Raw genomic sequence first — 58,245 nt, 5'->3', positions numbered from 1 at the left:
GGTCCCTGGGTGGGATTGAACCACCAACCTTTTAGTTAATAGCCGTACATACTAACTGATTGCGCCACAGAGACACTTTACAAAAATAAATACTGACAAAGGCTAATAAGCATTCATCTAAAACGTTTCCTAGAAAAACTATAAAAAGTCAATAATCTGGAGAGTTTTTGTAAGATGTTTCTTCCATCAACCAACGAAGAAACACATTGGTACTTTCCCATGATGAGTGAGTGCTTCAGGATCTCTTGCACTTACATGTGCAGCAGAGTACAGCAATGGAAGCATGCTGGGCCCATAACCCAGAGGTAGGCAGATTGAAACTATCCTCTGCTATATGCATTTTTTTTTTGTTAATTAAAGTAATTCAAAACTGGGATTGATATTTTGGCTCTTTTATTTTTACTTAAAGTACAATAACTTTTACAATTTTAATTTGTTTTAATAGTATATTGACAGTATTGTTTTCTTTCAAAAATCCACTTAATTTTCTTTACCCTATTATTAAAATGGTAATTGACAAAAACAAACTACATTGTCACAAGAAGAGCAATACAAAATGTACAAGTGATATATTAAAATCATCTTTCCAGCTTGAATTTCAATGATGCATTGGGGCAACGATTTTGTGAGAAACATCTTCACCCTTAAATAAAGATTTTCTTAATTCCTTACCTGTGTGCTAATTAGATATCACCTTGTTTTCACATTAAACAGACTTCCACATGAGAAAGCAGCAAGGATGCAGTGGCGTTAATGTTTCCTGGTGTCAACTTGTATTATTTCAGTAGACATTGAAATGAGGATGCATCTTGCTGCCTTTCCAATGAAGCAAGTTTAATTTAGTAATAGGTGAAAAACCATCCTTACAAAGGTGTTAATCAGAGACTTGGCTTTGTGGACACTTTTCAGAGAACAAATTTGTTAGCATAAAAATAAAGCCAGAAAATGAAGAGCTGTTTAATCACTCAATTGGATTTTTCTGCCAGCATATTTTTTTTCTCTGCAACCCACTGCTAAATTGTGCTTCCTAGCTGTTTTTTATAAAATCACTGAATCAAATCTAACTCTGATTACATCAGAGAAGGCCAGGTACCCTACACCATAAGAGGGGGCTTGAAATTTTGACTTGTCTACTTAAATATCACCAAAATCTGATCACAAGGTCAATTACGTCCCTGGGTAGGATTTAACCACCAACCTTTTGGTTAATAGCCGTACACACTAACCAATTGCGCCACAGAGACACTTTGCAAAAAGTACATACTGACAAAGGCTAATAAGCATTCATCTAGAACGTTTCCTAGAAAAACTTTAAAAAGTCAATAATCTGGAGAGTTTTTGTAAAATGTTTCTTCCATCAACCAACGAAGAAACACATTGGTACTTTCCCATGATGAGTGAGTGCTTCAGGATCTCTTGCACTTACATGTGCAGCAGAGTACAGCAACGGAAGCATGCTGGGCCCATAACCCAGAGGTAGGCAGATTGAAACTATCCTCTGCTATATGCAATTTTTTTTTGTCAATTAAAGTAATTCAAAACTGGGATTGATATTTTGGCTCTTTTATTTTTACTTAAAGTACAATAACTTTTACCATTTTAATTTGTTTTAATAGTATATTGACAGTATTGTTTTCTTTCAAAAATCCACTTAATTTTCTTTACCCTATTATTAAAATGGTAATTGACAAAAACAAACTACATTGTCACCAGAAGAGCAATACAAAATGTACAAGTGATATATTAAAATCATCTTTCCAGCTTGAATTTCAATGATGCATTGGGGCAACGATTTTGTGAGAAACATCTTCACCCTTAAATAAAGATTTTCTTAATTCCTTACCTGTATGCTAATTAGATATCACCTTGTTTTCGCATTAAACAGACTTCAACATGAGAAAGCAGCAAGGATGCAGTGGCGTTAATGTTTCCTGGTGTCAACCTGTATTATTTCAGTAGACATTGAAATGAGGATGCATCTTGCTGCCTTTCCAATGAAACAAGTTTAATTTAGTAATAGGTGAAAAACCATCCTTACAAAGGTGTTAATCAGAGACTTGGCTTTGTGGACACTTTTCAGAGAACAAATTTGTTAGCATAAAAATAAAGCCAGAAAATGAAGAGCTGTTTAATCACTCAATTGGATTTTTCTGCCAGCATATTTTTTTTCTCTGCAACCCACTGCTAAATTGTGCTTCCTAGCTGTTTTTATAAAATCACTGAATCAAATCTAACTCTGATTACATCAGGGAAGGCCAGATACCCACACCATAACAGAGGGTTTGAAATTTTGACTTGTCGACTTAAATATCACCAAAATCTGATCACAAGGTCAATTACGTCCCTGGGTGGGATTGAACCACCAACCTTTTGGTTAATAGCCGAACACACTAACCGATTGCGCCACAGAGACACTTTGCAAAAAGTACATACTGACAAAGGCTAATAAGCATTCATCTAGAACGTTTCCTAGAAAAACTTAAAAAAGTCAATAATCTGGAGAGTTTTTGTAAGATGTTTCTTCCATCAACCAACGAAGAAACACATTGGTACTTTCCCATGATGAGTGAGTGCTTCAGGATCTCTTGCACTTACATGTGCAGCAGAGTACTGCAATGGAAGCATGCTGGGCCGATAACCCAGAGGTAGGCAGATAGAAACTATCCTCTGCTATATGCATTTTTTTTTAATTAAAGTAATCCAAAATTGGGATTGATATTTTAGCTCTTTTATTTTTACTTAAAGTACAATAACTTTTACCATTTTAATTTGTTTAATAGTATATTGACAGTATTGTTTTCTTTCAAAAATCCACTTAATTTTCTTTACCCTATTATTAAAATGGTAATTGACAAAAACAAACTACATTGTCACCAGAAGAGCAATACAAAATGTACAAGTGATATATTAAAATCATCTTTCCAGGTTGAATTTCAATGATGCATTGGGGCAACGATTTTGTGAGAAACATCTTCACCCTTAAATAAAGATTTTCTTAATTCCTTACCTGTGTGCTAATTAGATATCACCTTGTTTTCACATTAAACAGACTTCCACATGAGAAAGCAGCAAGGATGCAGTGGCGTTAATGTTTCCTGGTGTCAACCTGTATTATTTCAGTAGACATTGAAATGAGGATGCATCTTGCTGCCTTTCCAATGAAGCAAGTTTAATTTAGTAATAGGTGAAAAACCATCCTTACAAAGGTGTTAATCAGAGACTTGGCTTTGTGGACACTTTTCAGAGAACAAATTTGTTAGCATAAAAATAAAGCCAGAAAATGAAGAGCTGTTTAATCACTCAATTGGATTTTTCTGCCAGCATATTTTTTTTCTCTGCAACCCACTGCTAAATTGTGCTTCCTAGCTGTTTTTATAAAATCACGGAATCAGATCTAACTCTGATTACATCAGGGAAGGCCAGCTACCAACACCATAACAGGGGGTTTGAAATTTTGACTTGTCGACTTAAATATCACCAAAATCTGATCACAAGGTCAATTACGTCCCTGGGTGGGATTGAACCACCAACCTTTTGGTTAATAGCCGAACACACTAACCGATTGCGCCACAGATACACTTTGCAAAAAGTACGTACTGACAAAGGCTAATAAGCATTCATCTAGAACGTTTCCTAGAAAAACTTTAAAAAGTCAATAATCTGGAGAGTTTTTGTAAGATGTTTCTTCCATCAACCAACGAAGAAACACATTGGTACTTTCCCATGATGAGTGAGTGCTTCAGGATCTCTTGCACTTACATGTGCAGCAGAGTACTGCAATGGAAGCATGCTGGGCCCATAACCCAGAGGTAGGTAGATTGAAACTATCCTTTGCTATATGCATTTTTTTTGTTAATTAAAGTAATCCAAAACTGGGATTGATATTTTTGCTCTTTTATTTTTACTTAAAGTACAATAACTTTTACAATTTTAATTTGTTTTAATAGTATATTGACAGTATTGTTTTCTTTCAAAAATCCACTTAATTTTCTTTACCCTATTATTAAAATGGTAATTGACAAAAACAAACTACATTGTCACCAGAAGAGCAATACAAAATGTACAAGTGATATATTAAAATCATCTTTCCAGGTTGAATTTCAATGATGCATTGGGGCAACGATTTTGTGAGAAACATCTTCACCCTTAAATAAAGATTTTCTTAATTCCTTACCTGTGTGCTAATTAGATATCACCTTGTTTTCACATTAAACAGACTTCCACATGAGAAAGCAGCAAGGATGCAGTGGCGTTAATGTTTCCTGGTGTCAACCTGTATTATTTCAGTAGACATTGAAATGAGGATGCATCTTGCTGCCTTTCCAATGAAGCAAGTTTAATTTAGTAATAGGTGAAAAACCATCCTTACAAAGGTGTTAATCAGAGACTTGGCTTTGTGGACACTTTTCAGAGAACAAATTTGTTAGCATAAAAATAAAGCCAGAAAATGAAGAGCTGTTTAATCACTCAATTGGATTTTTCTGCCAACATATTTTTTTTCTCTGCAACCCACTGCTAAATTGTGCTTCCTAGCTGTTTTTATAAAATCACTGAATCAAATCTAACTCTGATTACATCAGGGAAGGCAAGGTACCCACACCATAACAGGGGGTTTGAAATTTTGACTTGTCGACTTAAATATCACCAAAATCTGATCACAAGGTCAATTACGTCCCTTGGTGGGATTGAAACACCAACCTTTTGGTTAATAGCCGAACACACTAACCGATTGCGCCACAGAGACACTTTGCAAAAAGTACATACTGACAAAGGCTAATAAGCATTCATCTAGAACGTTTCCTAGAAAAACTTAAAAAAGTCAATAATCTGGAGAGTTTTTGTAAGATGTTTCTTCCATCAACCAACGAAGAAACACATTGGTACTTTCCCATGATGAGTGAGTGCTTCAGGATCTCTTGCACTTACATGTGCAGCAGAGTACTGCAATGGAAGCATGCTGGGCCGATAACCCAGAGGTAGGCAGATTGAAACTATCCTCTGCTATATGCATTTTTTTTTAATTAAAGTAATCCAAAATTGGGATTGATATTTTAGCTCTTTTATTTTTACTTAAAGTACAATAACTTTTACCATTTTAATTTGTTTAATAGTATATTGACAGTATTGTTTTCTTTCAAAAATCCACTTAATTTTCTTTACCCTATTATTAAAATGGTAATTGACAAAAACAAACTACATTGTCACCAGAAGAGCAATACAAAATGTACAAGTGATATATTAAAATCATCTTTCCAGCTTGAATTTCAATGATGCATTGGGGCAACGATTTTGTGAGAAACATCTTCACCCTTAAATAAAGATTTTCTTAATTCCTTACCTGTGTGCTAATTAGATATCACCTTGTTTTTACATTAAACAGACTTCCACATGAGAAAGCAGCAAGGATGCAGTGGCGTTAATGTTTCCTGGTGTCAACCTGTATTATTTCAGTAGATATTGAAATGACGATGCATCTTGCTGCCTTTCCAATGAAGCAAGTTTAATTTAGTAATAGGTGAAAAACCATCCCTACAAAGGTGTTAATCAGATACTTGGCTTTGTGGACACTTTTCAGAGAACAAATTTGTTAGCTTAAAAATAAAGCCAGAAAATGAAGAGCTGTTTAATCACTCAATTGGATTTTTTTGCCAGCATATTTCTTTTTCTCTGCAACCCACTGCTAAATTGTGCTTCCTAGCTGTTTTTTTTTTATAAAATCACTTAATCAAATCTAACTCTGATTACATCAGAGAAGGCCAGGTACCCTACACCATAAGAGGGGGTTTGAAATTTTGACTTGTCTACTTAAAGATCACCAAAATCTGATAACAAGGTAAATTACGTCCCTGGGTGGGATTGAACCACCAACCTTTTGGTTAATAACCAAACACGCTAACTGATTGCGCCACAGAGACACTTTGCAAACGTATGTTCTGACAAACGCTAATAAGCATTCATGTAGAACGTTTCCTAGAAAAACTTTAAAAGTCAATAATCTGGAGAGTTTTTGTAAGATGTTTCTTCCATCAATCAACGAAGAAACACATTGGTACTTTCCCATGATGAGTGAGTGCTTCAGGATCTCTTGCACTTACATGTGCAGCAGAGTACTGCAATGAAAGCATTCTGGGCCCATAACCCAGAGGTAGGCAGATTGAAACTATCCTCTGCTATATGCATACTATATTATTGCATACTATGCAATAATGTTTCAATTTGCATTACCCAGCAGAATTAGCTTTGCATATATAGATATAGTGCAGCAGAATATATTGGTGGTTGTAGTCAATTGTAATTACCTGTAGGTGACAAGAAGAGAAGAAACGTAAATTCACAATCGACATCAGCTGAAGATAAATTGATACTGATTGAACGCTGCTGTTATGTGTCAATTTTATCACGCTTTGATAAAAATGCACGCTTAGATCAATAAATGCACAGCCAAATGGCTTTGCACAGCCTACACCATTGGACTTAAGTAGAAGACTATTACAAGTGAAACCAATAATTGAAATCTGTAACCACACCCCACCCCCTCAAATGCCAGGCAATAAATTACCTTAAAAACAACAACCAGGCATTCCACAAAGATTAAACTGGGTCTATATCATTCAAAACTTTAAAAAAGTACTTCAAAATCACATACTATGCAATAATGTTTCAATTTGCATTACCCAGCAGAATTAGCATTGCATATATAGATATAGTGCAGCAGAATATAATGGTGGTTGTAGTCAATTGTAATTACTCAGCAGAATTAGCTTTGCATATATAGATATAGTGCAGCAGAATATATTGGTGGTTGTAGTCAATTGTAATTACCCAGCAGAATTAGCTTGCATATATAGATATAGTGCAGCAGAATATATTGGTGGTTGTATTCAATTGTAATTACCCAGCAGAATTAGCTTTGCATATATATAGTGCAGCAGAATATATTGGTGGTTGTAGTCAATTGTAATTACCCAGCAGCAGCTCTACTGCACTCAACATCACCAGTGCTCACAATATATATAATGCTATATACTATGCCATAGTGGTGCTTACTATATAACACCTCCTACTGCGTTCCCCCTGGCAATGAGCATGACACCCAGAGAGTGAAACCCCTGGCAATGAGCATGACACCCAGCACGTGAAACTCTTGGCGTTGAGCAGTTTTTGTAAAAGTAATTAGAAGCTTTACTGTAGGGCATAGTGTATCACAGATATTGTGGTGAGTGACATAATATGTTCCAAAGGGCATTAATGTGTGGGGCTTAACATGGTGGAAATGACTGTACTTTTTTCCCTGTGGTGGCCGAGGTCTGTTGGTGCAGGGTCAAGAACTGGGGTGTAAGGTAGTCTTTGCCTGAAAGGCTACGCCCATTTTATGGAGACCATACCCATTTTTGCGAGGTCACGCCCCCCCATCCCGTTCGGAGCGCTCATGCAAATATAGTTTTTTTTATATATATATATGGGGGAGGGGCACAATTTTTAATGCCAATGGTGGCGGGGGGCACGCATTTTTAAATCTCGCATTTGAAGCCAAATTGTTTAGAAACACCCCTGCAAGAAAATATCTGCAAATCCAATGTTACCATAAGTGTGGCATATACCTGCGCTTGCTCGCGGGGTGAGAACATCTCCCTAATTTAATTCAGCGATATGAATAGAGGTTGTGCAGCAGCCACAGAAAGGGTTAATCTCTGCAGCTTGTCACTAAATTACATTGTTGCAATTTTAGCTGGGAGCTGCAATAATTACTCTAATACATAACACAACCAACACTTCTATATTCACACAATATACTGCATGGTGAATATAGAAGTGGTGCTTGCTAAACAGCACCTCCTACTGCATTCCACATCACCGCTGGTCACACTCATATCAGGCCCATAATGCTGTATACTATGCCATAGTGGTGCTTACTATATAACACCAGGTGCTGTGCAGTGGTCAAAACACACTAACTGGTCCCATGCTGTTGTTGAACTAAAGGCCTATACACACGATGAGATTCGGTCTATGCTAATAGGTTTAAAAAGGTTACATAAAAGCTACTTTGGGGTATATGCAATTCACGGCGAATCGCGGCAAATTATGGCCGTTTTTAAATTCGACACAATTCGACATGTGAATTCCGGCAGGTGGCTGCCGGAATTCACCATATTCAATGAAAAACGGATTCGACAGTCCCGCGGGCGAAAAACGGCCAATTTGCCGTATTTTGCCGCGAATTAAAAAAACGGGAAAAAACGGGAAAAACACGAAAAAAAAAATGGCGTGGGGTCCCCCCTCCAAAGCATAACCAGCCTCGGGCTCTTCGAGCTGGTCCTGGTTCCAAAAATGCGGGGGGAAAATTGGGCAGGGATCCCCCGTATTTTTAAAACCAGCACCGGGCTCTGCGCCTGGTGCTGGTGCAAAAAATACGGGGGACAAAAAGAGTAGGGGTCCCCCGTATTTTTTACACCAGCATCGGGCTCCACTAGCTGGACAGATAATGCCACAGCCGGGGGTCACTTTTATGCAGTGCCCTGCGGCCGTGGCATTAAATATCCAACTAGTCACCCCTGGCCGGGGTACCCTGGGGGAGTGGGGACCCCTTCAATCAAGGGGTCCCCAGCCACCCAAGGGCAAGGGGTGAAGCCCGAGGCTGTCCCCCCCATCCAATGGCTGCGGATGGGAGGCTGATAGCCTAGAGTAAAATGACAAGAATATTGTTTTTTCCAGAAGAACTACAAGTCCCAGCAAGCCTCCCCCGCATACTGGTACTTGGAGAACCACAAGTACCAGCATGCGGGAGAAAAACGGGCCCGCTGGTACCTGTAGTTCTACTGGGAAAAAATACCCAAATAAAAACAGGACACAGACACCGTGACAGTAAAACTTTATTACACACTGCCGACACATTCATACTTACCTATGTTGACACGCCGACTGCCACGGTCTCCGACGATCCGAGGGTACCTGTGAAAAAAATTATACTCACCTTCCAGCGTCCAGAGGTACATCCACGTCCAGAGATACATCCACGTACTTGGCAAAAAAAGAAAACGGACACACGGACCACCGGACTGAAAGGGGTCCCATGCTGACACATGAGACCCCTTACCCCGAATGCCGGGACACCACGTGACTCCTGTCACTGAAGTCCCTTCAGCCAATCAGGAAGCGCTACTTCCGTGGCGCTCACCTGATTGGCTGTGCGCTGTCTGTGCTGTGACAGCGCATCGCACAGCTCCGTCCATTATATTCAATGGTGGGAACTTAGCGGCTAGCGGTGAGGTCACCCGCCGGTCAGCGGCTGACCGCGGGTAACCCCACCGCTGACGGCAAAGTTCCCACCATTGAAACTAATGGACCGAGCTGTGCGATGCGCTGTCACAGCACAGACAGCGCACAGCCAATCAGGTGAGCGCCACGGAAGTAGCGCTTCCTGATTGGCTGAAGGGACTTCAGTGACAGGAGTCACGTGGTGTCCCGGCATTCGGGGTAAGGGGTCTCATGTGTCAGCATGGGACCCCTTTCAGTCCGGTGGTCCGTGTGTCCATTTTCTTTTTTTGCCAAGTACGTGGATTTATCTCTGGACCCTGGCTGAGGTGAGTATATTGAACTTTTCTTTTCAGGTATCCGTGGATTCTACATGGAGAAGAGGACCGATGTCGGCGTGTGAACATAGGTAAGTATGTGTGTGTCGGCAGTGTGTAATAAAGTTTTACTGTCACGGTGCCTGTGTCCTGTTTTTATTTGGGTATTTTTTTCCCAGTAGTACTACAGGTACCAGCGGGCCCGTTTTTCTCCCGCATGCTGGTACTTGTGGTTCTCCAAGTACCAGCTTGCGGGGGAGGCTTGCTGGGACTTGTAGTACTACTGGAAAAAACAATATTCTTGTCATTTTACTCAAGGCTATCAGCCTCCCATCCGCAGCCCTTGGATGGGGGGGACAGCCTCGGGCTTCACCCCTGGCCCTTGGGTGGCTGGGGGGGGGACCCCTTGATTGAAGGGGTCCCCACTCCCCCAGGGTACCCCGGCCAAGGGTGACTAGTTGGATATTTAATGCCACGGCCGCAGGGCACTGTATAAAAGTGACCCCCGGCTGTGGCATTATCTGTCCAGCTAGTGGAGCCCGATGCTGGTGTAAAAAATACGGGGGACCCCTGCTCGTTTTGTCCCCCGTATTTTTTGCACCAGCACCAGGCGCAGAGCCCGGTGCTGGTTTTAAAAATACGGGGGATCCCTGCCCAATTTTTCCCCGCATTTTTAGAACCAGGACCAGCTCGAAGAGCCCGAGGCTGGTTATGCTTTGGAGGGGGGACCCCACGCCATTTTTTTTTTAAATTTTCCCGTTCCAGCACTAAAAAATAAATAAATAAATAATATTTTAAAAAATATATAAATAATACTTGTGCCTCCAAAAAAAAAAAAAAAAAAAAAAAGTACCTAATCCCTTCTAATATAAATAGATATGCTATTCCCACAAAAAAAAACACACAAAAAAAACATGTTTAAATTTTTTTTTATTGTTTTCACCCTCCAAAGTGTGACGGATTGAAAATGACGAATTTACTGTCTAAAAGCACTGCTGTCGAATTTCCAAACTTGAATTGAATATGCTTTTGTAGAATTGCAGCACTTGTATCATTGCAGAAAAGTCGAATTTGCAAAAAGTCGAATTTCAAAAAGTCGAATTTTGAAAGTCCGTTTTTTTGACGGAAAGCACTGAATTGCATTGACGATTTTTTTTTTTTTGGGGGAAAATGACCCGAAATTCGACAATTTCGGGAATTCGACCACAATTGCATATACCCCTTTATGTATTTATTAATTAAAGTTTTTAAGTTGTATTTTACAACCATACAATGATATGATATATAATGTATCGTATAATCATTACATAATGTTGATGGCATTGAATAGTCTCTTCCTTGACTAGTGGCAGCAGCTTCAGCACTAGGTGGAAGTGGATCTTGAGCTTTCCCTATTTTACCCTCCACCTTTTTGTTCTCCATTTTTTAATGTGTGGAATTATATGCCAGTAATATATCTGGAATTAGACGGTGGTAATGTCTGGAATTAGATACCACTAGATAGATACCAGATATCACTGTGACTGGAATGATGACATATGCACAGTGACAGGACACTACCACAGCACCCTACAGCAGCCATATGCGGCACAAGACACTGGAGTATTAGTAATGTACTGTAGTATACTGAGCACCACAAGACAATGAGCAGTGATACGGAGCACTGATGAGATTACTAGAACTGACACTGAGCAGCCAGATGCAGCACTGGACTATTAGTAATGTTCTGTAGTATACTGAGCACCACAATGCAGCACAAGACAATGAGCAGTGATACTGAGCACTGATGAGGATACTAGAACTGACACTGAGCAGCAAGATGCAGCACTGGACTATTAGTAATGTACTCTAGTATACTGAGCACCACAATGCAGCACAAGACAATGAGCAGTGATACTGAGCACTGATGAGGATACTACTGAGAACTGACACTGAGCAGGAGAGACACACTACAATTTCATCTTGCGCCTCTTTTTTTATTTATCTTTGCATCATGTGCTGTTTGGGGCTATTTTTTTAAGTACCATCCTGTCTGACACTGCAGTGCCACTCCTAGATGGGCCAGGTGTTTGTGCTGCCCAATTGGGTCGCTTAGCTTAGTCATCCAGGGACCTTGGTGCAAATTTTAGGACTAAAAATAATATTGGGAGGTGTGAGGTGTTCAGAATAGACTGGAAAGGAGTAGAAATTATGGTTATTGAGCTTAATACTATAGGATCAAAATTACCCCCAAATTCTATGATTTTAGCTGTTTGAGGGTTTAAAAAAAAATCACCCGAATACAAAACCCAAAAGGTGGTTTTGCCAAAACGCGTCCGTATCCAAAACACAACTGCGGATCCGAATCCAAAACCAAAACATGAAACACGAAAAATGCCCGCTGCACATCTCTAGTTAGGGGAGAAGCATGTAGCCTTGTAGACTATGCACAGCTATATCTAGAAAAATATACGATCTAATCTTTAACCAACCAATGCAAGAAAGTATTTAATGTGAAAATACGAAACACTAGACTAATTGGAGGTGCGCCCTAAAGCAAATTACAATGTTAGGATTAGGGGGTTCGGAAAGACCTCTAGTGTATACACTACTATATACATTTTAAGAAAGAAAGGTACAAATTACATATTCACATTGCATCTATGGGCTGGATTCAAATGTCCCTTTCCTCCCTCAATCGTGCCCGTCAGCAGCTATTCTAATGTTGCTGCCAACGGGTGCGACATGTTTATTTCAGCTCGCTACCCCCAGGGGAAACAAGCTGAAATGTGTGCAAAGAGACCCATTTGGGCAACCAAACGGTGTCTTTTCACGATCGCGCCCATTACTTTATTCAGGTTTAGGTGCTTTGTGCACCTAAACCAGAGTGTAATGGGCGCAATAATTGAGGGCATTTGAATTTCCCTTATATGTGTGTGTGTGTGATATACACACAGACACACATACTATGGCCCTCATTCCGAGTTGATCGCTCAGTATTTTTCTTCGCATCGCAGTGAAAATCCGCTTAGTACGCATGCGCAATGTTCGCACTGCGACTGCGCCAAGTAACTTTACTATGAAGAAAGTATTTTTACTCACGGCTTTTTCTTCGCTCCGGCGATCGTAATGTGATTGACAGGAAATGGGTGTTACTGGGCGGAAACACGGCGTTTCAGGGGCGTGTGGCTGAAAACGCTACCGTTTCCGGAAAAAAACGCAGGAGTGGCCGGAGAAACGGTGGGAGTGCCTGGCCGAACGCTGGGTGTGTTTGTGACGTCAACCAGGAACGACAAGCACTGAACTGATCGCACAGGCAGAGTAAGTCTGGAGCTACTCTGAAACTGCTAAGTAGTTAGTAATCGCAATATTGCGAATACATCGGTCGCAATTTTAAGAAGCTAAGATTCACTCCCAGTAGGCGGCGGCTTAGCGTGTGTAACTCTGCTAAATTCGCCTTGCGACCGATCAACTCGGAATGAGGGCCTATATTTCTTTATATAATGGACACCTCAGTTTCTATTCATTCATGTCCTGCCCCCTACTCTGTCAGACCCCTTCCCCTCTACTTTTCTGACCCCAAACGCCACTCATTCTTGTTGAGTGCTGGTGGGCCCATTCAGAATTTTGCTATGGGGACCACAAAGGTCTAGTTACGTCACTGGGCAGGGTTATAGAGGAGGCGGTGCAAGGCATCCTGGGAACAGTCAAAGCTTTAGCCTGTTGGTGCCTTGGATCAAGATCCAACTCTACACACCTATGTTAGTGTAGTGCCTTTTGGGGTTAAGGTTTTACAGAAAGTTACAGGTTTTTTTAATTTAGTAAAATATGCCCCATTTTAAAGATAGGGCATTTAAATTTGTTGCACCTGTGCAGTACATAGCAGCCTGCAGGGCATGTACAGTGGCTTCATTTGGGTGCACATACATTGCCGGCTCCTGGTCGCAAACTGAAATTATTGTGTGTAAGTGTAATTAGCTGTGTTTATGTCATACAGGGGGGTGGGGGAGGTTTGTGGTTGGTGGGGGGCACGCTGTGTGATTATTATCCTGCATCTATACATACATGCGCTGACACCTGGACATACACTGATGTACCCACACCTAATATCCATACATACACACCCTGACACCTGGACATACACTAACATTCCCACACCTGCATCTATACATACACACGCTGACACCTGGACATACACCAACATACAAGCACCTGCATCTATATATACACGCGCTGACAAATGGACATACACCGACGTACCCACACTTGCATCTATACATACATGCACTGACATCTGGACATACAAGCACCTGCATCTATACATACACGCGCTGACATCTGAACCTACACTGACGTTCCCACACCTGCATCTATACATACACATTCTGACACCTGGACATACACAGACGTACCCACACCTGCATCTATACATACACGCGTTGACACCTGGACGCACACCGACGTACACACACCTACATCTATATATGCATGGATGCAAATGTGGGTACGTTGTAGCATACCGCTGTGTTTCACCAACCATCACAGCGCTCTCCCCCTATTTTCTTTCATTACTCACGTGAGTTACATATGAACTTTAACTGCAGTAAATAAGAGGCGTTGGTTACAACTGTTGCTGTTCATCCACAAGAAGGAATTTAATGTATCAATTACAATTGGAAAGTAACGATTTAATTACAACAGCTGTATCCAGGAGGATTTTTTGGACACTTTAATAGACATTCCGTTGTCATCAAGGGCAATATGAAATAGATACTGATTACATTTAGATATGGATAGTGGTGCCTATATATGTTGACTCCATTGTATTTTGTTGAATGTGGGTTTCTTCTGTCTATATATATTTTTTTTTAAATAAAGAGCTTGTATATTCTATTTTTTGCGCTCCCTTGATAACAAGTGTGATTATCTTTAAAATTTGGTTTATTATTGGTAGAACAGTACTAACTATGGGAGCAGCATTTTATAATATATGGTAAAAATTAATAGATGTATAAAGATTAAATAAGCAACAAATTGGTGAAATAGATAAGTTTTGATAGGAGCGCTGGGTTCTATATATATATATATATTGACATTTGGTTATATATATGTATAGACTTTATAAATTCTTGACAGAGATGTGCCTGAGCAGCAGCCCTCCCCAGCCCTATCTCAAATCATACTTATTTTGCATAGGAGATACCATGGTCATGAAGATTGTTCTCCCAGGGTGAGGTTCATTCATTGCATTCTGGGTATGCTGATCCCTGTGATTTCCCCAAATGTGGGAAACTGGACTGCATTATTTGTGGTAGTGAGGTACTGTGTTTGTGCTTTCCTCTGGTCAGCTCTGGTAAAAGTCAGATTTCTTTATCTCAGATCTTCCTCTAGCCTTGTTCTTCTTTCGAGAGTTCCCTTGTGCTGCCTCAGTTGGATCTCCTTCACTTGACAGGGGGGTGCCCGAGCAGCGACCCTCCCCAGCTCTAGCCCAACTCCTACTTACCTGCCAGGTGAGATACTATGATCATGAAGGTGCTTCTCCCAGGGCAAGGCTCACCCATTGCACTCTGGGTGTGCTGCTCCTGCGGTTTCCCCAAATGTTGGACACTTGATTGCATAATTTGTGTTTTCCCTGGTCGGCTCTCGTATAATATAGATCTCTTTGTCTCAGGTCTCTCTCCAGCCTAGTTTGCTGTCTGTTTCCACTTCTCTTTTCTTGAGCCACTCCCTTCTATGCCCTTGCTCACTATCCTGACTTCTCCAGTCTGCTTACTTTGTGCCTTCCAACGCACAATACAAACTACAGGTAGTGCTGCAGGGCCCACGCCCTTTTACTTGCCTTACAGAGCAGCTCTGGAGCTGTTACAGTGCCCAGCTGCTGCAAGAAATCAGCTTGAATGCTTCAGGGGCTGGGGCATAGCCAACATGAGCCCCACACCGAAGGAGGGTGGAGGTGTTTAATGTGAACTAGGGGTCATCCAAGCGCCGCAAAAGGCCGTAATGCCCTGCACGCCCCTTTTCTCTTTTCATATGCAGACGAGGGTTGACGCCAACTTTGACCCACTGCTTGGATGACATCACCATATGCAAATCCATCTGCTGCAGGCCTTCCCCCAGGAATGCTTGCACTAGTTGTTGCATTTGGTTTGTTGTTTGGGGGTGCTTCAGTATTAGGCAGCCTTCTGCCCTCCCATGTTCATCTGAAAATATGTGTTCTCCCTGCAGTTGTTGTCCCCAGATGAGAGTTTCCTTATGCTGCCTCAGTCGTTAACCGTGGCTGGATCTTATTGGCACTCGCGGTCGGGATATTCCTCCCTGCCGTGGGGTAGAGACCTCCTTTTGCTCGGTCTCAAATTGCTTTTTCCCCTTCACCGCTGTCTTTACATCAGACGTCCGCCGTGATGTAGCTCGTTCATGAATGGGCTTATATCTCAGCAATCAGAGTGTCTGGTAGTCACCTTCCTTACGCGTTTCTCCGCTGTTATCCAAGAGCGGTTTCGTCAGAGGATACATCAGCAGCCTAGCAGGCTCTTTTTAAAATGCACCGGACCAATAGCATTACTAATTAGTTGATTGGATATATACATGTACTAATTGGATGCATACATGTAATGACTCACATATGGAACAACTTTCTAATTGCAATTGCACATATAAAGGCATTTCATAATATAAAAATAAGCAACATGGTGATTAAAAATAATAATAAAATAAGCAACAAGGTGGTTTAAAAAATAACAGAAAATATATAATCTATATACAGATTAACCTCTAATCTTTCAATCAATACCTCATCTCTATAATCACATACACATAATTCAGAGACCCAGCACTAAGGATCCCCATTTACTTATATAAAACCTTTTAGGGTAACATAAATCCAACCCACTACTAAAGCAGCTCTTGTGGCGCAGGGGAAACATCACCTGCACTCTATGCAGCGAGTCCCATGTTCGAATCCAACCCGCTCAGCTTAACATCCATATTATTTATTTACTTTTAATGGGATCATTCTATCAATTCATTTTTACCTTTAATTTTTGTTAATATTATTTCTATATTTCATTATTTTAACCCCTGGAATAATTACATTGCTGCTTAAACAACAAAAAGAATTGAAGAAAGAATAATTATTAAACAGACAATTTAAGGATTCGAAGATTTAAAGATTTAAAGATGTAAAAATTTAAAACAGGGAGGGGGGGGGGAGGGAGGGGGGCCTTTTGGGAGAAGGAGGGAAAAAAAATAAAAAAATAAAAAATATATATATATAGAACCAAGAGAAAGTGTAAAAAGAGGATGGAGGAAGAAATCTGATGTTCATCATTACTAGTGGATTTTACTAAAGAACTTTAAAGGAACACACACAACAGGATTATACAGTTTCATACTAAGAGGAATGCTGTTCCCAAAATAGCTACTTCTAATAATTTTGTTTATTTATTAAACATACAATAAATGGATATTCAATAAATAATATATTAGGTAAATCAATAGATAAAATCTTCAGAGACTGCCAATGTTGTTCAGTTCGATGCTCTCAATCAGACCATCAGGTGTAGGGGTACCCAAAGAAAAAATCCAAAATGCCTCCCTTGTCAAGTAAAGGAGATTCAACTGAGGCAGCACAAGGGAACTCTCATCTGGGGACAACAACTGCAGGGAGAACACATATTTTCAGATGAACATGGGAGGGCAGAAGGCTGCCTAATACTGAAGCACCCCCAAACAACAAACCAAATGCAACAACTAGTACAAGCATTCCTTGGGGAAGGTCTGCAGAAGATGGAATTGCATACGGTGATGTCATCCAAGCAGTGGGCCAAAGTTGGCTGGAACCCTTATCTGCATATGAAAAGAGAAAAGGGGTATGCAGGGCATGGCGGCCTTTTGCTGCGCTTGGATGACCCCTAGTTCGCATTAAACACCCCCACCCTCCTTCGGTGTGGGGCTCATGTTGGCCATGCCCCAGCCCCTGAAGCATTCAAGCTGATTTCTTGCAGCAGCTGGGCACTGTAACAGCTCCAGAGCTGCTCTGTAAGGCAACTAAAAGGGTGTGGGCCCTGCAGCACTACCTGTAGTTCGCATTGTGCGTTGGAAGGCACAAAGTAAGCAGACGGGAGAAGTCAGGGTAGTGCGCAAGGGCATAGAAGGGAGCGGCTCAAGAAAAGAGAAGTGGAAACAGTCAGCAAACTAGGCTGGAGAGAGACCTGAGACAAAGAGATCTGAATTATATGAGAGCCGACCAGGGGAAACACAAATTATGCAGTCAAGTTTCCCACATTTGGGGAATTCAAAGGGGCAGCACACCCAGAGTGCAATGGGTGAGCCTTGCCCTGGGAGAAGCACCTACATGATCATAGTATCTCACCTGGCAGGTAAGTAGGAGTTGGGCTAGAGCTGGGGAGGGTCGCTGCTCGGGCACCCCCCTGTCAAGTGAAGGAGATCCAACTGAGGCAGCACAAGGGAACTCTCGAAAGAAGAACAAGGCTAGAGGAAGATCTGAGACAAAGAAATCTGACTTTTACCAGAGCTGACCAGAGGAAAGCACAAACACAGTCCCCCACTACCACAAATAATGCAGTCGAGTTTCCCACATTTGGGGAAATCACAGGGGTCAGCATACCCAGAATGCAATGAATGAACCTCACCCTGGGAGAACAATCTTCATGACCATGGTATCTCCTATGCAAAATAAGTATGATTTGGGATAGGGCTGGGGAGGGCCGCTGCTCAGGCATATCTCTGTCAAGTAAAGGAGATTCAACTGAGGCAGCACAAGGGAACTCTCATCTGGGGACAACAACTGCAGGGAGAACACATATTTTCAAATGAACATGGGAGGGCAGAAGGCTGCCTAATACTGAAGCACCCCCAAACAACAAACCAAATGCAACAACTAGTACAAGCATTCCTGGGGGAAGGTCTGCAGAAGACGGATTTGCATACAGTGATGTCATCCAAGCAGTGGGCCAAAGTTGGCTGGAACCCTCATCTGCATATGAAAAGAGAAAAGGGGTATGCAGGGCATGGCGGCCTTTTGCGGCGCTTGGATGACCCTTAGTTCGCATTAAACACCCCCACCCTCCTTCGGTGTGGGGCTCATGTTGGCAATGCCCGAGCATTCAAGCTGATTTCTTGCAGCAGCTTGGCACTGTAACAGCTCCAGAGCTGCTCTGTAAGGCAAGTAACAGGTTGTGGGCCATGCAGCACTACCTGTAGTTTGCATTGTGCATTGGAAGGCACAAAGTAAGCAGACAGGAGAAGTCAGGATAGTGCACAAGGGTATAGAAGGGAGGGGCTCAAAAAAAAAGAAGTGGAAACAGACAGCAAACTAGGCTGGAGAGAGACCTTAGACAAAGAGATCTGAATTATATGAAAGCCGACCAGTGGAAACACAAATTATGCAGTCAAGATTCCCACATTGGGGGAAATCACAGGGGCAGCACACCCAGAGTGCAATGGGTGAGCCTTGCCCTGGGAGAAGCACCTTCATGATCATAGTATCTCACCTGGCAGGTAAGTAGGAGTTGGGCTAGAGCTGGGGAGGGTCGCTGCTCGGGCACCCCCCTGTCAAGTGAAGGAGATCCAACTGAGGCAGCACAAGGGAACTCTCGAAAGAAGAACAAGGCTAGAGGAAGATCTGAGACAAAGAAATCTGACTTTTACCAGAGCTGACCAGAGGAAAGCACAAACACAGTCCCCCACTACCACAAATAATGCAGTCGAGTTTCCCACATTTGGGGAAATCACAGGGGTCAGCATACCCAGAATGCAATGAATGAACCTCACCCTGGGAGAACAATTTTCATGACCATGGTATCTCCTATGCAAAATAAGTATGATTTGGGATAGGGCTGGGGAGGGCCGCTGCTCAGGCACATCTCTGTCAAGTAAAGGAGATTCAACTGAGGCAACACAAGGGAACTCTCATCTGGGGACAACAACTGCAGGGAGAACACATATTTTCAAATGAACATGGGAGGGCAGAAGGCTGCCTAATACTGAAGCACCCCCAAACAACAAACCAAATGCAACAACTAGTACATGCATTCCTGGGGGAAGGTCTGCAGAAGACGGATTTGCATACAGTGATGTCATCCAAGCAGTGGGCCAAAGTTGGCTGGAACCCTCATCTGCATATGAAAAGAGAAAAGGGGTATGCAGGGCATGGCGGCCTTTTGCGGCGCTTGGATGACCCTTAGTTCGCATTAAACACCCCCACCCTCCTTCGGTGTGGGGCTCATGTTGGCGATGCCCCAGCCCCTGAAGCATTCAAGCTGATTTCTTGCAGCATCTGGGCACTGTAACAGCTCCATAGCTGCTCTGTAAGGCAAGTTAAAGGGTGTGGGTCCTGCAGCACTACCTGTAGTTCGCATTGTGCATTGGAAGGCACAAAGTAAGCAGACGGGAGAAGTCAGGATAGTGCGCAAGGGCATAGAAGGGAGCGGCTCAAGAAAAGAGAAGTGGAAACAGACAGCAAACTAGGCTGGAGAGAGACCTGAGACAAAGAGATCTGAATTATACGAGAGCCGACCAGGGGAAACACAAATTATGCAGTCAAGTGTCCCACATTTGGGGAAATCGCAGGAGCAGCACACCCAGAGTGCAATGGGTGAGCCTTGCCCTGGGAGAAGCACCTTCATGATCATAGTATCTCACCTGGCAGGTAAGTAGGAGTTGGGCTATAGCTGGGGAGGGTCGCTGCTCAAGCACCCCTCTGTCAAGTGAAGGAGATCCAACTGAGGCAGCACAAGGGAACTCTCAAAAGAAGAATAAGGCTAGAGGAAGAAATGAGACAAAGAAATCTGACTTTTACCAGAGCTGACCAGAGGAAAGCACAAACACAGTCCCCCACTACTACAAATAATGCAGTCAAGTTTCCCACATTTGGGGAAATCACAGGGGTCAGCATACCCAGAATGCAATGAATGACCCTCACCCTGGGGGAACAATCTTCTTGACCATGGTATCTCCTATGCAAAATAAGTATGATTTGAGATAGGGCTAGGAAGGTCCGCTGCTCAGGCACATCTCTGTCAAGTAAAGGAGATTCAACTGAGGCAGCACAAGGGAACTCTCATCTGGGGACAACAACTGCAGGGAGAACACATATTTTCAGATGAACATGGGAGGGCAGAAGGCTGCCTAATACTGAAGCACCCCCAAACAACAAACCAAATGCAACAACTAGTGCAAGCATTCCTGGGGGAAGGCCTGCAGCAGATTGATTTGCATATGGTAATGCCATCCAAGCAGTGGGTCAAAGTTGGCTTCAACCCTCGTCTGCATATGAAAAGAGAAAAGGTGCGTGCAGGGCATGGCGGCCTTTTGCGGCGCTTGGATGACCCCTAGTTCGCATTAAACACCTCCACCCTCCTTCGGTGTGGGGCTCATGTTGGCTATGCCCCAGCCCCTGAAGCATTCAAGCTGATTTCTTGCAGCAGCTGGGCACTGTAACATCCCCAGAGCTGCTCTGTAAGGCAAGTAAAAGGGTGTGGGCCCTGCAGCACTACCTGTAGTTTGCATTGTGCATTGGAAAGCACAAAGTAAGCAGACGGGAGAAGTCAGGATAGTGCGCAAGGGCATAGAAGGGAGCGGCTCAAGAAAAGAGAAGTGGAAACAGACAGCAAACTAGGCTGGAGAGAGACCTGAGACAAAGAGATCTGAATTATACGAGAGCCGACCAGGGGAAACACAAATTATGCAGTCAAGTTTCCCACATTTGGGGAAATCGCAGGAGCAGCACACCCAGAGTGCAATGGGTGAGCCTTGCACTGGGAGTAGCAACTTCCTGATCATAGTATCTCACCTGGCAGGTAAGTAGGAGTTGGGCTAGAGCTGGGGAGGGTCGCTGCTCGGGCACCCCCCTGTCAAGTGAAGGAGATCCAACTGAGGCAGCACAAGGGAACTCTCGAAAGAAGAACAAGGCTAGAGGAAGATCTGAGACAAAGAAATCTGACTTTTACCAGAGCTGACCAGAGGAAAGCACAAACACAGTCCCCCACTATCACAAATAATGCAGTCGAGTTTCCCACATTTGGGGAAATCACAGGGGTCAGCATACCCAGAATGCAATGAATGAACCTCACCCTGGGAGAACAATCTTCATGACCATGGTATCTCCTATGCAAAATAAGTATGATTTGGGATAGGGCTGGGGAGGGCCGCTGCTCAGGCATATATCTGTCAAGTAAAGAAGATTCAACTGAGGCAGCACAAGGGAACTCTCATCTGGGGACAACAACTGCAGGGAGAACACATATTTTCAAATGAACATGGGAGGGCAGAAGGCTGCCTAATACTGAAGCACCCCCAAACAACAAACCAAATGCAACAACTAGTACAAGCATTCCTGGGGGAAGGTCTGCAGAAGACGGATTTGCATACAGTGATGTCATCCAAGCAGTGGGCCAAAGTTGGCTGGAACCCTCATCTGCATATGAAAAGAGAAAAGGGGTATGCAGGGCATGGCGGCCTTTTGCTGCGCTTGGATGACCCTTAGTTCGCATTAAACACCCCCACCCTCCTTCGGTGTGGGGCTCATGTTGGCAATGCCCCAGCCCCTGAAGCATTCCAACTGATTTCTTGCAGCAGCTGGGCACTGTAACAGCTCCAGAGCTGCTCTGTAAGGCAACTAAAAGGGTGTGGGCCCTGCAGCACTACCTGTAGTTCGCATTGTGCGTTGGAAGGCACAAAGTAAGCAGACGGGAGAAGTCAGGATAGTGCGCAAGGGCATAGAAGGGAGCGGCTCAAGAAAAGAGAAGTGGAAACAGACAGCAAACTAGGCTGGAGAGAGACCTGAGACAAAGAGATCTGAATTATACGAGAGCCGACCAGAGGAAACACAAATTATGCAATCAAGTGTCCCACATTTGGGGAAATCGCAGGAGCAGCACACCCAGAGTGCAATGGGTGAGCCTTGCCCTGGGAGAAGCACCTTCCTGATCATAGTATCTCACCTGGCAGGTAAGTAGGAGTTGGGCTAGAGCTGGGGAGGGTCGCTGCTCGGGCACCCCCCTGTCAAGTGAAGGAGATCCAACTGAGGCAGCACAAGGGAACTCTCGAAAGAAGAACAAGGCTAGAGGAAGATCTGAGACAAAGAAATCTGACTTTTACCAGAGCTGACCAGAGGAAAGCACAAACACAGTCCCCCACTACCACAAATAATGCAGTCGAGTTTCCCACATTTGGGGAAATCACAGGGGTCAGCATACCCAGAATGCAATGAATGAACCTCACCCTGGGAGAACAATCTTCATGACCATGGTAACTCCTATGCAAAATAAGTATGATTTGGGATAGGGCTGGGGAGGGCCGCTGCTCAGGCATATCTCTGTCAAGTAAAGGAGATTCAACTGAGGCAGCACAAGGGAACTCTCATCTGGGGACAACAACTGCAGGGAGAACACATATTTTCAAATGAACATGGGAGGGCAGAAGGCTGCCTAATACTGAAGCACCCCCAAACAACAAACCAAATGCAACAACTAGTACAAGCATTCCTGGGGGAAGGTCTGCAGAAGACGGATTTGCATACAGTGATGTCATCCAAGCAGTGGGCCAAAGTTGGCTGGAACCCTCATCTGCATATGAAAAGAGAAAAGGGGTATGCAGGGCATGGCGGCCTTTTGTGGCGCTTGGATGACCCTTAGTTCGCATTAAACACCCCCACCCTCCTTCGGTGTGGGGCTCATGTTGGCAATGCCCCAGCCCCTGAAGCATTCAAGCTGATTTCTTGCAGCAGCTGGGCACTGTAACAGCTCCAGAGCTGCTCTGTAAGGCAAGTAAAAGGGTGTGGGTCCTGCAGCACTACCTGTAGTTCGCATTGTGCATTGGAAGGCACAAAGTAAGCAGACGGGAGAAGTCAGGATAGTGCGCAAGGGCATAGAAGGGAGCGGCTCAAGAAAAGAGAAGTGGAAACAGACAGCAAACTAGGCTGGAGAGAGACCTGAGACAAAGAGATCTGAATTATACGAGAGCCGACCAGGGGAAACACAAATTATGCAGTCAAGTGTCCCACATTTGGGGAAATCGCAGGAGCAGCACACCCAGAGTGCAATGGGTGAGCCTTGCCCTGGGAGAAGCAGCTTCATGATCATAGTATCTAACCTGGCAGGTAAGTAGGAGTTGGGCTATAGCTGGGGAGGGTCGCTGCTCAAGCACCCTTCTGTCAAGTGAAGGAGATCCAACTGAGGCAGCACAAGGGAACTCTCAAAAGAAGAATAAGGCTAGAGGAAGAAATGAGACAAAAAAATCTGACTTTTACCAGAGCTGACCAGAGGAAAGCACAAACACAGTCCCCCACTACTACAAATAATGCAGCCAAGTTTCCCACATTTGGGGAAATCACAGGGGTCAGCATACCCAGAATGCAATGAATGACCCTCACCCTGGGAGAACAATCTTCTTGACCATGGTATCTCCTATGCAAAATAAGTATGATTTGAGATAGGGCTGGGGAGGGCCGCTGCTCAGGCACATCTCTGTCAAGTAAAGGAGATTCAACTGAGGCAGCACAAGGGAACTCTCATCTGGGGACAACAACTGCAGGGAGAACACATATTTTCAGATGAACATGGGAGGGCAGAAGGCTGCCTAATACTGAAGCACCCCCAAACAACAAACCAAATGCAACAACTAGTGCAAGCATTCCTGGGGGAAGGCCTACAGCAGATGGATTTGCATATGGTGATGTCATCCAAGCAGTGGGCCAAAGTTGGCTGGAACCCTCATCTGCATATGAAAAGAGAAAAGGGGTATGCAGGGCATGGCGGCCTTTTGCGGCGCTTGGATGACCCTTAGTTCGCATTAAACACCCCCACCCTCCTTCGGTGTGGGGCTCATGTTGGCAATGCCCCAGCCCCTGAAGCATTCAAGCTGATTTCTCTGCAGCAGCTGGGCACTGTAACAGCTCCAGAGCTGCTCTGTAAGGCAAGTTAAAGGGTGTGGGTCCTGCAGCACTACCTGTAGTTCGCATTGTGCATTGGAAGGCACAAAGTAAGCAGACGGGAGAAGTCAGGATAGTGCGCAAGGGCATAGAAGGGAGCGGCTCAAGAAAAGAGAAGTGGAAACAGACAGCAAACTAGGCTGGAGAGAGACCTGAGACAAAGAGATCTGAATTATACGAGAGCCGACCAGGGGAAACACAAATTATGCAGTCAAGTTTCCAACATTTGGGGAAATCACAGGGGCAGCACACCCAGAGTGCAATGGGTGAGCCTTGCCCTGGGAGAAGCACCTACATGATCATAGTATCTCACCTGGCAGGTAAGTAGGAGTTGGGCTAGAGCTGGGGAGGGTCGCTGCTCGGGTACCCCCCTGTCAAGTGAAGGAGATCCAACTGAGGCAGCACAAGGGAACTCTCGAAAGAGGAACAAGGCTAGAGGAAGATCTGAGACAAAGAAATCTGATTTTTACCAGAGTTGACCAGAAGAAAGCACAAACACAGTCCCCCACTACCACAAATAATGCAATTGAGTTTCCCACATTTGGGGAAATCACAGGGGTCAGCATACCCAGAATGCAATGAATGAACCTCACCCTGGGAGAACAATCTTCATGACCATGGTATTATGCAAAATAAGTATGATTTGGGATAGGGCTGGGGAGGGCCGCTGCTCAGGCACATCTCTGTCAAGTAAAGGAGATTCAACTGAGGCAGCACAAGGGAGGACATCTTGCCTCTGTAGAGCCAGTTTGTGCAAGGAGAGATTGATTGATTCTTTTTTGGTGGGGGCCCAAACCAACCAGTCATTTCAGCCAGTCGTGTGGCAGACCCTGTCGCTGAAATGATGGGTTCGTCAATGTTTTTCTTTTCAATCTAAGCACCAGCAGTTTTCTGTAAGCATCTGCTTCGCTATGATGATCAACACGTCACAAGGGAAAACACTCAGGGCTGGAGGCGTAGATCTTAGGACCAGCTGCTACAAGCATGGCAGAGGTGTCACTATCACTGGTGACACCCAGAGAGGCGGCGAGGGAGATTGTAATGCAGTGCGCGCAGATAAGCAGGGCAATGGTAAAAAGGAGGCATGGTCTCATAGGTAGGGGCGTGGCCTGAATCACCATTTTGTTGCTGCGGGTATCCCGGGGGTTGGGGGCTGCACCCGGGGACTAGTGTGTGAGTAGTGCTGGCTCCTGCACAGTGACAGAAACTGGGTGTTGCACGTAATGTCACAGTGAAACACCCATATTCTGTCACTGAAGAAGAGCCGGCACTTTGGTGTCACCCCCCTTGGCGGGTGACACTCGGGTGTGTGCCGCAACCCCGTTGTGATGCCACTGACCCATGGGAAGCTTTACGTGGCTTACCCATGTGTTAGTAGCCCCAAGCATCTTTTGTGTTAGTCCCTGAAGAAAAACTTCAAATATTGTTTATAATTTTGTAATCAATGGGCCTAATTCAGTAAGGATTGCACATTCTGCTAAGTAACAGAATTTGCAATCCTTTGGTTCGCATGCTGGGGCCACCCATCACAGGGCATGGCCACCCAGTATGCCGCCTCCCTTCTTGACCACGCTGAAATTGCAGTCTCAGTGCAGTTCAGCGTGATCATAAAAAATGGTTTAGCCTCCTGTTGGTGCAGACTGTACGTGTGCGCAGGAAGCCGCCACCATTTTTGTGATCGCAGCGACTGCATGTGATGTCATGCAGCCGCTCTGACCACGCCTCCTGTTTCTCCGTTGAAGCCCTGCCCCCGCACCGCTCCATCTCCGACTTTGAAATGGAGTGTTGCTGACCCCCCCCCCGCACCGATTGAAAGTCAGAGGCGATCGCATTATCTGCGGGGTGCCACAGAAAATGCAGGCGCATGCGTATGCTCTTAGCAATTTTTGCAGTTGGATTGCTTATTGCAGGCGGGTGGGCTCGGAATTCTTAGCCTTTTCCTCGCACCCCCAGTTGCGGGAGAATGTGAAGGAGGAGCTGTTGACGGGTCACGTTCCGCTTGACTTGACAATTTTCTCACCAGCAGGTCTTTGAACCTCTGCAGACTTGTGTCTGCCGGAAAGAGAGATACAATGTAGGTTTTAAATCTAGGATCGAGCACGGTGGCCAAAATGTAGTGCTCTGATTTCAACAGATTGAATCCTGGTTAAGCGAATTAAGGGCTCCATCCACAAGTTCCACATGCCTAGTGGAATCGCTCTGTTTTAGCTCCTCCTTCAATGTCTCCAGCTTCTTCTGCAAAAGCCTGATGAGGGGAATGACCTGACTAGGGCTGGCAGTGTCTGAACTGACTTCACGTGTGGCAAGTTCAAAGGGTTGCAGAACCTTGCACAACGTTGAAATCATTCTCCACTGCGCTTGAGTCAGGTGCATTCCCCCTCCTTTGCCTATATCGTGGGCAGATGTATAGGCTTGAATGGCCTTTTGCTGCTCCTCCATCCTCTGAAGCATATAGAGGGTTGAATTCCACCTCGTTACCACCTCTTGCTTCAGATGATGGCAGGGCAGGTTCAGGAATGTTTGGTGGTGCTCCAGTCTTCGGCATGCGGTGGCTGAATGCAGAAAGTGGCCCGCAATTCTTCGGGCCACCGACAGCATCTCTTGCACGCCCCTGTCGTTTTTTAAATAATTCTGCACCACAAAGTTCAATGTATGTGCAAAACATGGGACGTGCTGGAATTTGCCCAGATGTAATGCACGCACAATATTGGTGGCGTTGTCCGATGTCACAAATCCCCAGGAGAGTTCAATTGGGGTAAGCCATTTTGCGATGATGTTCCTCAGTTTCCGTAAGAGGTTGTCAGCTGTGTGCCTCTTATGGAAAGCGGTGATACAAAGCGTAGCCTGCCTAGGAACGAGTTGGCAATTGCGAGATGCTGCTACTGGTGCCGCCGCTGCTGTTCTTGCTGCGGGAGGCAATACATCTACCCAGTGGGCTGTCACAGTCATATAGTCCTGAGTCTGCCCTGCTCCACTTAACCACAGACAAGTGGACATTGGGTACAACTGCATTTTTTAGGACACTGGTGACTCTTTTTCTGAGGTCTGTGTACATTTTCGGTATCGCCTGCCTAGAGAAATGGAACCTAGAGGGTATTTGGTACCGGGGACACAGTACCTCAATCAAGTCTCTAGTTGCCTCTAAATTAACGATGGATACCGGAACCACGTTTCTCACCACCCAGACCTGAGTTATCCGCTTTGCAGCAGGATGACTGCTGTGATATTTCATCTTCCTCGCAAAGGACTGTTGGACAGTCAATTGCTTACTGGAAGTAGTACAAGTGGTCTTCCGACTTCCCCTCTGGGATGACGATCGACTCCCAGCAGCAACAACAGCAGCGCCAGCAGCAGTAGGCGTTACACTCAAGGATGCATCGGAGGAATCCCAGGCAGGAGAGGACTCGTCAGACTTGCCAGTGACATGGCCTGCAGGACTATTGGCTCTCCTGTCTAAGGAGGAAATTGACACTGAGGGAGTTGGTGGTGTGGTTTGCAGGAGCTTGGTTACAAGAGGAAGGTGGTCAGTGGACTGCTTCCGCTGTCATCCAAAGTTTTTGAACTTGTCACTGACTTATGATTAATGCGCTGCAGGTGACGTATAAGGGAGGATGTTCCGAGGTGGTTAACGTCCTTATCCCTACTTATTACAGCTTGACAAAGGCAACACACGGCTTGACACCTGTTGTCCGCATTTGTGTACAGGATGCATACCTTCATGTCCCCATTTATCCACCTCATCAGGCGTACCTCAGATTTGCGGTACAGGACTGTCATTGCCAATTTCAGACGTTGCTGTTTGGTCTCTCCATGGCCCTGAGAATTTTCACCAAGGTAATGACGGAAATGATGGTGCTCCTGTGCAAGCAAGGTGTCACAATTATCCCGTACTTGGGCGATCTCATAAAAGCGAGATCAAGAGAGCAGTTGCTGAACAGCGTATCACTTTCACTGAAAGTGTTACAGCAACACGGCTGGATTCTCAATATCCCGAAGTCGCAGTTGATTCCTACTACTCGTCTGTCTTTCTTGGGCATGATTCTGGACACGGACGAGAAGAGGGTTTATCTCCTGATAGAAAAGGCCCAGGAACACATGACTCTTGTCAGGAACCTATTGAAACCAAAACAGGTGTCAGTGCATCACTGCACTCGAGTCCTGGGAAAGATGGTGGCATCATACAAGGCCATTCCATTCGGCAGGATCCATGCGAGGACTTTCCAATGGGACCTACTGGACAAGTGGTCCGGGTCACATTTACAGATGCATTGGTTGATCACCCTGTCCCCCAGGGTCAGGGTATCACTCCTGTGGTGGCTGCAGAGTGCTCACCTTCTCGAGGGACGCAGATTCAGCATTCAGGGCTGGATCCTGGTGACCACAGACGCAAGCCTCCAAGGTTGGGGAGCAGTCACACAGGGAAGAAATTTCCAAGGTATTTGGTCAAGTCAAGAGACTTGTCTTCACATCAACATCCTGGATCTAAGGGCCATATACAATGCCCTACGTCAAGCGGAGACCTTACTTTGCGACCAACCGGTTCTGATCCAGTCAGACAACGTCACCGCAGTGGCTCATGTAAACCGCCAAGGCGGCACAAGGAGCAGAGTGGCGATGGCACAAGCCACCAGAATTCTTCGCTGGGTGGAGAATCACGCAAGCGCACTGTCAGCAGTGTTCATTCCGGGAGTGGACAACTGGGAAGCAGACTTCCTCAGCAGACACGACCTACATCCGGGAGAGTGGGGACTTCATCTGGAAGTCTTTGCACAGATTACAAGTCAGTGGGAACTGCCACAGATAGACATGATGTTGTCCCGGCTCAACAAAAAGCTACAGAGGTATTGCGCAAGGTCAAGAGACCCTCAGGCAGTAGCTGTAGACGCCCTAGTGACACCGTGGGTGTTCCGGTCGGTCTATGTATTTCCTCCTCTTCCTCTCATACCCAAGGTGTTGAGGATAATAAGACAAAGAGGAGTGAGAACAATCCTCATTGTTCCAGATTGGCCACGGAGTATCCGGAGTATTGGCCATCTGGTATCCGGATCTGCAGGAAATGCTCACAGAAGATCTGTGGCCTCTCCCTCTAAGACAGGACCTGTTGCATCAGGGGCCCTGTCTGTTCCAAGACTTACCGCGGCTGCGTTTGACGGCATGGCGGTTGAATGCCGGATCCTAGCATTCCGGTTGAGGTCATCCCTACGCTGATAAAGGCTAGGAAGGATGTAACGTTAAAACATTACACCGTATATGGCGAAATTATGTTTCTTGGTGTGAGGCCAGGAATGCTCCTACGGAAGAATTCCATCTGGGCCGTTTCCTTCACTTCCTACAAACTGGAGTGAATTTGGGCCTAAAATTAGGCTCTATTAAGGTCCAGATTTCGGCCTTATCCATTTTCTTTCAAAAAGAATTGGCTTCTCTTCCAGAAGTTCAGACTTTTGTAAAAGGAGTGCTGCATATTCAGCCTCCTTTTGTGCCTCCGGTGGCACCTTGGGACCTTAACGTGGTGTTAAGTTTTCTAAAATCACACTGGTTTGAACCACTTAAAACAGTGGAGTTAAAATATCTCACATGGAAGGTGGTCATGTTATTAGCCTTGGCTTCGGCTAGGCGAGTGTCGGAATTAGCGGCTTTGTCACATAAAAGCCCATATTTGGTATTCCATGTGGATAGAGCGGAATTGCGGACCCGTCCTCAATTCCTACCAAAAGTGGTCTCATCTTTTCATATGAACCAACCTATTGTGGTGCCTGTGGCTACGCGTGACTTGGAGGATTCCGAGTTACTTGATGTGGTCAGGGCTTTGAAAATTTACATGGCCAGGACGGCTAGAGTCAGGAAAACTGAAGCGCTGTTTGTCCTGTATGCAACCAACAAGATTGGTGCCCCTGCTTCAAAACAGGCTATTGCTCGCCGGATTTGTAACACGATTCAGCAAGCGCATTCTATGGCTGGATTGCAGTTACTGAAATCGGTCAAGGCCCATTCCACGAGGAAAGTGGGCTCTTCTTGGGCGGCTGCCCGAGGGGTCTCGGCACTACAGCTTTGTCAAGCTGCTACTTGGTCGGGTTCAAACACCTTTGCAAAATACTATAAGTTTGATACCCTGGCTGAGGAGGAACTCATGTTTGCTCAATCGGTGCTGCAGAGTCATCCGCACTCTCCCGCCCGTTTTGGAGCATTGGTATAATCCCCATGGTCCTTACGGAGTCCCCAGCATCCTCTAGGACGTTAGAGAAAATAAGATTTTAAACCTACCGGTAAATCTTTTTCTCGTAGTCCGTAGAGGATGCTGGGCGCCCATCCCAAGTGCGGACTACTTCTGCAATACTTGTATATAGTTATTGCTTCAATAAGGGTTATGTTATAGTTGCATCGGTCCTGTTTTTTCATACTGATAACTGGGTAGTTTATCACAAGTTATACGGTGTGATTGGTGTGGCTGGTATGAATCTTGCCCTGGATTAACAAAATCCTTTCCTCATACTGTCCGTCTCCTCTGGGCACAGTTTCTCTAACTGTGGCATAGAGGGAGGAGCCAGTGCACACCCAGAACTAAAGTCTTTCTTAAAGTGCCCGTGTCTCCTGTGGAGCCTGTCTATCCCCATGGTCCTTACGGAGTCCCCAGCATCCTCTACGGACTACGAGAAAAAGATTTACCGGTAGGTTTAAAATATTATTTTCTACTTTATTCTTTTCTATCCTAGTTTATTACGACCAACTCTCATCCAAGGAGTTTGATATTCTACTACCTGCATGTAATTTAAATTGCTTAAATTGTTTATATGGTTGATTTGTCCTTCACAATCCATAATCTGCAACTTGTATGTACTTGTGTCATTGAAAATCTTATAATAAAAATGTATATATATTTAAAAAAAAAAGTTATAAGACATATGCATTCAATATTTGAAGGAACAAAATAAAATAAAGCTATCTATTGGGTTTCACTAACAAGCACATTGGAAGACTTGACTACTGTTAAAAGACATGCATTACATGGTATAGAGCCACAAACCACAATGTAGTAAAATAAAAACAAACTTACATGTGTATCAAACCTATGTGAGGCTTACATTGATAGTGCAAGATCAACACTCTATCAACTGTGCAAACTAGACTGCACATAAATGCCATAAAATTTATCTGAGATTTTAGTAAATAAGGCCCGTTGCTGTCCGGGTCACGCAGCCGTCACGGCCCGCCCCCATACGGTCCGGTCATGTCTGCGTTGTCCTGACTGTGCCCCCAAAATGGCGGCACAACGCCGCTGGCCCGACTCCTCCTGCCCAGTGACCGCCTCTGCCTGTCAATCAGGCAGAGGCGCTCACTGGGCAGAGATGCTGATCGCATCTCTGGCATGTGCCGGTGCACTGCGGCACCAGCACACACGCACTTCAGACCTGATCTCCTGTTGTGTGAATATGCACAGCAGGGATCAGGTCTGAATTAGGCCCTATATACAGCTGTCAGTAAGGCAGGGATGTGCTGCTGCCAGTGAGGCAGGGATGTGCTGCTGGTAGTGAAGCAGTGATGTGCTGCTGTCAGCGAAGCAGTGCTGTGCTGCTGTCAGCGAGACAGGGATGTGCTGCTGTCAGCGAGGCAGGGATGTGCTGCTGTCAGCGAAGCAGGGATGTGCTGCTGTCAGCGAAGCAGGGATGTGCTGCTGTCAGCGAGGCAGGGATGTGCTGCTGTCAGCGAGGCAGGGATGTGCTGCTGTCAGCGAGGCAGGGATGTGCTGCTATAAGTGAGGCAGGGATGTGCTGCTGTCATTGAAGCAGGAATGTGCTGCTGCAGTGACGCAGAGATATGCTGCCCACTATCTCCCTATCACCCCTGCCTGAGTCACACACTTTCCCTGTCACCCCTGCCTCAGTTACCCACTATCTCCCAGTCACCGCTGCCTCAGTCAACCACTATACCTGCGATCCCTGCCTCAGTCACCCACTATACCAGTCACCCCTGCTTGAGTCACCCACTGTCACCCTATCACCCCTGCTTCAGTCACCCACTATCCCTGTCAACCCTGCCTCAGTCACCCACTATCTCCCAGTCACCCCTGCCTCAGTCAGCCACTATCCCTGTCACCCCTGCCTCAGTCTCTTACTGTCCCTGTCACCCCTGCCACAGTCATCCACTATCTCCCTATCACCCCTGCCTTAGTCATTTATTATCCCTGTCACCCACTTTCTTCCCATACTTACCCAACCCCTTCCTATCACGCCTCCCTCAGTAACCCACTATCTCCCTGTCACTCACTATCTCCCAGTCACCCCGGCCTCAGTCACCCACTATCTCCCACTCATACATGCTTCAGTCACCCACTATCTCCCAGTCATCCCTGCCTCAGTCACCTACTGACACCAGTGCAGACATTTCTGCTGCGGCCTCTCCACTCGTGCTGTGTCCCTCTGACAGATTTACTGACGGTCTGTCCCCCATAAGCCGGTGTGTCTGTGGGTACTTGGTACATGTGTGTCAACATGTCAGTGGCTGAATGTTTTTCCCAAGAGGAAACTATATTAGGAATGCAGACATATGATGGTGGCCCTGTTGGCACCACCAATAACTGACTGGGTAAATGTTTCAGTAATATCAGAGTAAGGTTGGATAAATCTGTGTCCCAGACACAGACGTAGAGAATAGATGTGATGTTCATGGCTATGTTTCTTTTCCCTCAGGCCCCGCGGGGTCGCAAAAATGTTATTTTGCCCAGTTACTACACACTGATACTGACACGGATACTGATTCCTATGTCGACCATAATGTTTCCTGATTAGATCCAATATTGGCAAGGAGCATTCAGTACATGATTGTGGATATTAAGGACATATTAAAATCACTGAAGACCCTGCTGTTCCTGACAAAGGGGTCTATATGTATGTATATATAGATATACAATGAAAGCTGATGTAACGTTCCTCCATCTCTGTTTGAGAAAGTCTGGGCCAGCTCGACAAGATGGTTTCAAATCCCCAAAAGGATTCTGGTTGTTTATTCATTTCCCGCCGCGGACAGAATAAAGTGGGAGTCACCCCCTGTTCTGCACGGGGCCCTCTAACAAATCCAGCGGATCGTATGCAGGAAGCTACATTATTTCTAGTTATGTAACCACGGGTACATTACTTAGACCTGCCATTACATGTGCATGGGTGAGTAGTAGTATTCAAGAATTGGTCGAATACCTTGTCATCCGATATAGATACCCTGGAGAGATGGGATACTCCTTACGTTGTATCATATCAAGGACACTGCAGCATACTTACGTGAGACTGCAAGGGATATAGGACTCTTGAGTTCACGGGCCAATTTCATGGCAGTCTCGGATAGGAGGGCATTGTGGATTCACCAGGAGAATGCTGATGCTGACTCCAAGAAGAAAGGGAGTCTCTTCCCTATGAAGGTGAAGCCTTGTTTGGTGACTGCCTAGTTAATTTGATCTCGGCAGCTCCCGCAGGTAAGTCAACCTTCTTGCCCTATGTTCCCTCCCAACGGATGAAGACGCATCATTATCTGATGCAGTCATTTCGGCCCAATAGATATGCAAGAAGTTAAGATTCCCCTTTCTTTGCAGGTAGAGGAGGGAGAAGAGAGAAGAGGTCTGCAACCTCTTCAAGATCGCAGGAGCAGAGATCATCCTCTGCTTCTGCCAAATCCACTGCATGACGCTGGGGCTCTCTTGCAGGAGCCCGCACCAGTGGGGGCACGTCTAAAACTCTTCAGTCAGTTCTGGATTCATTCGGACATGGACTCGTGTGTTTTACAAATAGTGTCCCAAGGGTACAAACTGGGGTTTCAAGATGTTCCCCCTCAACGATTGTTCAAATCGGCCTTAGTCAGCAGGGAGAAGGTTTTTATTCAAGCCTCTTCGTGGTCCCTAAGCCGGACGGCTCAGTCAGACCAATCTGAAATCTGAAATCCCTCAATTTCTACCTAAGGAAATTCAATTTCAAGATGGAATCTCTCAGTGCAGTGATCTCCAGTCCGGAGGAAGGAGATTTCATGGTTTTAGTAGACATAAAGGATGCCTACTTACATGTTCCCATTTAGCCTCTGCATCAAGCTACCTGAGGTTTGCAATTCAGTATTGTCATTACCAATTTCAGACATTGCCGTTTGGTCTGTCCACGGCTCTGAGGATTTTCACCAGGGTGATCGCAAGCAAGGAGTAACAATTATCCCGTACTTGGATGATCTCTTGATAAAGGCGAGATCCAGGGACCAGTTAGTGCAAAACATTGCACTCTCCCTGACAGTTCTTCAACAACATGGTTGGCTCCTAAACTTGCCAAAATCGCAGTTGGTCCCAATGACGCGGTTGTTGTTTTTGGGAGTGATACTGGACACAGAAGAGGTTTTCTTCCAGTGGAAAGGCTCTGGAGATCCAGAGTCTGGTCAAACAAATTCTGAAACCAGCAAGAGTGTTAATCCATCAATGCATTTGGTTGCTGGGGAAGATGGTTGCGGCCTACGAGCCCATTCAGTTTGGCAGGTTCCATGCCAGAGTGTTCCAGTGGGACCTGTTGGACAAGTGGTCCGGATCCCACCTACACACGCACCGGAGGATAATCCTGTCTTCCAAGACCAGAATCTCACTCCATTGGTGGCTGCACACTCAGTTCTCACCTCCTAGAGGGGCGAAGGTTCGGGATCCAGGACTGGATCCTAGGGACCATGGATGCAACCCTCCGAGGCTGGGGAGCAGTCACACAGGGGGAAAACGTCCAAGGAAGATGGTCAAGTCGGGAAAGTTGTCTCCACATAAATGTTCTGGAGTTAAGGGCCATTTAATAACTGCAGACACAGTACGCACTGGGACGGGTGCCCAGCATCCTCTACGGACTAAGAGAAAAGGATTTACCGGTAGGTATTAAAATCCTATTTTCTCTAACGTCCTAGAGGATGCTGGGGACTCCGTAAGGACCATGGGGATAGACGGGCTCCGCAGGAGACATGGGCACTTTAAGAAAGACTTTAGTTCTGGGTGTGCACTGGCTCCTCCCTCTATGCCCCTCCTCCATACCTCAGTTTGATACTGTGCCCAGTGGAGACTGGGTGCTTTTCAGGAGCTCTCCTGAGCTTTCTGACAGAAAGTATTTTGTTAGATTTTTAATTTTCAGGGAGCACTGCTGGCAACAGACTCCCTGCATCGAGGGACTGAGGGGAGAGAAGCAGCCCTACTCTCCGAGTTGCAAGGTCCTGCTTCTTAAGCTACTGTACACCATTAGCTCCAAAGGGATTAGCTCCAAAGGGATTGGTACGCAGGATCTCACCCTCGCCGTCCGTCCCCCTCGCAGAGCCGGAAGATAGAAGCCGGGTGAGTATGAGAAGAAAAGAAGACTTCAGAGGCGGCAGAGGACTTCATGATCTTCACTGAGGTAGCGCACAGCACTGCAGCTGTGCGCCATTGCTCCCATACACCTCACATACTCCGGTCACTGTAAGGGTGCAGGGCGCAGGGGGGGCACCCTGGGCAGCAATATAAACCTCTTTTTGGCAAAAATATAACATATATACAGCTGGGCACTGTATATATGTATGAGCCCCCACCAATTTTACAGTTTAAGCGGGACAGAAGCCCGCCGCCGAGGGGGCGGGGCTTCTCCCTCAGCACTCACCAGCGCCATTTTTTCTCAACAGCACCGCTGAGAGGAAGCTCCCCGGACTCTCCCCTGCTTATACCACGGTAGAGAAGAGGGTTGAAAAGAGAGGGGGGGGAACATAATTCGGCGCAAATTACATACAGCAGCGCTACTGGACAAACATTAAGTTACTGTGTTATTCCTGGGTTATATAGCGCTGGTGAGTGTGCTGGCATACTCTCTCTCTGTCTCTCCAAAGGGCCTTGTGGGGAAACTGTCTTCAGAAAAAGTATTCCCTGTGTGTGTGGTGTGTCGGTACACGTGTGTCGACATGTCTGAGGAAGAAGGCTATATTAGAGAGGAGCGGGAGCAAATGAATGTGGTGTCTCCGCTGACACCTGATTGGATGGATATGTGGAATGTTTTAAATGCTAGTGTAAACTCATTGTACAAAAGATTAGACAAGGCTGAAGCTTTGGGACAGTCAGGGACTCAACCCATGCCTGATCCTATGTTGCAGGGACTGTCAGGGTCTCATAAGCGCCCACTATCCCAGATTGTTGACACAGATACCGACACGGATTCTGACTCCAGTGTCGATTACGATGATGCAAAGTTACAGGCAAAATTGGCAAAATCCATTCGATATATGACTATGGCAATAAAAGATGTTTTGCACATCACAGAGGAACCCCCTGTCCCTGACAAGAGGGTACATATGTACAAGGGAAAGAAGCCTGAGGTAACCTTTGAGGGGGTCACACGAGCTGAACGAGTTATGTGAAAAAGCTTGGGAATCTCCAGATAAAAGACTGCAGATTTCCAAAAGGATTCTTATGGCGTATCCTTTTCCATCAACGGATAGGTTACGATGGAAATCCTCCCGTAGGATGGACAAAGCATTAACACGCACAGCTACAGTTGGAAAATCAAATTTTTTACCTTATGTTCCCTCACAACATAAGAAAGCTCCGCATTATCAAATGCAGTCCTTTCGGTCACAAAGAAACAAGAAAGTGCGAGGTGCGTCCTTTCTTGCCAGAGGTAGGGGCAGAGGAATAAAGCTGCACAACACAGCTAGTTCCCAGGAACAGAAGTCCTCCCCAGCCTCTACAAAATCTACCTCATGACGCTGGGGCTCCACTGGCAGAGTCCGGCCCATGTGATGTCATGCAGCTGCTCTGACCACGCCTCCTGTTTCTCCGTTGCCGACCCCATTTTGAAACCGTGCCCCCGCACCGCTCCATCTCCGACTTGGAAATGGAGTGTTGTTGACCCCCCTCCCCCCCCCCTTCACTGATTCACAGTCAGAGGTGATCGCATTATCTGCGGGGTGCCGCAGAAAATGCAGGCGGATGCGTATGCTCTTAGCAGTTTTTGCAGTTGGATTGCGATCCAACCTGAATCAGGCCCCATTACCTATCACAATGCACTGCGGGTAGTACAAAATGGGGTTAATATAGGAGAAAAAACCCCAGAGCTGTGCTCCTTAACTGTCCCTGGTGGCTAGTGGAGCGGCTGCCCAGTAATCAGTGTCCACGCCAGTGCGCACACGGCCCGCCCCCATCAGCGGCCTCGTGATCCCGGAGGGCGGTGTGTGTGTGACTGACCTTAGGAAGAAACCGGAGCCTCCGCTGCAGTGACCCAGCAACCGGGGCACGGGAGTATACTGCGCCACTGGGAGTGATGGAGCTGCAGTAAAGAGGTCTATTAGACCTAGCCTGCTGCAGCCCTTGTAGATTCTTATAAAAAATGTTCTTCTTTTCTTGCCAAAATTAATAGCTAAGAATAGGCTGCCTGAGGCAGCCCCCTGTTAAGTGGCCTGCTACTGAAGGCACCAACTACAAACTGAGCTCCCTGTTCATGGAAGCGAGGTTATAGAGGAGGGGGCGCTGAGCATCTTGGGAACAGTCAAAAGCTTTGAGCCTGTTGGTGCCTCAGATCAAGATCCTACTCTGGTGTACATATACAATGTGAATCCTTGTGGAGTCCAGTGTACCCCACAGAAGAAATGAATGCGTCACACCCATTGGCAGCAACATTAGAATAGCTGCTGATGGGCACAATTGAGAAAGGAAAGGGGGAAAACATTTGAATCCAGCACATATATGTAATTTGAATATGTAATTTGTACCTTCCTACTTTAAAATGTAATGGATGAACCTCACCCTGTGAGAACTATCTTCATGATCAAGAGATCTCATATGCAAGATAAGTATGTGTTGGGATAGGGCTGTGGAGGGCGGCTGCTCGGGCACACCCCTGTCAAGTTAAGGAGATTCAACTGAGGAAGCACAAGGGAACTCTCATCTGGGAACAACAACTGCAGGGAGAACACATTTTCAGACGAATGTGGGAGGGCAGAAGGCTGCCTAATACTGAAGCACCCCCAAACAACAAACCAAATGCAACAACTACTGCAAGCATTCCTGGGGGAAGGCCTGCAGCAGATGGATTTGCATATAGTGATGTCATCCAAGAAGTGGGCATAGTTGGCTGCAACCCTCGTCTGCATATGAAAAGAGAAAAGGGTCACGCAGGGCATGGCGGCCTTTGTGGGGTTGCGCTTGGATGACCCCTAAATCGCTTTATACACCCCCACCCCCCATCAGTGTGGGCTCATGTTGGCCATGCCCCAGCCCCTGAAGCATTCAAGCTGATTTCTTGCAGCAGCTGGACCCAGAAACAGCTCCAGAGTTGCTCTACAAGACAAGTAAAAGGGTGTGAGCCCTGCAGCACCACCTGTAGTTTGCATACACACATATATAGGACAGCATCTCTTATATGCCCCAGGGTCAATAAAATAGTATCCTTATCTAGGGTATCCATCCCCTCAGATAAGGTATCCGTCCATGCCGCTACAGCACTACACACCCAGGCCGACGCAATTGCCGGTCTGAGTAAGGTACCTGAATGTGTATAAATGGACTTCAGGGTAATCTCCTGTTTGCGGTCAGCAGACTCTTTGAGGGTAGCCGTATACTGGGACGGGAGGGCTACCTTCTTGGATAAGCGTGTTAATGCTTTGTCCACCCTAGGGGAGGATTCCCATCGTAACCTATCCATTGATGGGAAAGGATACGCCATAAGAATCCTTTTGGAAATCTGCAGTCTTTTATCTGGAGATTCCCAAGCTTTTTCACATAACTCGTTCAGCTCGTGTGACCCCCTCAAAGGTTACCTCAGGCTTTTTCACCTTGTACATATGTACCCTCTTGTCAGGGACAGGGGGTTCCTCTCTGATGTGCAAAACATCTTTTATTGCCATAATCATATATCGAATGGATTTTGCCAATTTTGGCTGTAACTTTGCATCATCGTAATCGACACTGGAGTCAGAATCTGTGTCTGTATCTGTGTCAACAATCTGGGATAGTGGGCGCTTATGAGACCCTGACAGTCCCTGCAACATAGGATCAGGCATGGGTTGAGACCCTGACTGTCCCAAAGCTTCAGCCTTGTCTAATCTTTTGTGCAATGAGTTTACACTAGCATTTAAAACATTCCACATATCCATCCAATCAGCTGTCGGCGGAGACACCACATTCATTTGCTCCTGCTCCTCTCTAATATAGCCTTCTTACTCAGACATGTCGACACACGTGTACCGACACACCACACACACAGGGAATGCTTTTTCTGAAGACAGTTTCCCCACAAGGCCCTTTGGAGAGACAGAGAGAGAGTATGCCAGCACACACCCCAGCGCTATATAACCCAGGAATACACAGTAACTTAATGTTTGCCCAGTAGTACTGCTGTATGTAATTTGCGCCAAATTATGTGCCCCCCCCCCCTCTTTTCAACTCTCTTGTCTACCGTGGTATAAGCAGGGGAGAGTCCGGGGAGCTTCCTCTCAGCGGTGCTGTGAAGAAAAAATGGCGCTGGTGAGTGCTGAGGGAGAAGCCCCGCACCCTCGGCGGCAGGCTTCTGTCCCGCTTAAACTGTAAAATTGGCGGGGGCTCATACATATATACAGTGCCCCGCTGTATATGTGTTATATTTTTGCCAAAAAGAGGTTTATATTGCTGCCCAGGGTGCCCCCCCCCCCTGCGCCCTGCACCCTTACAGTGACCGGAGTGTGTGAGGTGTATGGGAGCAATGGCGCACAGCTGCAGTGCTGTGCGTTACTTCAGTGAAGATCATGAAGTCTTCTGCCGCCTCTGAAGTCTTCTTTTCTTCTCATACTCACCCGGCTTCTATCTTCCGGCTCAGCAAGGGGGACGGAGGCGCGGCTCTGGGACGGACGGCGAGGGTGAGATCCTGCGTACCAATCCCTCTGGAGCTAATGGTGTCCAGTAGCCTAAGAAGCAGGACCTTGCAACTCAGAGAGTAGGGCTGCTTCTCTCCCCTCAGTCCCTCGATGAGGGAGTCTGTTGCCAGCAGTGCTCTCTGAAAATTAAAAACCTAACAAAATACTTTCTGTCAGAAAGCTCAGGAGAGCTCCTGAAAAGCACCCAGTCTCCACTGGGCACAGTATCAAACTGAGGTCTGGAGGAGGGGCATAGAGGGAGGAGCCAGTGCACACCCAGAACTAAAGTCTTTCTTAAAGTACCCATGTCTCCTGCGGAGCCTATCTATCCCCATGGTCCTTACGGAGTCCCCAGCATCCTCTAGGACGTTAGAGAAAATAGGATTTTAATACCTACCGGTAAATCCTTTTCTCTTAGTCCGTAGAGGATGCTGGGCACCCGTCCCAGTGCGTACTGTGTCTGCAGTTATTAAATGGCCCTTAACTCCAGAACATTTATGTGGAGAAAACTTTCCTGACTTGACCATCTTCCTTGGATGTTTTCCCCCTGTGTGACTGCTCCCCAGCCTCGGAGGGTTGCATCCATGGTCCCTAGGATCCAGTCCTGGATCCCGAACCATCGCCCCTCTAGGAGGTGAGAACTGTGCAGCCACCAATGGAGTAAGATTCTGGTCTTGGAAGACAGGATTATCCTCCGGTGCATGTGTAGGTGGGATCCGGACCACTTGTCCAACAGGTCCCACTGGAACACTCTGGCATGGAACCTGCAAAACTGAATGGCCTCGTAGGCCGCAACCATCTTCCCCAGCAACAGAATGCATTGATGGATTAACACTCTTGCTGGTTTCAGAATTTGTTTGACCAGACTCTGGAACTCCATAGCCTTTCCACTGGAAGAAAGCCTCTTCTGTGTCCAGTATGACTCCCAGAAACAACAACCGCGTCATTGGGACCAACTGCGATTTTGGCAAGTTTAGGAGCCAACCATGTTGTTGAAGAACTGTCAGGGAGAGTAGATGTTTTGCACCAACTGGTCCCTGGATCTCGCCTTTATCAGGAGATCATCCAAGTACGGCATAATTGTGACTCCTTGCTTGCGAAGGAGAACCATCATTTCCACCATCACCCTGGTGAAAATCCTCGGAGCCGTGGACAGACCAAACGGCAACGTCTGAAATTGGTAATGACAATCCTGAATTGCAAACCTCAGGTAGCTTGATGCAGTGGCTAAACGGGAACATGTAATTAGGCATCCTTATGTCTACCAAAACCATGAAATCTCCTTCCTCCGGACTGGAGATCCCTACCCTGAGAGATTCCATCTTGAAATTTAATTTCTTTAGGTAGAAATTGAGGGATTTCAGATTTAAGATTGGTCTGACTGAGCCGTCCGGCTTCGGGAGCACGAAGAGGCTTGAATAAAAACCTTCTCCCTGCTGACTAAGGCCGATTTGAACAATCGGTGAGGGGGAACGTCTTGAAACCCCAGTTTGTACCCTTGTGACACTATTTGTAAAACCCACGAGTCCATGTCCAAATTAATCCAGAACTGACTGAAGTGTTTTAGACGTGCCCCCACTGGTGTGGGCTCCTGCAAGAGAGCCCCAGCGTCATGCAGTGGATTTGGCAGAAGCAGAGGACGATCTCTGCTCCTGCAATCTTGAAGAGGCTACAGACCTCTTCCCTCTTCTCCTTCCTCTACCTGCAAAGAAAGGGGAATCTTAACTTCTTGCATATCTATTGCGACAAAATGACTGCGTTAGACAATGATGGGTCTTCATCCGTTGAGAGGGAACATAGGGCAAGAAGGTTGACTTACCTGCGGGAGCTGCCGAGATCAAATTAACTAGGCCGTTGCCAAACAAGGCTTCACCTTCATAGGGAAGAGACTCCCTTTCTTCTTGGAGTCAGCATCAGCATTCCCTTGGTGAATCCACAATGCCCTCCTAGCCGAGACTGCCATGAAATTGGCCCGTGAACTCAAGAGTCCTATATCCCTTGCAGTCGTAAGTATGCTGCAGTGTCCTTGATATGATCCAACGTAAGGAGTATCCTATCTCTCCAAGATATCTATATCGGAAGACAAGGTATTCGACCAATTCTTGAATACTACTACTCACCCATGCGCATGTAATGGCAGGTCTAAGTAATGTACCCGTGGTTACATAACTAGAAATAATGTAGCTTCCTGCATATGATCCACTGGATTTGTGACAGGGCCCCGTGCAGAACAGGGGGTGACTCCCACTTTATTCTGTCCGCAGCAGGAAATGAATAAACAATCGGAAACCTTTTGGGGATTTGAAACCATCTTGTCGAGCTGGCCCAGACTTTCTCAAACAGAGATGGAGGAACGTTACATCAGCTTTCATTATATATCTATATATACATACATATAGACCCCTTTGTAAGGAACAGCAGGGTCCTCAGTGATGTTAATATGTCCTTAATATCCACAATCATGTACTGAATGCTCCTTGCCAATATTGGATCTAATCAGGAAATATTATGGTCGACATAGGAATCAGTATCCGAGTCAGTATCAGTGTGTAGTAACATTTTTGCGGGCCTGAGGGAAAAGAAGCATAGCCATGAACATCACATCTATTCTCTACGTCTGTGTCTGGGACACAGATTTATCCAACCTCACTCTGATATTATTGAAACTTTCACCCAGTCAGTTATTGGTGGTGCCAACAGGGCCACCATCATATGTCTGCATTCCTAATATAGTTTCCTCTTGGGAAAAACATTCAGCCACCGACATGTTGACACACATGTACCAAGTACCCACAGACACATCGGCTTATGGGGGATAGACCTACAGTAAATCTGTCAGAGGGACAGAGAGGATTTTTCAGCTCACAACCCAGCACCAAAAGTACACAGTCTGGGAAATAATAAACTCTATAGTGATAGACTTGTAACGCTCTATAGATGTGCTGGTGAGGTGAGGAAGAAGCCCCGCCGCTGTAATGGCACGCTTCTGTCCCGCTCAGAAACAAATAATTAATTACGCTGGCGGGGTAAGGACAGTGCCCAGGCACTAATGTCCACTTTTGCCAGCCTTTTGTGAGGAATTTATGCTGCCCAGGGTGCCCCCCCCCCCCACCCACCCACATGCCCTGCACCCTGCAGTGCCTGTGTTTGTGTGGAAGCATGGCGCACAGCATTCCGCTCGCTGCGTGGTACCTCAGAATGCCGTCACTGGAGAAGAAGTCTTCTGTTCTTCTGCTACTCGCCTGTCTTCTGACTTCTGGCTCTGTAAGGGGGTGATGGCAGGCTACGGGAGTGGGCATCTAGGCGTACCCAGCGATCAGCACCCTCAGGAGCTAATGGTGTCCTGTCAGCCAGAAGCAGAGCCATTGAACTCACTAGAAGTTGGTCATACTTCTCTCCCCTAAGTTCCACGAAGCAGGGAGACTGTTGCCAGCAGCCTCCCTGAAAATAAGAAAAACTAACATAAGTCTTTTCAGAGAAACTCAGTAGAGCTCCCCTGTAGTGCATCCAGTCTCACTGGGCACAATTCTAAAACTGGAGTCTGGAGGAGGGGCATAGAGGGAGGAGACAGTTCACACCCTTTGAAAGTCTTAAAGTGCCCATGTCTCCTGCGGATCCCGTCTATACCCCATGGTTCTTAATGTGATCCCAGCATCCTCTAGGACGTATGAGAAAACAAATAACGCACACACGAGGAGGAGAGAACAAAGGAAGCTATAAGGAGGGGAGGGGAGGGGAGGGGGGGGGGAGGTAAGGTAGTAAAGGGATATTGGATAAACTACAACCTTATACATATTCATTAATGTACCAGTAGTTAGAAGTAGAAGAGCTCTAACAGAAACCACAAAGCTTATCTAAAGCCACACCACACTGGATATGCCCAATCTCATTTGATCTTTGAAGCAAAGCAGTATTGGACTTTGTTACTACCAAGCAGTCTCCCATCCATGTATTATCAGATTCTTTAGGTGTTTTTAAACTACCAACACCCTTTTCTTGGTACTGTACATTTAATTTTTACACATATTCTTTTATGTACCAGAAGTTAGAAGTAGAAGAGCTCTAACAGAAACCACGAGCTCATCTACAGCCACAGCACACTGGATTTGCCCAATCTCTCCTGATCATGGAAGCTGAGCAGTGTTGGTCCTGGTTTTAGTACTTGGATGGGAGACCACCAGGAAATACCAGGAGCTGTGTGTATTTTTACAATACCAACACCGTTCTCTTGATGCATTCCATTTTGAAACATTGGGGCAGATCTATTAAGCCTGGTGAACTGATAAAGTGCAAGGTGATAAAGTACCAGCCAGTCAGCTCCTAACTGTCATTTTTCAAACCCAGCCTGTGACATGGCAATTAGGAGCTGATTGGCTGGTACTTTATCACCATGCAAATTATCATTTCACCAGGTTTAATAAATCGTCCGCTTATTCATTTATGTACGAGTAGTTAGAAGTAGAAGAACTCTAACAGAAACCACTAAGCTCATCTACAGCCACACCACACTGTATATGCCCAATATCACCTGATCTTAGGCCTGGTTTGTTCTTGGATGTGAGACCACCTGGGAATACCAGGTACTACCAACACCGTTCTCTTGATGCATTCTATTTTGAAACTTATTCATTGATGTAGAAGTTAGAAACAGCAAAAATCATCTACAGCCGCATCACACTGGATATGTCCAATCCAGTGGCGTAACTAGAAATTTTTCTCCCCCAAGCCAAAAAATTCTTCGGCGCCCCCCCCCCCTTCATGCTCCATAATTGGGAGCAAGAAAGGGATAAATATGCGCGCGCCTAAGGCGCGCGCGTCAAAAAAGGGGCGTGGTTTTGTTGGAGTGGGCGTGGTTTTGCATAAAGGGGCGTGGCATTGCAGGAAAAGACTACCTTATACCCCAGTTTTGCAACCTGCACGCCCATACGTTGGCCACCACAGGAAAGAAAAATAATCCTGATTCATGCCCCTTACATTATTTGTCATTTTTCCTCCTTATAGTAATGCCCAGTATACATTATGCCTCATACTGCAATGGCCCTTAGACATTATGCCGCACACAATAATGCACGACACAATATGCACACACTGTAATGCCCCCGACACATTATGCCACACACCGTAATGTCTGTGACACATTATGCCACACACCGTAATGCCTGTGACACATTATGACAGGAATCGCAATGCCCGTTATACATTATGCTACACACTGCAATGCCCCTGATACATTATAGCACATACAATGTCTGTGACACATTATGACACACACCGCAATGTCCGTGATACATTATGCCACACACTGCAATGCCCGATACATTATAGCACATACAATGCCTGTGACACATTATGCCACACACTGCAATGACCTTGAGACATTATACCACAATGCCCGTGATATAGTATACCATACACCGTAATGCCTGTGACACATACCGCAATGCCCTGCCCGTTATACCCTATGCCACACATCGCAATGCCCGTTATGTATTATGCCACACTGCAATGACCCTGAGACATTATACCACATACCACAATGCCCGTGATATAGTATACCACACACCGTAATGCCTGACACATTATGACACACACCGCAATGTCCGTGATACATTATGCCACACACTGCAATGACCCTGAGACATTATACCACATATCACAATGCCCGCGATATAGTATACCATACACCGTAATGCCTGCGACACATTATGACACACACCGCAATGTCCGTGATACATTATGCCACACACCGTAATGCCCATTACACATTAAGTCCTACAGTAAGGCTTCTAATTACTTTTCAATTACCTGCTCGTTGTCAGGGGTTTCATGCACTGGGTGTCATGCTCGTTGCCAGGGGTTTCATGCTCTTGGTTCCATGCACGGTGCCAGGGGTTTTCATGCTCAGGGTGTCATGCTCGTTGCCAGGGGTTTCATGCACTGGGTGTCATGCTCGTTGCCAGGTGTTTCATGCACTGGGTGTCATGCTCGTTGCCAGATGTTTCATGCACTGGGTGTCATGCTCGTTGCTAGGAGGTAGTCCTTGTTGCTAGGGCTGTGCTCCCAGTGCCACATATGTCCCCAGTGCCAGATATTCCCCCACGGTGCCAGGTACTTACATGCCCCAGTGCCAAATATAGTCGTCCCCCCCATGTGCCAGGTACACATATGCCCCCAGTGCCAGATATTCCCCCCCAGTGCCATATATGCCCCCAGTGCCAGATATTCCCCCCAGTGCCATATATGCCCCCCGTGCCATATATGCCCCCAGTGCCAGATACCCCCCCAGTGCCATATATGCCCCCAGTGCCAGATATTCCCCCCCAGTGCCATATATGCCCCAGTGCCAGATATCCCCCCCAGTGCCAGATATGCCCCCAGTGCCAGATATTCCCCCCAGTGCCAGAAATGCCCCAGTGCCAGATATTCCTCCCTCCCCCCCCCGTGCCATATATGCCCCCAGTGCCAGATATTTACCCCCCCCCCCCCGCCGTCGCTTTTTGGAGGGACACGGAGGGCACAGCTCGTCTCTCCTGTGTCCCTCCTGCTGCATCATCTCCGGCGGCCGCGGGTCTAATAGGGGGAAGTGCCGGTTCGTGAGCCAATTAGAGCTCACGGACGGCACTTCCCCCTATTAGACCCGCTGCCGCCGGAGATGATGCAGCAGGAGGGACACAGGGAGGCGCGCTGTGTGCCCTCCGTGTCCCTCCAAAAAGCGGCGGAGGGAAGGAGACTGCAGACTGACATGCGGACGCTCGTCCGCATGTCAGTCTGCTGTAAATCAGTGGCGCCCCCGCAGCCCCTCGCCCCCAAGCCACCGCGAGGACTGCGGGGGCAGTAGTTACGCCACTGGTCCAATCTCATCTGATGATGGAAGCTAAGCAGTGTTGTGCCTGGTTTGTTTTTGGATTTCAAGTCCTGCCTTCTGGTTTGGCCACGGCACCTCGGATATTCACCAAGGTCATGGCCGTGATGACGACCCTTCACCATCAGAGAATCAGGATCCTGCCGAATCTGGACGACTTGCTGATCCTGGTGAACTCCCAAGAGGTTCTCCACAGTTATCTGGAACTGGCGGTCCAATTCCTAAAAGTCCACGGGTGGCTCATCAACTGAAAAAAGTCCTCGCTGGTCCCTGCTCGGAACATTGTGCACCTAGGGGCACTGCTGGACACACACAGCCAACAATTGTTTCTGTCTCCAGAGAAAGTCCTGAAAATTCAGGACAGTATCGTCCTCTCTCGCCCAAGAGTGTTGATACACACAGCGATGCAAGTACTAGACCTCATGGTGTCGGCTTTCGATATGGTAGAGTACGCTCAATTTCATTACCGCCCTCTGCAGAGGTTAATCCTCTCCAAGTGGGACGGCCTGCCTCATCGGATGATGTCTCAAATGATCTCCTTGACTCCGGAGGTTCGTCTGACACTGAGCTGGTGGCTACAGGACCAACAGTTGAGCAGGGGCCATCCCTTCTGGATCTCCAACTGTGTCCTCCTGACAATGGATGCCAGTCTTTTGGGCTGGGCCATGGTGTTGGAGCAACACTTTCTCCAGGGTCGGTGGACCAGGGAGGAATCTCTCCTCCTGATATACATTCTGGAATTGCAGGCAGTGTTCAATTAATTGACACTGGCCCTGCCTCTAGTACAGAACAGGCCTGTTCAAGTACAATCTGACAACGCCACCACGGTAGTGTACACAAATCATCAAGGCGGCACTCGAAACTGCATGGCAAAGCTGGAAGTATCAAAAATCCTCCGTTGGGTAGAAAGTCATCTGACAGCAATATCGGCAGTGTTCATTCCCGGAGTCCTCAACTAGGAAGCGGATTTCCTCAGTCGTCAGGACGTTCACGCTGGAGAGTGGAGAGGCCGCAGCAGAAATGTCTGCACTGGTGTCAGTAGGTGACTGAGGCAGGGATGACTGGGAGATAGTGGGTGACTGAAGCATGTATGAGTGGGAGATAGTGGGTGACTGAGGCCGGGGTGACTGGGAGATAGTGGGTGACAGGGAGATAGTGGGTTACTGAGGGAGGGGTGATAGGAAGGGGTTGGGTAAGTATGGGAAGAAAGTGGGTGACAGGTATAATAAATGACTAAGGCAGGGGTGATAGGGAGATAGTGGATGACTGTGGCAGGGGTGACAGGGACAGTAAGAGACTGAGGCAGGGGTGACAGGGATAGTGGCTGACTGAGGCAGGGGTGACTGGGAGATAGTGGGTGACTGAGGCAGGGTTGACAGGGATAGTGGGTGACTGAAGCAGGGGTGATAGGGTGACAGTGGGTGACTAAAGCAGGGGTGACTGGTATAGTGGGTGACTGAGGCAGGGATCGCAGATATAGTGGTTGACTGAGGCAGCGGTGACTGGGAGATAGTGGGTATCTGAGGCAGGGGTGACAGGGAAAGTGTGTGACTCAGGCAGGGGTGATAGGGAGATAGTGGGCTGCATATCTCTGCCTCACTGCAGCAGCACATTCCTGCTTCAATGACAGCAGCACATCCCTACCTCACTTATAGCAGCACATCCCTGCCTCGCTGACAGCAGCACATCCCTGCCTCGCTGACAGCAGCACATCCCTGCCTCGCTGACAGCAGCACATCCCTGCTTCGCTGACAGCAGCACATCCCTGCTTCGCTGACAGCAGCACATCCCTGCTTCGCTGACAGCAGCACATCCCTGCCTCGCTGACAGCAGCACATCCCTGTCTCGCTGACAGCAGCACAGCACTGCTTCGCTGACAGCAGCACATCACTGCTTCACTACCAGCTGCACATCCCTGCCTCACTGGCAGCAGCACATCCCTGCCTTACTGACAGCTGTATATAGGGCCTAATTCAGACCTGATCCCTGCTGTGCATATTCACACAACAGGAGATCAGGTCTGAAGTGCGTGTGTGCTGGTGCCGCAGTGCACCGGCACATGCCAGAGATGCGATCAGCATCTCTGCCCAGTGAGCGCCTCTGCCTGATTGACAGGCAGAGGCGGTCACTGGGCAGGAGGAGTCGGGCCAGCGGCGTTGTGCCGCCATTTTGGGGGCACAGTCAGGACAACGCAGACATGACCGGACCGTATGGGGGCGGGCCGTGACGGCTGCGTGACCCGGACAGCAACGGCCCTTATTTACTAAAATCTCAGATAAATTTTATGGCATTTATGTGCAGTCTAGTTTGCACAGTTACAGAAAATTGTATTGAAAGCGCTGTCCAAATTTCAAGAGTATTTTATTAAAATTAATTTTTTAAAAACAAAAGTAAATACATCCACATTAAATATTAATCCAAAAGGTGTCACCTTTTGGATTAATATTTAATGTGGATGTATCTACTTTTGTTTTGTAAAAATTAATTTTAATAAAATACTCTTGAAATTTGGACAGCGCTTTCAATACAATTTTCTGTTTCTTGTGCTATAAATTATTGGGATTCAACACCCCAATTATTTGAGGGCAGCAGTCCATCTTTGGGAGGAATTAATTTATAAAGACCAGGAGGGTTGGATAACCGACACACACTATTCAGTGTAGCGCTTTCATACATATATTGGCCCTCATTCCGAGTTGATCGGTCGCAAGGCGAATTTAGCAGAGTTACACACGCTAAGCCGCCGCCTACTGGGAGTGAATCTTAGCTTCTTAAAATTGCGACCGATGTATTCGCAATATTGCGATTACTAACTACTTAGCAGTTTCTGAGTAGCTCCAGACTTACTCTGCCTGTGCGATCATTTCAGTGCTTGTCGTTCCTGGTTGACGTCACAAACACACCCAGCGTTCGCCCAGGCACTCCCACCGTTTCTCCGGCCACTCCTGCGTTTTTTCCGGAAACGGTAGCGTTTTCAGCCACACGCCCCTGAAACGCCGTGTTTCCGCCCAGTAACACCCATTTCCTGTCAATCACATTACAATCGCCGGAGCGAAGAAAAAGCCGTGAGTAAAAATACTTTCTTCATAGTAAAGTTACTTGGCGCAGTCGCAGTGCGAACTTTGCGCATGCGTACTAAGCGGATTTTCACTGCGATGCGATGAAAAAGAACGAGCGAACAACTCGGAATGAGGGCCCTTGTTTCTTAGTTTGCACAGTTGATAGAGTGTTGATCTTGCACTATCAATGTAAGCCTCACATAGGTTTGATACACATGTAAGTTTGTTTTTATTTTACTACATTGTGGTTTGTGGCTCTATACCATGTAATGCATGTCTTTTAACAGTAGTCAAGTCTTCCAATGTGCTTGTTAGTGAAACCCAATAGATAGCTTTATTTTATTTTGTTTCTTCAAATATTGAATGCATATGTCTTATAACTTTTTTTTTTTTTCAATATACAGGTTGAGTATCTGTATATACATTTTTATTATAAGATTTTCAATGACACAAGTACATCCAAGTTGCAGATTATGGATTGTGAAGGACAAATCAACCATATAAACAATTTAAGCAATTTAAATTGCATGCAGGTAGTAGAATATCAAACTCCTTGGATGAGAGTTGGTCGTAATAAACTAGGATAGAAAAGAATAAAGTAGAAAATAAGATTTTAAACCTACCGGTAAATCTTTTTCTCGTAGTCCGTAGAGGATGCTGGGGACTCTGTAAGGACCATGGGGATAGACGGGCTCCACAGGAGACATGGGCACTTTAAGAAAGACTTTAGTTCTGGGTGTGCACTGGCTCCTCCCTCTATGCCACAGTTAGAGAAACTGTGCCCAGAGGAGACGGACAGTATGAAGAAAGGATTTTGTTAATCCAGGGCAAGATTCATACCAGCCACACCAATCACACCGTATAACTTGTGATAAACTACCCAGTTATCAGTATGAAAAAACAACATAGCATCAGTGCAGGACTGATGCAACTATAACATAACCCTTATTGAAGCAATAACTATATACAAGTATTGCAGAAGTAGTCCGCACTTGGGACGGGCGCCCAGCATCCTCTACGGACTACGAGAAAAAGATTTACCAGTAGGTTTAAAATCTTATTTTCTCTAACGTCCTAGAGGATGCTGGGGACTCCGTAAGGACCATGGGGATTATACCAATGCTCCAAAACGGGCGGGAGAGTGCGGATGACTCTGCAGCACCGATTGAGCAAACATGAGTTCCTCCTCAGCCAGGGTATCAAACTTATAGTATTTTGCAAAGGTGTGTGAACCCGACCAAGTAGCAGCTTGACACAGCTGTAGTGCAGAGACCCCTCGGGCAGCCGCCCAAGAAGAGCCCACTTTCCTCGTGGAATGGGCCTTGACCGATTTCAGTAACTGCAATCCAGCCATAGAATGCGCTTGCTGAATCGTGTTACAAATCCGGCGAGCAATAGCCTGCTTTGAAGCAGGGGCACCAATCTTGTTGGTTGCATACAGGACAAACAGCGCTTCAGTTTTCCTGACTCTAGCCGTCCTGGCCACGTAAATTTTCAAAGCCCTAACCACATCAAGTAACTCGGAATCCTCCAAGTCACGCGTAGCCACAGGCACCACAATAGGTTGGTTCATATGAAAAGATGAGACCACTTTTGGTAGGAATTGAGGACGGGTCTGCAATTCCGCTCTATCCACATGGAATACCAAATATGGGCTTTTATGTGACAAAGCCGCTAATTCCGACACTTGCCTAGCCGAAGCCAAGGCTAATAACATGACCACCTTCCATGTGAGATATTTTAACTCCACTGTTTTAAGTGGTTCAAACCAGTGTAATTTTAGAAAACTTAACACCACTTTAAGGTCCCAAGGTGCCACCGGAGGCACAAAAGGAGGCTGAATATGCAGCACTCCTTTTACAAAAGTCTGAACTTCTGGAAGAGAAGCCAATTCTTTTTGAAAGAAAATGGATAAGGCCGAAATCTGGACCTTAATAGAGCCTAATTTTAGGCCCAAATTCACTCCAGTTTGTAGGAAGTGAAGGAAACGGCCCAGATGGAATTCTTCCGTAGGAGCATTCCTGGCCTCACACCAAGAAACATAATTTCGCCATATACGGTGTAATGTTTTAACGTTACATCCTTCCTAGCCTTTATCAGCGTAGGGATGACCTCAACCGGAATGCTAGGATCCGGCATTCAACCGCCATGCCGTCAAACGCAGCCGCGGTAAGTCTTGGAACAGACAGGGCCCCTGATGCAACAGGTCCTGTCTTAGAGGGAGAGGCCACAGATCTTCTGTGAGCATTTCCTGCAGATCCGGATACCAGGTCCTCCGTGGCCAATCTGGAACAATGAGGATTGTTCTCACTCCTCTTTGTCTTATTATCCTCAACACCTTGGGTATGAGAGGAAGAGGAGGAAATACATAGACCGACCGGAACACCCACGGTGTCACTAGGGCGTCTACAGCTACTGCCTGAGGGATTCTTGACCTTGCGCAATACCTCTGTAGCTTTTTGTTGAGCCGGGACGGCATCATGTCTATCTGTGGCAGTTCCCACGGACTTGTAATCTGTGCAAAGACTTCCTGATGAAGTCCCCACTCTCCCGGATGTAGGTCGTGTCTGCTGAGGATGTCTGCTTCCCAGTTGTCCAATCCCGGAATGAACACTGCTGACAGTGCGCTTGCGTGATTCTCCACCCAGCGAAGAATTCTGGTGGCTTGTGCCATCGCCACTCTGCTTCTTGTGCCGCCTTGGCGGTTTACATGAGCCACTGCGGTGACGTTGTCTGACTGGATCAGAACCGGTTGGTCGCAAAGTAAGGTCTCCGCTTGACGTAGGGCATTGTATATGGCCCTTAGATCCAGGATGTTGATGTGAAGACAAGTCTCTTGACTTGACCAAAGACCTTGGAAATTTCTTCCCTGTGTGACTGCTCCGCAACCTTGGAGGCTTGCGTCTGTGGTCACCAGGATCCAGCCCTGAATGCTGAATCTGCGTCCCTCGAGAAGGTGAGCACTCTGCAGCCACCACAGGAGTGATACCCTGACCCTGGGGACAGGGTGATCAACCAATGCATCTGTAAATGTGACCCGGCCCACTTGTCCAGTAGGTCCCATTGGAAAGTCCTCGCATGGAACCTGCCGAATGGAATGGCCTTGTATGATGCCACCATCTTTCCCAGGACTCGAGTGCAGTGATGCACTGACACCTGTTTTGGTTTCAATAGGTTCCTGACAAGAGTCATGAGTTCCTGGGCCTTTTCTATCAGGAGATAAACCCTCTTCTGGTCTGTGTCGAGAATCATGCCCAAGAAAGACAGACGAGTAGTAGGAATCAACTACGACTTCGGGATATTGAGAATCCAGCCGTGTTGCTGTAACACTTTCAGTGAAAGTGATACGCTGTTCAGCAACTGCTCTCTTGATCTCGCTTTTATGAGATCGCCCAAGTACGGGATAATTGTGACACCTTGCTTGCACAGGAGCACCATCATTTCCGCCATTGCCTTGGTGAAAATTCTCAGGGCCATGGAGAGACCAAACAGCAACGTCTGAAATTGGCAATGACAGTCCTGTACCGCAAATCTGAGTTACGCCTGATGAGGTGGATAAATGGGGACATGAAGGTATGCATCCTGTACACAAATGCGGACAACAGGTGTCAAGCCGTGTGTTGCCTTTGTCAAGCTGTAATAAGTAGGGATAAGGACGTTAACCACCTCGGAACATCCTCCCTTATACGTCACCTGCAGCGCATTCATCATAAGTCAGTGACAAGTTCAAAAACTTTGGATGACAGCGGAAGCAGTCCACTAACCACTAAATCCCTTCCTCTTGTAACCAAGCTCCTGCAAACCACACCACCAACTCCCTCAGTGTCAATTTCCTCCTTAGACAGGAGAGCCAATAGTCCTGCAGGCCATGTCACTGGCAAGTCTGACGAGTCCTCTCCTGCCTGGGATTCCTCCGATGCATCCTTGAGTGTAACGCCTACTGCTGCTGGCGCTGCTGTTGTTGCTGCTGGGCGTCGATCGTCATCCCAGAGGGGAAGTCGGAAGACCACTTGTACTTCTTCCAGTAAGCAATTGACTGTCCAACAGTCCTTTGCGAGGAAGATGAAATATCACAGCAGTCATCCTGCTGCAAAGCGGATAACTCAGGTCTGGGTGGTGAGAAACGTGGTTCCGGTATCCATCGTTAATTTAGAGGCAACTAGAGACTTGATTGAGGTACTGTGTCCCCGGTACCAAATACCCTCTAGGTTCCATTTCTCTAGGCAGGCGATACCGAAAATGTACACAGACCTCAGAAAAAGAGTCACCAGTGTCCTAAAAAATGCAGTTGTACCCAATGTCCACTTGTCTGTGGTTAAGTGGAGCAGGGCAGACTCAGGACTATATGACTGTGACAGCCCACTGGGTAGATGTATTGCCTCCCGCAGCAAGAACAGCAGCGGCGGCACCAGTAGCAGCATCTCGCAATTGCCAACTCGTTCCTAGGCAGGCTACGCTTTGTATCACCGCTTTCCATAAGAGGCACACAGCTGACAACCTCTTACGGAAACTGAGGAACATCATCGCAGAATGGCTTACCCCAATTGAACTCTCCTGGGGATTTGTGACATCGGACAACGCCACCAATATTGTGCGTGCATTACATCTGGGCAAATTCCAGCACGTCCCATGTTTTGCACATACATTGAACTTGGTGGTGCAGAATTATTTAAAAAACGACAGGGGCGTGCAAGAGATGCTGTCGGTGGCCCGAAGAATTGCGGGCCACTTTCTGCCTTCAGCCACCGCATGCCGAAGACTGGAGCACCACCAAACATTCCTGAACCTGCCCTGCCATCATCTGAAGCAAGAGGTGGTAACGAGGTGGAATTCAACCCTCTATATGCTTCAGAGGATGGAGGAGCAGCAAAAGGCCATTCAAGCCTATACATCTGCCCACGATATAGGCAAAGGAGGGGGAATGCACCTGACTCAAGCGCAGTGGAGAATGATTTCAACGTTGTGCAAGGTTCTGCAACCCTTTGAACTTTCCACACGTGAAGTCAGTTCAGACACTGCCAGCCTGAGTCAGGTCATTCCCCTCATCAGGCTTTTGCAGAAGAAGCTGGAGACATTGAAGGAGGAGCTAAAACAGAGCGATTCAACCAGGCATGTGGGACTTGTGGATGGAGCCCTTAATTTGCTTAACCAGGATTCAATCTGTTGAAATCAGAGCACTACATTTTGGCCGCCGTGCTCGATCCTAGATTTAAAACCTACATTGTATCTCTCTTTCCGGCAGACACAAGTCTGCAGAGGTTCAAAGACCTGCTGGTGAGAAAATTGTCAAGTCAAGCGGAACGTGACCCGTCAACAGCTCCTCCTTCACATTCTCCCGCAACTGGGGGTGCGAGGAAAAGGCTAAGAATTCCGAGCCCACCCGCTGGCGGTGATGCAGGGCAGTCTGGAGTGAGTGCTGACATCTGGTCCAGACTGAAGGACCTGGCAACGATTACTGACATGTCGTCTACTGTCACTGCATATGATTCTGTCACCTTTGAAAGAATGGTGGAGAAAAAGAGGCAATTTGGAGGCCCTTGCACAAACTGGCTTTATTCTACCTAAGTTGCCCTCCCTCCAGTGTGTACTCCGAAAGAGTGTTTAGTGCGGCCGCTCACCTTGTCAGCAATCGGCGTACAAGGTTACTTCCAGAAAATGTGGAGAAGATGATGATCATCAAAATTAATTATAATCAATTCCTCCGTGGAGACATTCACCAGCAATTGCCTCCAGAAAGTACACAGGGATCTGAGATGGTGGATTCCAGTGGGGACGAATTAATAATCTGTGAGGAGGGGGATGTACACAGTGAAAGGGGTGAGGAATCGGAGGATGATGAGGTGGACATCTTGCCTCTGTAGAGCCAGTTTGTGCAAGGAGAGATTGATTGATTCTTTTTTGGTGGGGGCCCAAACCAACCAGTCATTTCAGTCAGTCGTGTGGCAGACCCTGTCGCTGAAATGATGGGTTCGTCAATGTTTTTCTTTTCAATCTAAGCCCCTGCAGTTTTCTGTAAGCATCTGCTTCGCTATGATGATCAACAAGTCACAAGGGAAAACACTCAGGGCTGGAGGCGTAGATCTTAGGACCAGCTGCTACAAGCATGGCAGAGGTGTCACTATCACTGGTGACACCCAGAGAGGCGGCGAGGGAGATTGTAATGCAGTGCGCGCAGATAAGCAGCGCAATGGTAAAAAGGAGGCATGGTCTCATAGGTAGGGGCGTGGCCTGAATCACCATTTTGTTGCTGCGGGTATCCCGGGGGTTGGGGGCTGTACCCGGGGACTAGTGTGTGAGTGGTGCTGGCTCCTGCACAGTGACAGAAACTGGGTGTTGCACGTAATGTCACAGTGAAACACCCATATTCTGTCACTGAAGAAGAGCCGGCACTTTGGTGTCACCCCACTTGGCGGGTGACACTCGGGTGTGTGCCGCAACCCCGTTGTGATGCCACTGACCCATGGGAAGCTTTACGTGGCTTACCCATGTGTTAGTAGCCCCAAGCATCTTTTGTGTTAGTCCCTGAAGAAAAACTTCAAATATTGTTTACAATTTTGTAATCAATGGCCTAATTCAGTAAGGATTGCAAATTCTGCTAAGTAACAGAATTTGCAATCCTTTGGTTCGCATGCTGGGGCCACCCATCACAGGGCATGGCCACCCAGCATGCCGCCTCCCTTCTTGACCACGCTGAAATTGCAGTCTCAGTGCAGTTCAGCGTGATCATAAAAAATGGGTTAGCCTCCTGTTGGTGCAGACTGTACGTGTGCGCAGGAAGCCGCCACCATTTTTGTGATCGCAACGGCTGCATGTGATGTCATGCAGCCGCTCTGACCACGCCTCCTGTTTCTCCGTTGAAGCCCTGCCCCCGCACCGCTCCATCTCCGACTTTGAAATGGAGTGTTGCTGACCCCCCCCCCCCCCCCGCACCGATTGACAGTCACAGAAAATGCAGGCGCATGCGTATGCTCTTAGCAATTTTTGCAGTTGGATTGCTTATTGTGAATCAGGCTCTATTACCTATCACAATGCACTGCAGGTAGTACAAAATGGGGTTAATATAGGAGAAAACCCCCCAGAGCTGTGCTCCTTAACTGTCCCTGGTGGCTAGTGGAGCGGCTGCCCAGTAATCAGTGTCCACGCCAGTGCGCACACGGCCCGCCCCCTACAGCCATGCTGGATCACGGTATAGTGTGGGCACAGAAGCCCCTTACCTCCCTTTCATCAGCGGCCTCGTGATCCCGGAGGGCGGTGTGTGTGTGACTGACCTTAGGAAGAAACCGGAGCCTCCGCTGCAGTGACCCAGCAACCAGGGCACGGGAGTATACTGCGCCGCTGGGAGTGATGGAGCTGCAGTAAAGATGTCTATTAGACCTAGCCTGCTGCAGCCCTTGTACATTCTTATAAAAAAAGTTCTTCTTTTCTTGTCAAAATTAATAGCTAAGTATAGGCTGCCTGAGGCAGCCCCCTGTTAAGTGTCCTGCTACTGAAGGCACCAACTACAAACTGAGCTCCCTGTTCATGGAAGCGAGGTTATAGAGCAGGGGGCGCTGAGCATCTTGGGAACAGTCAAAAGCTTTGAGCCTGTTGGTGCCTCAGATCAAGATCCTACTCTACACCACAATGTGAATCCTTGTGGAGTACAGTGTACCCCACAGAAGAAATGAATGTGTCACACCCATTGGCAGCAACATTAGAATAGCTGCTGATGGGCACAATTGAGAAAGGAAGGGGGAAAAACATTTGAATCCAGCACATATATGTAATTTGAATATGTAATTTGTACCTTCCTACTTTAAAATGTAATGGATGAACCTCACCCTGTGAGAACTATCTTCATGATCAAGAGATCTCATATGCAAGATAAGTATGTGTTGGCAGAGGCGCTCACTGGGCAGAGATGCTGATCGCATCTCTGGCATGTGCCGGTGCACTGCGGCACCAGCACACACACACACACACACTTCAGACCTGATCTCCTGTTGT

The 58,245-nt window shown here is 46.7% G+C and overlaps 15 non-coding genes and 2 pseudogenes across 15 annotated transcripts; 2 read left to right on the top strand and 15 right to left on the bottom strand.

Moving 5' to 3' along the window:
- Nucleotides 1-5,841: 5,841 nt before the first annotated feature.
- Nucleotides 5,842-5,915, bottom strand: TRNAN-AUU (transfer RNA asparagine (anticodon AUU)). Its single transcript has one exon. It is a non-coding gene; the product is annotated as a tRNA-Asn (tRNA).
- Nucleotides 5,916-14,730: 8,815 nt separating this feature from the next.
- Nucleotides 14,731-14,894, top strand: LOC134988152 (U1 spliceosomal RNA). The gene has a single exon (XR_010193677.1). It is a non-coding gene; the product is annotated as a U1 spliceosomal RNA (small nuclear RNA).
- Nucleotides 14,895-15,046: 152 nt separating this feature from the next.
- Nucleotides 15,047-15,188, top strand: LOC134988174 (U1 spliceosomal RNA; annotated as a pseudogene).
- Nucleotides 15,189-17,795: 2,607 nt separating this feature from the next.
- On the bottom strand, nt 17,796-17,937 carry LOC134988171 (U1 spliceosomal RNA; annotated as a pseudogene).
- Nucleotides 17,938-18,089: 152 nt separating this feature from the next.
- LOC134988175 (U1 spliceosomal RNA) lies at nt 18,090-18,253 on the bottom strand. The gene has a single exon (XR_010193696.1). It is a non-coding gene; the product is annotated as a U1 spliceosomal RNA (small nuclear RNA).
- A 662-nt stretch (nt 18,254-18,915) lies between these two features.
- On the bottom strand, nt 18,916-19,078 carry LOC134988167 (U1 spliceosomal RNA). The gene has a single exon (XR_010193691.1). It is a non-coding gene; the product is annotated as a U1 spliceosomal RNA (small nuclear RNA).
- A 152-nt stretch (nt 19,079-19,230) lies between these two features.
- Nucleotides 19,231-19,394, bottom strand: LOC134988143 (U1 spliceosomal RNA). The gene has a single exon (XR_010193669.1). It is a non-coding gene; the product is annotated as a U1 spliceosomal RNA (small nuclear RNA).
- A 671-nt stretch (nt 19,395-20,065) lies between these two features.
- On the bottom strand, nt 20,066-20,228 carry LOC134988157 (U1 spliceosomal RNA). Its single transcript, XR_010193682.1, has one exon. It is a non-coding gene; the product is annotated as a U1 spliceosomal RNA (small nuclear RNA).
- Nucleotides 20,229-20,380: 152 nt separating this feature from the next.
- On the bottom strand, nt 20,381-20,544 carry LOC134988151 (U1 spliceosomal RNA). Its single transcript, XR_010193676.1, has one exon. It is a non-coding gene; the product is annotated as a U1 spliceosomal RNA (small nuclear RNA).
- A 671-nt stretch (nt 20,545-21,215) lies between these two features.
- Nucleotides 21,216-21,378, bottom strand: LOC134988170 (U1 spliceosomal RNA). The gene has a single exon (XR_010193694.1). It is a non-coding gene; the product is annotated as a U1 spliceosomal RNA (small nuclear RNA).
- Nucleotides 21,379-21,530: 152 nt separating this feature from the next.
- On the bottom strand, nt 21,531-21,694 carry LOC134988142 (U1 spliceosomal RNA). The gene has a single exon (XR_010193668.1). It is a non-coding gene; the product is annotated as a U1 spliceosomal RNA (small nuclear RNA).
- Nucleotides 21,695-22,365: 671 nt separating this feature from the next.
- Nucleotides 22,366-22,528, bottom strand: LOC134988159 (U1 spliceosomal RNA). The gene has a single exon (XR_010193684.1). It is a non-coding gene; the product is annotated as a U1 spliceosomal RNA (small nuclear RNA).
- Nucleotides 22,529-22,680: 152 nt separating this feature from the next.
- Nucleotides 22,681-22,844, bottom strand: LOC134988144 (U1 spliceosomal RNA). Its single transcript, XR_010193670.1, has one exon. It is a non-coding gene; the product is annotated as a U1 spliceosomal RNA (small nuclear RNA).
- A 671-nt stretch (nt 22,845-23,515) lies between these two features.
- On the bottom strand, nt 23,516-23,678 carry LOC134988173 (U1 spliceosomal RNA). The gene has a single exon (XR_010193695.1). It is a non-coding gene; the product is annotated as a U1 spliceosomal RNA (small nuclear RNA).
- A 152-nt stretch (nt 23,679-23,830) lies between these two features.
- LOC134988149 (U1 spliceosomal RNA) lies at nt 23,831-23,994 on the bottom strand. The gene has a single exon (XR_010193674.1). It is a non-coding gene; the product is annotated as a U1 spliceosomal RNA (small nuclear RNA).
- Nucleotides 23,995-24,666: 672 nt separating this feature from the next.
- LOC134988168 (U1 spliceosomal RNA) lies at nt 24,667-24,829 on the bottom strand. The gene has a single exon (XR_010193692.1). It is a non-coding gene; the product is annotated as a U1 spliceosomal RNA (small nuclear RNA).
- Nucleotides 24,830-24,981: 152 nt separating this feature from the next.
- On the bottom strand, nt 24,982-25,141 carry LOC134988153 (U1 spliceosomal RNA). Its single transcript, XR_010193678.1, has one exon. It is a non-coding gene; the product is annotated as a U1 spliceosomal RNA (small nuclear RNA).
- Between the last annotated feature and the right edge of the window lie 33,104 nt (nt 25,142-58,245).

This window comes from Pseudophryne corroboree, unplaced genomic scaffold, assembly GCF_028390025.1.
Source record: "Pseudophryne corroboree isolate aPseCor3 unplaced genomic scaffold, aPseCor3.hap2 scaffold_1024, whole genome shotgun sequence".
In the NCBI taxonomy this organism is placed as follows: domain Eukaryota; kingdom Metazoa; phylum Chordata; class Amphibia; order Anura; family Myobatrachidae; genus Pseudophryne; species Pseudophryne corroboree.
The sequence above is the reverse complement of the archived record's forward strand: the minus strand, read 5'-3'. Positions and strand labels throughout refer to the sequence as shown.